We start from the raw sequence: 72,089 nt of genomic DNA, 5'->3' as shown, positions 1-72,089 counted from the left end.
CTGGAAGGTTAGATAACTTGCCAAAAGTTCACTGGTACTTAACAGAAAAGCTAGAAATTGAAGCCCTGTACTCTGACTTCAAGGTTAGAACTATTAATCATTATGCCATCATGCTACAGGGAAAAAATTAACTAAAGAAATTCTATTGAAGATGCAATCTCAAAACTCATTTATCTTTAAAAATCACCTACTTTGTAAGTAAGCTTATTGAGCCAACATTCTTTACTCTCCTTATTCAATGCCACATAAGTCTGAAAGTTCTCATCATGGCCTTTGATAGTATTATCTAAAGGGGATATGGATTATATATCTTAATATATCAGCTTTCACTCAATAGGTTCAGATAGTATGCACGACTCTAGGTAGCATCACCTTTACTTTCCTGTCCCTTTTACAACTGAGAGTCCTGAGCAACAGAAGTTAAGCTGCTTATGACAAAAGCCATCATTTTACATTGAAAGAGAAGGGAAGAAAATCTATGAACGATAAAATAGTGATTGCATTTCCAGGAAAGTAGCAAACCATTTACCCTTAGGTTACCTCGTTGTGGTTACAAAGTCTACCAGTTAAGACACAATTTCAGTAACTTTTGTAGCGTTGGACTGCAGTTTACTATTATTGACCTCAAAGCTAATCACTGTATCTATCTTCCCTCTAATCAAAACCACTTCAGGATAAGTACAATAGCTAAGTCTTCATTTGCTGTAAGGATAACTTAGGTGCTACAGGCTTCCAATTTCTGTTTCTATTTCCACCTTGGTGTAAGTGCCATATCTTTTCCCCTGAGATGATGATATAAGCCATTAATGGGCACCACCTCAGGAGGAGGCAGAGGATGAGATTCAACACAAGGCCTCTTTGGCAATCTCCCACCAGCACTAGAGAATCCATTAATCTTAGGCAGTTCTGCTTTCCTTCAGAGAGATAACAGAGCTCCAACTTCCAAGGAGGTCAGAGATAGGATGAAGTGAAGGCAGGAATGACTCTTACCTAGTAATAAGAGTAATTTTTACCTAGTATTAAAAGTATTCTTGTGTTTTTAACATAATTGTTCTGATGCTATATGAAAACAGCTGCATCAAAATGTCTTCAGTACCTAAAATGGCTATATCTAATTGTTCCCTGGACTTCTGGTTCTGTGATAAAATGGAGGAGTAGATACACTTCTCCATAGTCCTCCCACTAAGTACAATTAATAATCCTGGACACTATATATAAAAACAAAAGACCACTCTGGAAGGTGGAGAGGAGAAAGACCAGGTAGGAACCTTAAGACCCAAGGAATAGCAAGGTGTTAAAATTCCCTGGGTTTTCTTTTTGCCTAATATATTCTGGCTGGGTACAGTAGAAGCCTGCAACCAGGAGATACCAATGAACGCAGACTAAAATTTCTCCAAGAAAAACCTGCTCTCTCTAGACCAGGATAAAGGCAGCCTGGTAAGACAGAAAGCTTTTAGACAATAATCACACTACTCCAGCCAAACACCATGGGAAAAAAACTGTGGTCTTGCATGGCCCCATGGCTGAGTGGTTAAAGTTCTGCACATTCCACTTCAGCTGCCTAGGTTTGCTGGTTCAGATCATGGGCACAGACCTATTCCACTCACTTTTCATGCCATGGAAGTGTCCTATATACAAAATAGAGGAAGATTGGCACAGATGTTGGCTCATGGCTGGTCTTCCTCAAGCAAAAAAAAAAAAAGAGTAGCGTCGGCAATGGATGTTACCTCGGGGCAAATCTTCCTCAGCAAAAACAACAACACCACTGTGGTCTCATCCTAACCCATGACAGCATAGGCTAAGTTGGAAATCTAGACTTCTATATTTACAAAGCTGTAACTAGGCACCTCTTTCTCTTCACCAGGGCGGTGACAGAGAAGGCTAAGTAGATGGTCAGAACTTTCATTCTGGCCCAGTGGGAAGGAGGCCCCCTTTCACAGTGACAGTGGAAGCCATGTCAGGAGCAGTAATGAGGCACCCCTTCCTCTCCCAGCAAGGGTGGTATCAGCAGTGGGAGCTCGAAATTCTATCCCTGCCCAGAAGTAACAAGGGGCTCCTCTACCTGGAATATCAAAGGTAGCCTAGTGAGAAACATGGACTTCCATCCCTAACTGGCAGTAATGAGGCAGCATACCATTTCCCTCTCTTGTTTGGTGACAGAGGAGTCCTAGAAAACAGGATTTAATAAGATCCAGGGTCTCAAAACATAATACTCAATATTGCCAGGACACAATAAAAATAATCATTCATCATACTAAGAATCAGGAAAATCTCAACATGAATGAGAAAATAAAATCAACAGATGAGAATAAGAAAACACAAATAATAGAACTATCTAACAAAGATTTTTAAAGTAGTAATCATAATGCTTCAATGAACAACGATGAAAAAGTTGAAGAAAATGAAAAAACAGAAAGTCCAAGCAAAGAAAAAATCCCATCAAATAAATATAAAATCCCAGCAAAGAAAGAGAAGATGTAAAGAAAAGCCAAATTTCAGAACTGAAAAATATAATAACCAAAATGAAAAACTCCCTTGAGTTTTCTCCAACAGCAGAATGGAGTTGATAGAGTAAAGAATCAGTGAACTTGAAGATAAGACAGTAGAAATTACGCATCTTGAACAACAGAGAAAAAAGTAGATAGGAAAAAAATACCTAGGGACCTGTGTAACTATAACAAAAGATCTAACATTTATGTTATCAAGAATCCCAGAAAGTGAGAAGAAAGAGTGTGGTGCTGAAGTAGTGTTCAAAGCAATAATGACTGAAAATTCCCCAAATTTGGCAAAAGATATAAACCCACAAATTCAAGAAGTAAAGCAAACCACAAACAGGATAGACCCAAAGAAATTCATGCCGCAATACATTATAATCAAACTCCTGAAAATTAGAGACAAAGAAAACTCTAGAGAGCAGCACAAGAGAAATGACACTTTACCTCCAGGGGAAAACAACTCAAATGACAGATTTCACACTATAAGTTCAGGATGAGTGCAGCCAAGAGGAAGGAGCTCCCTTCTCTGCAAAATCCCCACTCGTGGGACAGAGGCTCTACCTTGAGGCCAGAAGGAAGTGGCACACTTTTTTTAAAATACTGTAAGCAAAGAACTGTCAACCCAGAATTCTATATCCAGTGAAAATATCCTTCATGAAAAAAGGGGAAATCAAGACTATCTCAAATGAAGGAAAATTAAGGGAATTTGTCAGCAGCAGACCTCCTCAAAAATAATAGCTAAAGGAAACTCATGAAACAGAAAGGAAATAATAAAAAATGAAATCTTGAAACATCAAAAATGAAGAAAGCACAATGGGAAGAATAAAAAGTTAGGTAAATACAACAGGTTTTTTTCACTTGAGTTTCTATATACTAACAATGAACTATCTCAAAAAGAAATAGAAAACAATCCCATTTACAATATCATCAAAGCAAGAAATATTTAGGAATAAATTTAACCAAGGAAGCAAAAAATCTATACAGCAAAAGCTATACGACACTGCTTTACGAAATGGAAAAAAAAAGCAAATAAATAGAAAGATATCCTATGTTCATGGATTAGAATAGTTAATACTGTTAAAATTTCCATACTACTCAAATCCATCTACATATTCAACACAACCTCTATCAAAATTCCAATGCCATTTTTCACAAAAGTAGAAAAAACGATCCCAATCCTAAAATTCATATGGAACCACAAAAGATCCCGAATACCCAAACCTATCTTGAGAAAAAAAGAACAAAGCTGGAGGCATCACACTTCCTGATTTCAAACTATATTACAAAGCTACAGTAATCAAAACAGTATGGTACTGGCATAAAAACAGACACATAGACCAATGGAACAGAATTGAGAGTTCAGAAATAAATCGATGCAGATATGGTCAACTAATATTTGACAAGGTAGCCAAGAATACACAATGGGAAAAGGAGAATCACTTCAACAAATGGTGTTTGGAAACTGGATAATCGCATGTAAAAGAATAAAACTAGACCTCTATCTTAGACCACTTATGAATATTAACTCAAAATAGATTAAAGATTTAAATGTAAGACCTGAAACTGTAAAACTTCTAGAAAAAAACATAGGGAAAAAGCTCCTTGTCATTGGTCTTGGCAATGATATTTTGGATATGACACCAAAAATACAGGCAACAAAAGCAAAAAATCATCAGGTGGGATTTCATCAAACTAAAAAGCATCTCTCTGGGGGCTGGCCCCGTGGCCGAGTAGTTAAGTTCGTGCACTCCGCTGCAGGCAGCCCAGTATTTCGTTGGTTCGAATCCTGGGCACGGACATGGCACTGCTCATCAGACCACGCTGAGGCAGCATCCCACATGCCACAACTAGAAGGACCCACAATGAAGAATATACAACTATGTACCAGGGGGCTTTGGGGAGAAAAAGGAAAAATAAAATCTTAAAAAAAAAATGAAAAAATAAAAAAATAAAAAGCATCTCTCTGCAAAAGAATCAGTCAACAAAATTAAAAGTCAACCTATTGAATGGGAAAAAGTATTTGCAAACCATCTATCTGATAAGGGGTTAAGATACAAAATATATAAGGAAATTATACAACTCAATAGCAAAAGAAAACAATCCAATTTAAAAAATGGGCAGAGGAACCAAATAAACATTTTTTCAAAGAAAATATACAAACGGCCAACAAGCACATGATAAAAGGCTCAACATCATTAATCATTAGGGAAACACAATTGAAAACCACAATGAGATATCACCTCACATCTGTTAGAATAGCTATTATTAAAAAGATAAAAGACAGCAAACATTAGCAAGGACGTGGAGAAAAAGGAACACTTGCACACTGATGCTGGGAATGTAAATTGGTACAGTCACTATGGATAACAGAATGGAAGTTGTTCAAAAAGTTAAAAATAGAACTACCATATGATCTAGCAACCTCACTTCTGGATATATACCCAAAGGAAATAAAATCAGGATCTCAAAGAGACATCTGGACTCCCATGTTCACTCCAATATCATGCATAATAACCAAGATATGGAAACAACCTAAGTGTCTGTCTACAGACGAATGGAATAAGAAAATGTTTTATACACATAATGGAGTATTATTCAGCCATGAGAAAGAAGGAAATCCTGCCATTTGCAACAACATGGATGGACCCTGAGGGCATTACATTAAGTAAAATAACTCAGACAGAGAAAGACAAATACTATATGATATCACTTATATGAGAAATCTAAAAAATCCAAACTCAGAACAGAGAGAATGGTTCTTGCCAGGGTCAGAGGGGTGGAGGAAATGGGGATGTGTTGGTCAAAGGGTACAAACTTCTAATTATAAGATGAATAAGTTCTGGTGATCTAGTTTATAGCATGGTGACTATAGTTAAAAGTACTGTATTGTATACTTGAAAGCTGCTAAGGGTGGCAATCTTAAATGTTCTCATCATAAAAAAGAAATGGCAATTACGTGAGGCAACAGAAGTGTTAACTAACCCTACTGTGGTAATCATTTCACAATACATACATCTGTAAAATCATCATCTGTACACTTTAAACTTACACAATGTTATATGCCAATCATATCTCAATAAAGCTGGGGGGAAAGTATAAGAAGGAAGGGAGGGAGGGAAGGAGGGTGAGAGAGAGGGAGGAAAGACAAAAAGTTTGAAGAAATGAATTTTAAAAAAACTGTCCTCACAAAGGGTTGGATTTTAATTGAATCAGTCTCTGAAACAATTTATTATCCAAGACATTGTTGAAAACAATAGAACAATCATCCAGCAATTAGTGGAGCTTAATAGCTGAGTGCATTCAAGGAAAGAGACAAAGAGAGCCCTGACAAAACAACTATCATTCCAGGGTGAATTTTGCCTATTCCCAAGGCTGTGTCCCCTGGTGAGTATCAGAGGCTTCATACCATGGGGAGGAAACACATTTCATTAAAATGATAGTTAGCCATAAACAAACAAACAAGTATAATCAGCCTCCCTCGGTGGGTGGTGGGGGATATGGACCAGTAACCAGAGTTGCCACAATATATTTAAAATGTCCCCTTTCCAACAAAAATCACAAGACATGCAAAGAAACAGTAAAATCTGACCCATATATGGGAGAAAAGGCAGGCAACGGAAACTGTGTATGAGAGTGAACAGATATATTTAATGGACAAAGATTTCAAAGTAGCCATCATAAACATATTTAAAGCACTAAAGGATATCACACTTAAATAAGGAAAGGATGATAATATCTCACCAAATAGAGATTGTCAATAAGAAGAGAGAAACTATTAAGAACAAAATGGAAATTCTGGAGCTGAAAGTATGCTAACTGAAAGGCAAAATTTACTAGAGGGGCTCAATAGTTGAGTTGAACTGTCAGAAGTAAGAACTGGCAAACTTGAATGTAGACCAATAGATACTATGCAGTCCAAATAAGAGAGGGGAAAAGAGAAGAAAATGAAAAAAGCCTCAGAGAAATATGTGACCCCATAAAGTACGTGCATGTAACAGAATTGCCAGAAGGGAGGAGAGAGAGAAAGGAGCAGAAAAAAATATTCAGAGAAATAATGGCTGAATATTTTCAAATTTGATGAAATAAAATCTACACATCCAAGAAGCTCAATGAATTTCAAGTATGATAAAAGCAACCAGATCCACAAAAAGACACACCATAGGAAAAATGCTAAAAGCCAAAAGACATGGAGAAAATCATGAAAGCAGCAAGAGAAAAACAAAGTGTCACTTATAAGAAATCCCAATAAGATTAATAGTTTACTTGTCATCAGAAACAATGAAGAACAGAAGGCAGGGGAAAAACATATTCAAAGTGCTCAAAATAACAACAAAAAACTGTCAGACAAGAATCCTATATTCCTCAAAGCTATCTTTGAACAATAAATGTGAAATAAAGACATTCTTTGATCAACACAATCTGAGAGAATTTGTTGCTGGCAGACCCACCTAGACTTTCGGTAGTGAACACGATGCAGTCTATACAGAGGTCAAAATATATTGATGTACATCTGAAATTTATATAATGTTATAAACCAATGTGACCTCAATCAACCAATAAATAATAAAATAAAAATAAAAATCAAGTGTATTTCCATATACTTGCAATGAACGATCTGAAAATGAAATTAAGAAAACAATTCCATTTACAATAGCATCAAAAAGAATATAATACTTAGGAATGCATTTAACAAAAGAAGTGCAAAACAGGCTGGAGACCCAAGGAAGAGTTGGTGCTTGAATCTGAAGGAAGTTTGCTGGCTGAATTCCCCCTTCTTCAGGGGTGGTCAGTCTTTTTTCTCTTAAGGCCCCCAACTGATTAGATGAAGTCCACCTACCTTGTGGAGGGCACGCTGCTTTATTTAGTCTACTGATTTAAACATTAATCTCATCTAAAAATATCTTCCCAGATATTCCAGGCTAGTGTTTACCAAATATCTGGGTACTGCGGCCTAGCCAAGTTGATGCATAAAATTAGCCCTCACAGATTGGAAAGGCTCAATATTAAGATGGCAATATTCCCCAAATTAATCTAAAGATTCCTTGTAATCTGTATAAAAATACCAACTGGCTTTTTTGTAGAAATTAACAAATTGATCCTAAAATTCCTATGAAAACTCAGGAAATTCAGAATAGCCAAAATAATCTTAGAAAAGAAGAACAAAGTTGGACTTACAATTCCTGATTTCAAAATTTACTACAAAGTAACAGTAATTAAGATAGCATGATAGTGGCATAAGGATGGACATATAGATCAATGGAATATAATTGAGAGTCCAGAAATAAGCCCATGTATCTATGGTCAATTGATTTTCAACAGAGGCGTCAATACAAGTCAATGAGGAAAGAATAGTCTTTTCAATAAATGGTGCTAGGAAAACTTGATAACCACATACAAAAGAATGCAGTTGGATCCCTACATCACACAATATACAAAAATTGATTCAAAATGGATCAAAAACCTAAATGTAAGGGTCACAACTATAACACTCTTAGAAAAGAACGTAAGAGTAAATATTCATGACCTTTATTTGTCAATGGATTCTTAGATATGACACCAAAAATGAAAGCAATAAAAGAGAAATTAGTAAATTAGACTTCACAAAAATTTTTAAGGAAACTTTTGTGTTTCATAAGACTTTATCAAGAAAGTGAAGACAATTCACAGAAAGGGAGAAAATTTTGCAAATCATATACCTGATAAGGGACTCATATCTAGAATATATAAAGAACTATTTCAACTAAACAATAAAATGACAACCTAATTTTAAAATCAGCAAAGGATCTAAACAGACATTTCTCTAGAGAAGATATATGTATGGCCAATAAGCACCTGAAACAATGCTCAATGTCATCAGTCATCAGGAAAATATAAATCAAAACCACAACGTGATACCACTTCATAACTACCAGTATGGCTATACTAAAAAAAGAAGGATAATTAGAATTAGTTTGGTGAGGACATGAAGTCCCAACCCTCATACACTGCTGGTGGGAATATAAAACTGTGCAGCCACTTTGGAAAACAGTCTAGCAATTTCTCTAAAAGTTAAACATAATTACCATTTGACCAAGCAATTCTACTTCAAGGTATTTGCCCAAGAGAAAGGAAAATATGTCCACGCAAAAACTTGTACACAAAAGTTAACAGCAGCAGTGTTGATAATAGCCAAAAGGTGAGATCAACTGAAATGCCCATCGACTGATGAATGGATAAACAAATGAGGTATATCCATGTAATGGAACATTAGTCAGTCATTAAAAGAATAAAGTACTGACACATGCTACAACATGGATGAACCTTAAAAACATAAGTGAAAGCAGTGAAAAAAGATCATATATTATATGATTCCACTTGTATGAAATGTCCAGAATCAGCATGTATAGAGAGAAAAAAAGTAGATTAGTGGTTGCTTAGGGCTAGTGGGGTTGAGAGCTATGCGGGGTTTCTTTTTGGGGTGATGAAAATTGATTCTGGTGATGGTTGCACAACTCACTATACTAAAAACCATTAAACTGTGTACTTTAAATGGGTGAATTGTATGGTATGTGAATTATGTCTCAATAAGCTCAAATAAAAAATACAGATAAAGCAAAACAGAATTCTAAAGAAGGTATGAGTAACCCAAAAGAAAACAGGAAAAATAAACACAGAAATGAAGAACAGAGGGAACAGAAAACAAAAAATGTTACATTTAAGCCCTAACATAACAATAATTACATTAAATTTATATGGTCTAAATGCACAAATTAAAAGACAAAGTGGCAGGTTAGGCTCAAAATATGCAAAAAATATGTTGTACAAAAAAAACTCACTGCAAATAAAAGAATATATGCAGGTTGAAAGTAAAAGGATGGAAAAAATGTATCATACAAACATTAAACAAAGGAAAGCAAGAGTGGCTATATTAATATAAAATAAAGTGGATCAGAGCAATAAAAATTATCAGAGATAGAGAGAAGGATATTACATAATGAAAAAGTGTCTGTCCACTAAGATGACAATGCAACCCCAAGTCTTATGCCCCAAACAACAGAGCTGCAAAATATGTGATACAAATACTGATGGAAATGAAAGGAGAAATAGACAAACAATTGGAATTGAAGACTTTAACACATCTCTCTCGAAACTGACCGAACTAGACAGAAAATCAGCAAGGATGGGGAAGATTCCAACAACATCATCAACCAACAGGGTCTAACTGACATTTATAGAACACACCCGTCAACAAGAGAACATACGCTCTTTTACATCACATGTAACATACACCAAGATAGACCATCTCCTGTGCCAAAAACAAACCTTAACAAATTTTAAAATTGAAATCATACAGAGTATGTTGCCCAACTACTCTGAAATAAAACTAGAAATTAATAACAGAAAGATAGGAAAATCTTCAAACACTTGAAAACAAATCAACATACTGCTAAATAATCCTTAAGTCAAAGAATGTGTCAAAGGAAATAAAATAATACACTGAATTGAATGAAAATAAACACATCAAACTTTGAGGAATACAGCTAAAGAAGTGCTGAGAGAGAAATTTATAGCACTAAGTGCTTATATGAGAAAGGAGAAAGTGACTCAAATCAATATCCTAAAGTTCTAACTTAAGAAACTAGAAACAAAACACAGTTGGCCCCCTGTATCTGCAGGTTCCACATCCGAGGATACGGAGGACCGACTAAGGGACTTGAGCATTCGTGGATTTTGGTATCTGCCAGGAGTCTTGGAACCAATCCCCTGCAGATACTGAGGGACAATTGTAAACCCAAAGCAAGCAGAGGGAAAGAAACAAGTGGAAGTCAATGAAATCCAAACAGAATTCAATAGAAAAAACAAATGAAACAAATTGAAAAGATCAATAAAATTGACTAAACTCTAGCAAAACTGACATGGAAAAAAAGAAGACACTTCACCAAAGAGGATATATGGATAAATAAACAAACGAAAGGATATTCAAGATCATGAGCGATTAGTGAAATGCAAATTAAGACCATAATGAGATATCGCTACACACCTATGAGTATACTAAAACATAGAGTTGTACACTTTAAATGAGTGAATTTTATGGTGTGTGAATTATCGCAATAAAGCCTTAAAAATAAACAGATAAAATAAAGGAACCCCCCCTCCCCCCCCACCAAACTCATGACAATTCCAAATGCTGGTAAGGATAAGTTGAAATTGTATCTCTCATCCTTTGCTATTGGGAATGTAAAATGATACAGCTACTCTTAAAAACAGTTCGCAGTTTCTTTAAAAAAAAACACACAAACTAAACATATGCTTACCATACACCCAGCAATCACACTCCTCAGTATTTATCTCAGAGAAGTGAAAACTTAAGTCCACATAAAAACCTATACACAACTGTTCATAGCAGCTTTATTTGTAACTGTCAAAAAGCGGAAAAAATCCAAATTTCCCTCAATAGGTGAATGGTGACAACGGTACATTCACACCATGGAATGCTACTCAGCAACAAAAACAAATGAAGTAGATACATGCAACAACTCGGACAGACCACAGGGGAAGTATGCTGTTTTAAAAAGCCAATCTCAAAGGGTTACATATAATTCCACTTACATAAAATTCTCAAAATGCCAAATTATAGAGATGGGGAATTAGTGGCTGCCAGAGGTTAGAGATACTATAGGGGATGGGAGTTGGTGTGATTATACAGAGGTAGCACAATGGAGGCTTTTGTGTTGCTAGAATAGTTCTGCCTGTTGATGGGGGTTGTGGTCACAAGAATCTACACGTGATAAAATGGCATATGTGGGGGCCTGGAAATGGCCACCCCAAGATATGTCTCTTTGGCATGATTATTTGAGGCTCTGTTACTTTGCAGACAGGAAAGCAACTGAAAAGTAGAATTTACTTACCCTTTGTAAGAGACATTTACATTGTGAAGGAAACCTCCATCTGTAAAAGATATCTCCCTTTGTACCAGGAAGAATGGGAGATGACCTTATCTCTAGAAACTCTTAATCTATGGGGAAGGCAAGGACTTCAATCTGCATTTGTTTATTGTGCTTGTCTGGTAACCTCCTGTAACTGACTTCCCTCCCCCTCCCAATCTTGGCATTTCTTTAAGGACTAAGCATCTTTCCTTAGGCTAGGAACTGATTGCTGTGCTCACCTGTGACCACCCAGCTTGAGACAATAGACTTGCCTCCTGCTGCGCCCTCCAAGATAGCAGACCCACTACCTGCTGTGTCCATCAAGTGCTGTGCTGACAGGGCAATCTTGTGACTATTGTGGGAGGGACATTTCAATCATATGTGAAACACCCTGTTTGGGGGTATATAACCACTCTGTGCATACCACTTCTTCGGTGCCCTTTCTTCCTTCGGGAAGAAAGGCCCCGGGCCATGGTCCTCATAAAGCTTTGTTTAATTTTCTCCTGTTATTCTGTCTCATGCGAATTTAATTTGTTCTCCGGCCAGACGAATCCAGGTAATGGAGAGAAAAGGTCTTCCTCCCTTACACATAAAACTATACAAACACATTATACCAATGTCAATTTCCTGGTTTTAATATTTTACTGTAGTTATTTAAAATGTAACCATTGGAGGAAACTGAGTGAAAGCTATACAGGAGCTCTCTATACTAATTTTTAATCTTCCTGTGAATCTTTAATTATTTGAAAATAAAAAGTAAAATAATAAAGTTCCCTGTATCAAATCTGCCTGGTCAAAATGTCCTACTCCATGGTGGGCTTAACCATGAACTAGGATTGTCAGTCTCTGCTTCTTCTCTTTTACTTGTACCTTCCCTACCACCACATTGTTAGCCTCATTGAGTGCCCCATCTCAAGTCTCAGTCTTGTCCTAATTTAGACTTCTTTGGACTAGAGGCAAGCAGTATTAAATGCATTGGTCCATCTATTCCTTTCCTCTTCTCTCCACTTGTCCACTCACCCATAGTGAGGCTTAAGAATAGTCATTCTATGAAACCTTGAACCCCTGTGCCCCATTGCTAATACTACTAGCTACAGTTTCCTAAAATTCCACTGCCTGCCAGATGCTTTATATACATTAACTCACTTAATTCTCACTACAACAGTCGATGAAGGAGGTACTGTTTTTATCTCTGTTTTACAGATGAGGAAACAGAATCATGAAGAGGAAGTTCCTTGCACAAGGGCACTCAGAAAATTGATGGCAGAGCTGGGATTCAGACCCAGATCCTAAGGCCATGATCTCTATTGCTGTAACCATAAAGTTCTCTAGTGCTAATTGTTAAGTTTCCGTTTTTCCTCTCAAGTCACAGCTCTCTTCAGATACTCAGTTTTTAATCTAGAACTTTAGTCCCTACCATTCCTCTTGCTCTGGCCAGTCCCTTGATCCCAAGCCTCAACCTGGAAGCCACCCAAGGAAAGAATGAATGATATGATATATGAAAGTGTTAGCATGGTGCCTGATAATCCCCTTAATAAATATTTTTACTATTGTTATTATTATAATTTACCTCAGGGCCGGTCCCGTGGCCGAGTGGTTAAGTTCGCGCACTCTGCTGCGGCAGCCCAGGGTTTCACCCGTTCGGACCCTGGGCGCGGACATGGCACCACTCGTCAGGCCACGTTGAGGTGGCATCCCACATGCCACAAGTAGAAGGACCTGCAACTAAGATATACAACTATGTACAGCGGAGTTTGGGAGAAAAAGGAAAAATAAAATCTTTAATTTACCTCATTTAATCTTTACTGTCATCCTACAAAGTAGGCATTATTATTTCCTATTTTACAGGTGAGGAAACTAAGGTTCAGAGTAGTTAAGGAACTTGTCCAATCAAGAATCAACAAGCAGTAAAGGCAATATTCTTATCTAAGTTCTTGGCTCGAGGCTCACGCTCTTTCTAATATCAGTGAGTCTTAACCAGGGACTTGCATCAGAATCATCTAAGAAACCTTTTTCAGTATATTTTCCTGAGCTCACCACCAGAGATTCTGAGTCAGTAGGTCTGATTGAGATCCAGTACTTTGAAAAAGCTCCCCAAGTAATGCTGGTGTGAAGAATCATTGCATTAAACCTTCATAATCCCTTGTATTTTAATCAGTAACTAAGCTTCCAAATGTATATCATCTAATCGGTAATTGTCCGTCTTCTCCACAGAAATGTCACCAAAAGTCTGTCAGATTCTCTGCTGAGATCTGAGTACATCATACATTTACAGACAAATCATATCTACAGTAGCATGTCCAGAACCCTCAAAGTTACCAATTAAAAATTAAAAGATTCCATGACTAAATAAGTTTGGGAAACCCAGGATATTCCCCTTTGGGAGTTTCGCAATCCATGGTAGCCTATCAAAGACTCTGAAAAGTACTCCAGCTAAAGAGAAAAGACTTAACTTTGTTTGGCACAGTATTTTATAATTTATTGGACCATAAAACACCTTTATTTTGTTGAATGCCAATTCATAGAACATAGAAGTGTTGGCATATAGAGTTGCCCATATCTAGAAACCTTATCACAGAAGTAAAAAGATGTTACTATGTTTTGACTTATTTCCTGACTACTTGAATTCCCCCTAAACATGCTTCTCTACCCGTCTTCCCTCTCTCTATAAATGGCATTATCTTCCATCTGACTGATCAAGGTAAAAAATTCAGGCATCCTTAATTTATCATCTCTTTCTCTCTTCTCACACAAATAATCTATCAAAGGGCTTATTGATTCTACCTACACATTATATGCTGAATTCTCCTACTTCTCTCCATCTCTTCCTCTATAACAATCCTAGACTAAAACATCACCACTTACTTCAAAAGCCTCCTAATTGGTCTCCCCGCCTCCCCTCTTTCCCCTCTACAGTCTATTTTCCACTCAGCAACCACATTATGTCAATCCCCTGCTTCAAATGAGACAATGGCTTTCTATTACATTTCCCATGACTTTACCATGGCCACAAGGTCCTGTCTGTCTACTGCATACCTCTCATTCCCTTGCACATCCTGCTCTAGTGACACTAGCTTTTGTTCTATTAACTTGAACCAGATGAAACTGCCATTTTTGTAGGTCCCTTAACTCTGTCCCACGTCTGTAAATAGTTCTTTCATTAAACTCTCTTCCCTTAATCCCTTTGAATGTATCATCATTTCCTTGGGGACTCTGACTGGTAAATGTCTTCTTAATAATATGTCTTAAAATAATCTATAATAGAAGTTGAGCTGATGAGTCTATAGTTCACAGAATCCACCTTCTCCATTTTGAAAATCAGGACAATATCTGCTCCTCTCCCAGTTTCTTTACAGACCTAGTCCACTTGATGATTCCTTTAAGATCCCTAACAGCAGTGCTATAATCCCATCTGTGATCAGTCCTCTGGGATATAGGCTGTCTGGGCCAAGAGACTTGAGGTCACAAGCTCACCTTTTATCTCGACACTGGATTCTCTCTTACCATGGTTAATTCTACCTTTTGTGATGCAGACAGAAGCCAAATGAAATTTGAAAAATACTTCTTTCTCTCTTACAACATCAGCCCTAACCAACAGACCCTTGCCCTCAGTGGCCCTCAGAGCAACTCTGTAGAACCCTAAGACTCTGGAAAACAGTTTGAAAATCATTATATTCAACTATGCTGCCTCTCCTATACAAATAGAAAATCCAAGGCTCCATAAACTCCACTTCCAGCAAGATTATAATCTCATTGCCTGACCATGGCTTATTAACCTATGCCGAAGGTTTTCCCTCCTTTAAAAATATATATATTACATTCCTTGTGGCCTGAACATGCTAAAGAGAGAGTGACTCTGGAGCTATTGTCTTATCTTAAACCCTGATAAGTATGATGTCATAATCATTAGCATACCCCAATACAATCTCTAGGTATACTTTAGTGGTGGTGTTTCTTTTCCAAATAGGCTAGGAGTGCACTATTTCAGCATGCAGATAGACTCCTTTAAGAACAATAAAACATGAAATACAACCTTGGATGAAAATATAAAAATCATATCACTGAATAAATTGATTTCTGAAATATTTACTAAAACAGCAGCTGGTATCCAGCAGTATATCACCAAATACCTTCCTGCAGCAAGAGAATCTGAGCCAAAGAGGTTTTTATCTTCAATGTATTTTTGGAATTTGTATTTATGAACCAAATCTGTGTTGTTCATTGAAAAGTAGTTGTTTGGGAATTTGTTATGCTCTACTAAATGAGAATTTAAAGGGCAAGAAATATGGTCCATTATGAGCATAAACACTCTTTCCTGCCTCCTTCTTTTGTTTTTCTGCCTGCTCAGTACTGGATAAGGCCCTCGGGAGCTACAAAAAGGTAAAGGAACTGACCCTACCCTGAGGGAATTTATGGTCTGCTTGAGATAACAGACATGCCTGAGAAGTTAAAAAAATGCAATAAAAAAGACAAGATTGCTGATGAGTACTCTAGGAGCTTGGAGGCTGTGGGCTGCTGGGTCAGAGAAGGCACTAAGAAAGAGACTAGACCTAAGGAATGGCTAAGATTTGGAGAGGCAGTGAGGAGAGACAGGGCATTCCAGCCAGATGGAACAAAGTGATCAAAAGCTCTATAGAGTCAAGAATATGTAAAGCATGTTTGGGGGACAATGGCTAGAACAGAAGGTCTGTGTTGAATAGGAAAGATGCAGCTGCGTCAAGATCATGGCTGATATCCTATATTAAGGAACTTTGGCCTTAGCCCGCTAGCTACTACTAAAGTGTAGCCATTTGCATCAGAATCACCTGGAGAGTGTTCAAAATGAATTACAGGCCCCAACTCCAGTGACTCTGATTCAGTAGGTTCAGGGCTGGGGCCAGGGAACCTGCATTTTGAACAAGCACCTCTGCCCCCTCCCCAAACTGATTCTGATGCCTTAGAATATAAGAACACCTTCAGGCAATGGAAATTCACTATAGAAGGCTAATGAGAGGCTTTTAAAAGGGGAGCATCATAGTGATAGAGCAGTGATTCAGGAAAATAAATTCAGTTGTGTGGTGGGCAGATTGAAGAAGGAGATAGGGAAAGCTAGATAGAAGGGTTTACAATAGTCCAGGTGTTAAGTCTAATCACTGTGATTTATCCATCTCTTTGTTTTCAGGACCTAACATAGAGTCTGGTACACAGTAATTAACTCAGAGGCAGAGTTACTTGAGAAGCTAATGAAGCTTATGCTTCAGAGTCCCTTACTGGCACAAACCCTCTCCCAGTCCCCTTTTTTTATATTAAAAACTCACTTTCATACCTATTTTTCAATTCTTTCACTTAAAGAAGGCCCCCAATGTTACCTCAGCTAAAAAAAAAAAATTGCAATAAAAATTTTGGAAAAAAAAAAAAAGGAAGGCTCTCAAGGTTGTATAAAAGCCTCATGCCTCACAAACACTGGATCCAACCCTGTACTCAGTGTTTATTGAATTGAACTCAAAGATTTACTCTTTGGACAAACCACATAGTGAGTTCCTCCTCCTCACCAGAACCCCTTAACCCCAGTTTATTCTCAATATAACAGATAGAGGTCGATCCTGTTAAAACAAAAGTCCTATCACATCGCTCCTCTGCCCACACCCTCCAGTCTCAGAGTAAAAGCCAAATTCTGACAGCGGCTCTAAGGTGCTACACAACCGGGTTGCCTGTTACCGCTTTGATCTTATCTCCGACTCTCCCCTCTGCTCACTCTGCTCCAGTTACATTAACCTCTTAGCTGTTCCTCGACCACGCCAGGCATATTCCTGCATCAAGTCCTTTGAAATTTCTGTTCTCTTTGCCTGGAATGCTCTTCCCTGCAAATATTCTCATGGCTCACTCTGTCACCTCCTTCAGAGCTTTACTGAAATGTCACCTTCTTAGTGACACCTTTTCTGACCACTCTCTCTAAACTACAATCCTACACACATACTCCCTGTACCCTTTCTCTGCTTTATATTTCTTCTTAGCACTTATCACTATATAACATATATTTCTATTTTTATTTGTTTGTCTTTTACCATTAGAAATGTAAGCTCAATGAGGGCAGGGATATTTGTCTCTTTTGTTTTCTGTTATATCCCTACCACTTAGAACAGTACCAGGTGCAAAAAGACGCTAAAAAAAATGCTCACTGAATGAATGAATGTCGCTTTTTAGCTGTGTGACCTTGGATAAATCACCTAACATGAGCCTCAGTTTTCTCATCTGTAAAATTGGACAATAATAGTATCTGCTTCAGAGTAGTCTTCTGAGGTTTAAAATGAGTTAATTTGTTAACATTTAGTACAGAATCTTGTACAGATGAAGTAATCAAGAAATGTTAATGGGAGTCCTTAATAACTTAATCCAAAGAGCATCACCTACTCTCCCTCCATGGAAGAACAGACCAATCCAGGCATAACCTACTTAGCCAGGCCCGGCCAAAGTCATCAAGAGAGCTGCAACTGCAGAAGCTACTTTCATTTCAGCTCTTCCCTCGACTGATGAATGTTGCTGACAAGTACAAAGACAGACACACACACACACAGAGAAGCAGATGTGACACACCAGAAGTTCAGCCAGGACGTGGTCCCAGGCAAGAAGAATTGGAATCTGTCTTGTTGCACAGAGACATGAAAAGGGAGCCAAGCAACACACACATTTTGTTTTATTTGTGAGGAATCAATCACAGCAGGAGCCCAGCTAAAAGACACTCACCACCACTCCAACACACACACACACACACACACACACATCCTGGTGTGCATATCAAATAATCCCCCTCCATTCCTGACGAGCCATGGGAATCTGAATCAAGAGCAAACCTACTCACACAGAGCGCAGCAGGAGTCATAACCATTGGCATCATATGATTGTTACCCAATTTTGAGTCACTATCACCCTTTAAGTGACAGCCAGCCCCTCTCACTCGCATATAAGCATGCTGAGCTCAGTCAGGACCTAACAGGACCAGTGCTGCTTCTAACATCTGCTCCTGGACTCCAACCTGACTCTTCATTGTCCAATTACAGGCTATAGATATGGGCCTTCCTGAAAGGAAAGGCGGCTAGGGAAAGATGGAGTTTTTCACGCTGTCATGTTACAATCTGCTCCTGACAAATATATGCCTCTAGCTTTGGGGACATAACTCTTGCTTCCTCCTTGTTTTCTCTACATATACTTGGAAAGTAATTTTCTGTACATATTGAATAATAACAACATTTACTAGCTACCATTTATTTAGCAATTACTATGTATGAAGCACCATACTATGGCCTTTACGTTCATTGTTCTTAATCTTTCAATAATGTGTTAGGTAGGTATTATTATCCCCATTTTACAAAGGAGGAAACTGAACTGACTCAGAAAGACTAATTTATTTACATAAGGTCATATAGCTAGTAAGTGGTAAAGCCAGGATTCAAACAGATCTGCCCAGCTTCAAATCTATACTTGCCACTATATAATATCTAGAAAAAAATATTCAACCATATGCATAAAACTAACTTGAAGATATAAAGTCCATATCAATTAGGCAAATGTGAAATGTAGTGAGGAGAGACTGACAGCAGCTTCATCCAAATCAGAAATAAGAACAATGACATCTGGTTCTGGATTATAAACCTGCTCCTGATTCAGCCCTCCCATATCTGCCAGAAAGGTCAATATTAACTTTCCCATTTTAATTGGCTCCCTCTTGGTTGCCTAAGAAGAGTATGTCTACTGGTCCCCAGATGTCCTAAGCAGCCAGGTTTAGCATGTTGGCATATCAGCGTGGGTTCAATTATGAGAAACAAATGACAGAGTAATTTTAACATTGAAAGTTTAATACAAAGATTTGTTAATTACAACAGGAGATCAAAGTAACAAAGGATTGGCTGGGAAGAAGTAAAGAGAATTTTAAATACAGAAATAGCATGTATAAGGAGCAATTACTATCCCTAAGCCTGAGATAGAATGCCCCTCCTTGCCCCCACAACTTCCCTGCAACAGGGCAGAGATCCAATCATGGATGTGGAGTGCATAGCCATGCTAACTGGATGGCAGAGAAGTCGCTGTGGAGCCACACCAGTAAAACTTGCTAGAAATCTGCTCTTTGGAACTTATCAGAAACTCACTCTTACGGGGGTTCGTGGGAAGTGTCTCATCAGAAGCACTCCACTACAAAACCACCTAAGAGGGGGTTCCAAGGGGAAGCTTTTGGCAGCTGGGAGCTGCTGGAACCTGTGCACTGCAGAAACCAGGCACTAGAGAAGCCACCCACATTATAGGAGCTAGACACTGGAGAAGCCACTTGCCCTGCAGGAGCCTATTGTGTGAGCACATTGGAACCAGAAAGCAAAAAATTTTTTTCTTCTTCTAATGTCTCTTTAGTACCTGATGACAAAACTTAATATTGTGATAAATAGAAAAGGAAAAGTATTTAAAAGGCCCACGTTCATTTTCATAGATCAGACAATAAGGATACCTATGGAGCTGAAAATTAAAAACTGATACTGTCAGATCTGTTAAACCTTGGTAGGTTCCTGAGCAGCCTGTTTCTCCTAGTTCTAGCTTCTACCCAATGCTGCGCCTTCTCTCCTCTTTTCCTCTGCCTCCTGCCCAGAAAAAAAACTGATAAATTTATTTTTGTAATTTTAATTTGTTCTGATTCCAGTTAGCAATAAATATGCATTATAGAAAAATTGAAAAAGTCATCACTTTTAGAGAAGAAAATTCGAAACACCCCTAACTCAACCCAAGAGATAACCCCAATTAATATTTTAATGTATGTCCTTCTATATATATAGAAAATATATATATATATATCCCAAAGACATGCACACAAACCCCTGCATGCACCTGCATATCTATGTATATATATTTATGTAGATGTACATGTAGATATTAATATAGAAATATTTTTGTAAACAAAAGGATACACATACTAAGCATCTTTTGACATTTTATTCTATAAGACTAAGAGCTTTGTATATCTCCCATAAAAGAACAAGGAAAATACCTTGTTTACTCATGAATCATTAATGCTTAGCAATGTGACAGTATTCCCATAGTGGTTAAGAGTAGAGTTCAACAAACAATAGCCCACAGGCTACATCCTGCCCTCCACCTGTTTTTGTAAATAAAGTTTTATTGGAACACAATCATGCCACTAATTTATGTATTGTTTATGGCTACTCTTATGCTAAACAGCAGAGTTGAATAGCTGTAACAGACTATATGGCCTGCAAAGCCTAAAACATTTACTATCTGGCCCTTTACAGAAAAATTTACCAATCCCTGGTTAAGAGTATGGAATCTATAGTCAGACGGCCTGTGCTAAAATTCCAGCTCCAGCTAAATTCCAGCTCCAACATTGACTGTGTGCCTTGGGTAAGTCACTTCAACTCTCTGAGGCTCAGTTTCCTCATCTTTATAAGATGGAAATAACAACACCTATTTCATAGGGCTATTGGAAAGATTAAATGAAATGTAAGGTGCTTACTACTGTTACAAAATTAAAACCTAAGGAATGCTTGATATTGTTATTTTTTATAAGTGCACCAAATATTAACAAAAACAATCACACACAATGTATCTTGGGCTCAGTACCATACCCTGGAGGGATGGACTTAATCAGCTGTATCTTTCTTTTGTTTTTCTTTCTTTCATTATAATAAACAGAGGCCTGGAGAAACAGAAAATCCACCTATTTATATGGAAATGGAAGTGTGCCATCTCTTTCCCTTAGGAGAAACCCTAGCACGGGAGGCTGAATTCCTCCTACATTCAGTTGGCAAAGCCAAAGAGAGAGCAGCAAAAGAGGTCTGAAACAAACCTAGGTCTGGACATAAATATACAATGTGCTTCAATATATACAAGCTTCAGGAATTTCCCTAATCTCAAATCACAGTTCCATTTCAGCATCAGTGAGGAGGCTTTGTGTGCATCAAGATAACACCTTCTCAGCAATATCATTACACCAAAGGTGTGGTGACCCGCTCTCTTCACCTACCAACAAATTTAAAAGCATCAAAAAAAAAGTGGTAATAATGCCAGGTGATAAAGAAGTAATCTGATTTGGGTTAAAACAAGAAATTATTACACCATAATTTATTTTCTTAAGCCTATTTCTTGGAAGTTTTAAAATAGCATCTTTTCTGATGGTATTGTCAAGTACAACAGAAGTAAAAGAAAGGTTTATGTGGATAGATTGCTTTGGATGAACAAAGTAAATTGAGGAAACCTAGAGACTGAATTATTTCCATCCTTTGAAGTTTTTATTTTTTTTTGAGCAGCTGAGGAGAAATAAACAGGAGTTTTGCTCTCTTCACTTTAGTAGAGTATTCATCCTCCTCTTGTCTGTTCTTACCAACAGACATAGATAGGCAGATGGGTGGAGATGGCATGGAAAAGAATGGGACACGATAGGATATTGTAATGATTCGTCTCTCTACGATTTGATGCTCATAGTTTTTGGTTTCTGGTTCAGATAAAAATGTGTGCAACAATTTACACTATAACAAAACAAATACGACAATGACTAGTGTTTCACAACTTATACAACTGGATTCATGTTTTCTTAATGATTATTTTTTTCCAGAATTATTCCTCTCTAGAATAAGGGGTTATTCCTTTGGACCACTGCAGGCAGATGAAAATGTGAGGGAGCATAATATGATATAATAGGCTCATATTCCAAAACACTATACTTAGATAACAAGTATGGTCTGTTTCACCAGCATGGGGTACAAATATGTCCCCAAGTCTCATAGCATAGTTCCATTTCTGCATCAATGAATTTTGTGGGCACCTACATGACACTCTCAAACACCATTTTGTTGCTAAAAGGGCACACCATACCTCTTCCAATGTTGACTATCTTTTGCTCTTAGTCATGGCTCTTTGAAATTTCCCGTCCAACCATTTCTGCCTGTGGAAATCTTGGCTATCTTTCAGATCCAAACTAAGTTTAAAATTAAGGTAAAATTACCTCCATGAAGCCTTTTCCAATTCAAGAACATACTTCTAAAAGATGTGACTATTCCTATTGCTATGAGATGGAGGATATGAGAAGGCATTATAACTACAGTTCAAACGAGTGTGCAAAACACTGACATGGAGTTGCTGGCATACAGGTGGAAGGAGGGCTTTGAATTTTGCATTGAATTTTTTCCCCTGAGTTTGTAGATTTGAGATTTGTAACAATTCGATTGAAATTGTTACAAAAGCTGTAAACTGGTAAACTAACAGACTGCTTAAGACTAGTCTGTATCAGAACAACAGAGAACCACTTCCAAATGCTCAATTAGTACCACACAAGTAATAAACAACAGCGGTTTATCACTATGGGAGGGGAAAAAGCATGGAAAGAGACCCCCCCACCTCTTTGGTGCAGGCAGCCAGGGATGACTAAAACACTGAGAAAAACCATCTGGCAATCCAACCACTACTCTAAGTACAAGATAATAGCACGTGACTGCTAGAAGAATTTGAAGACTGTGATGTTCCGAAGGTAAAAATAAACATGAGAAAAACAAATCCACCTTAACTCCTGACCTTAGTGACTCAACAATACATTAATGGCTTGACAGAAGAAGAGGAAGCCCATTCCTAAGCATAAATAATATTTACCTCAGTCTTTACTCTTCTTCTAAACCTAATGTCCGGCATTCAATAAAAAATTATGAGAAACACAGAAGGAAGCAAAAACAGGCCATTGTCAGCAGATGGTCTCCTCAAACACTTCACTCTCATATTACTAAAGGCCTATGTACAGCAGCTCCTTTTACCAAGTATATCATGCCTGGCTATCAAGGAAAAATTATAAGACATACCAAAAGTCAAAAAATATAATTTGAAAATACAAACCAGGCATCAAAACCAGACATGGCAAGGATGTTGAAATTATCAGATTGGGAATTTAAAACAACTACGATTAATATGCTAAGGGCTCTAATGGATAAAACAGACAGCATGTAAGACAAATGGGCAATATAAGCAGAGAGATGGAAATCCTAAGAAAGAACCAAAAAGAAATGCTAGACATCAAAAACACTATAACAGAAGTTAATAATGTCTTTATGAGCTTATGAGTAGACTGGATACAGCTGAGGAAAGAATCGCTGAGCTAGAGGATATTTCAATAGAGTCCTCAATAACTAAAAAGCAAAGAGAACAAAGAGTGAAAAAAACACAGAACAGAATACCCAAGGATTGTGGGGCAACTACAAAAGCTATAACATATGCATAATGGGAATACCAGGAGAAGAAAGAGAGAATGGAACAGAAGAAGAATTTAAAACAGCAATGACTGAGAAGTTCACAAAATTAATGTCAGACACCAAACCACACAGATCCAGGAAACTCAGAGAACACTCAGCAGAATAAATGCCAAAAAAAGTACATCAAGGTGTATCATCTTCAAACTACAGAAAAATCAAAGATAAATAAAAAATCATGAAAGAAGCCAAAGGAAAAAAAACACATTATCTTCAGAGGAAGAAAGATAGAATCACATCTGACTTCTCAGAAACATGCAAGCAAGAAGAGAGTGGAAAAAACACTTAAAGTATTAAGAGAAAAAAACCACCAACCCAGAATTCTGTACCTTGTAAAATCATACTTCAAAAGTGAAGGAGAAATAAAGACTTTCACATATAATCAAAAATGAGGGAATTTGTTGCCAGTATATCTGCCTTGGAAAAAATGTTAAAAGAAGTTCTTTAGAGAGAAGGAAAATAATATAGGTCAGAAACTCAGATCTACATAAATAAAGGAGGAGCATCAAAGAAAGAATAAGTGAAAGTAAAATAAAATATTTTTCTTATTCTTAATATAACAGCTGACAGTTTGCTCAAAATAATAACAACAATGTATTTGATTATGCATGAATTTGTATAGACATACATATACTTATGTATGCTTATACATAAGTGAAATGAATTTCAGCAATAGTACAAGGTACAGAAAGGAGGAATTAGGATTATTTTGTTATTATAAGGTACCCACACTACCCATGAAGTGGTATAGTGTTACTTGAAAGAGAACTTGGATTAGTTGCAAATGTATATTGCAAACGCTAGGGCAACCACTAAAAAAAGTTTTTAAAAAAGCATAACTGATATGCTGCAAAAGAAAAGAAAATGGAATCATATAAAATACTCAGCTAAAACCACAAAAGGCAGAAAAAAGAGTGGAAGATAATAATAGGAACAAAAAAATAAGGGCGACAAACATAAAACAGTAACAAATATGGTAGACATTAACCCAACCATACCAACAATCACTTTGAATGTCAAGAGTCTAAATGCACCAATTAAAAGATAGAGATTGTCAGAGGGGATCAAAAACATGACCCAACTATGCTGACTACAAGAAATCCACTTTAAATATAAAGAAACCTATAAATTAAAACTGAATGGAGAAAAATATACCATGCTAACACTAATAAAAAGAAAGCAGGAGTAGCTATATTAATTTTATACAGAGCATGCATCAAAGTAAGGAAAGTTATCAGGGATAAAGAAGAGCATTACATAATGATAAAAGGATCAGTTCTCCAAGCAGACATAACAATTACCAATGTGTATGCACCTAACAACAGAGCATCAAACTATGTGAGGCAAAAACTGATAGAATTGCAAAGAGAGAGAGAGGAATCTACCATCATAACTGGAGACTTCAATACCCCTCTCTCAGAAATGGACAGATCCAGCAGGCAGAAAAATCAGTAAGGGCATAGCTGAATTCAACAACACTGTCAATCAACTGGACATAATTGACATCCATAGACTACTTCATCCAACAACAGCAGAATAAACATTTTTCTCAAGCGTACATGGAACATTCACCAAGATAGACCATATTCTGGGCATAAAACACACCTTAAATGTAAAAGAATATAAATCATATAATGTCTGCTCTCAGACCACAGTGGAATTAAACTAGAAGTCAATAACAGAAACATAACTATAAAATCCCAAAATACATGGAGATTAAACAGCACCCTTCTAAATAACACAAGGGTCAAAGAAAAAATCAAGAGAAATTTTAAAACATTTTGAAATAAATCAAAATGGAAAAATGCCTTATCAAAATTTGTGGGATGCAGTGAAAACAGTGCTTAGAGGGAAATTTACAGCATTGCATGCATGTTAGAAAAGAAGATACACCTGAAATCAATAATATGAATTTCTACCTTAGAAAAACAGAAAAAGAAGAGCAAATTAAATCCAAAGTAAGCAGGAAAAAGAAGAAATGGTAAGAATGAGAGAAGAAATAAATAAAATTGAAAACAGGAAATCAATAGAAAAAAATAAACAAAACCAAAAGCCAGTTCTTTGGAAAGACCAATAAAAATTGATAAGCCCCTACATAGGACTAACTAAGAAAAAAAGAGAGAGGACAAAAATTACTAATATTAGAAATGAAAAAGGGACATCACTATAGATCTCATGGGCAACAAAAAGATAAGAAAACAATACTTTGAACAATTCTATGCCCACAAATTTGATAACATAGATGAAATAGACTAATTCCTTGAAAGATACAATCTGCCAAAACTCATACATGATGAAATAGATGATCTGATAAGCTCATATCTATTAAAGAAATTGAATGAATAATTAATAACTTTCCAAAACAGAAAGCAACAGGCCCAGATGGGTTCACTGGTGAAATCTACCAAACACTTAAGGAAGAAGTTATACCAATTCTCTACAGTCTCCTTCAGAGGATAGAAGTAGAGGGAATACTTCCTAACTCATTCTATAAGGCCAGCATTACTCTAATACCAAAACCAGACAAAGACATTACAAGAAAAGAAAACTACAGATCAGTATCTTTCATGAACATAGATGCAAAAATCCTCAACAAAATATTAGCAAATTGACTCCAACAAAGCATAAAAAGAATTGTATACCATGACCAAACGGAATTTAATCCTAGATATGCAAAGCTGGTTCAACTTTCAAAGATCAATTAATGGAATCCACCACATCAACAGACCAAAAAAGAAAAACTACTCGATCATATAAAGAGATACAGAAAAAGCATTTCGCAAAGTCCAACACCCGTTCATGATAAAAACTCTCAGTAAACAAGGAGTAAGAGGAGAACTTTCTCAACTTGACTGTCTACAAAAAACCTAAGGTAACATCATGCTGAATTGGTGAGAAACAAAGCTTTTTCACGAAGATCAGGAACAAGGCAAAGATGTCCTCTCTCACCCCTCTTTTTCAACATAATAATGGAAGTCCTTACTAATATAATAAAGCAAGAAAAGGAAATAAAAGGTATACAGATTGGGAAGGAAGAAATCAAACTGTCTTTGTTTACAGATGACATGATCATCTGCATAGAAAATCTAAAAGAATCAACAAAAAACTCCTGAAACTAATAGGTGATTATAGCAAGGTTGCAGCATACAAAGTTAATATACATAAGTCAATCAATTTCCTATCCACCAGCAATGAACAAATGAAATTTTAAATTAAAAACACAGTACCATTTACATTAGCACCCCTCCAAAATGAAAACCTTAGGGATAAATCTAATAAAATATGTACAAGATTTATAGGAAGAAAACTACAAGACTCTGATGAACAAAATCAAACAAAAAAATAAATGGAGAGAGAGTCCATGTTCACGGATAAGAAGGTTCAATATTGTCAAGACATCAGTTTTCCCCAATGTGATCTACAAATTCAATGTAATCCCAATCAAAATCCCAGAAACTTATTTTATGGATATTGACAAACTGATTCTAAAGTTTATATAAATAAGTAAAAGACCCAGAATAGTCAACCCAATATTGAAGGAGAAGAACAAAGTTGGAGGATTGATGATACCTGATTTCAAGACTTACTATAAAGCTACAATAATCAAGACAGTTTGGTATTGGTGAAAGAAAAAACAAATAAATTAATGGAACATAATAGAGAGCCCAGAAATAGACCCCCATAAATATAGTCAACTGGTCTTTGAGAAAGGAGAAAAGGCAATACAATGGAGCAAAGATAGTCATTTCAACAAATGGTGCTGGAACAACTAGACACGCATGGCACAAAAATTTTTTAAAAAAAGAATCTAGACACAAGCCTTATACCCTTCACAAAAATTAACTTAAAATGGATCATAGACCTAAATGTAAAATGCAAAGCTATAAAACTCTTGGAAGATAACATAGGAGAAAACCTTGATGACTTTGGGCGAGGTGATGCCTTTTTAGATACAACATGTAAGACACGATCCATGAAGAAAGAATTGATAAACTCGACTTCATTAAAATTAACGACTTCTGGGGGCCAGCCCAGTAGTGTAGTGATTAAGTTTGTGCACTCCACTTTGGCAGCCCAGGGTTCACAGGTTTGGATCCCAAGGATCCAAACTGCTAATCACTGCTGTGGTTATCTGCCAATCAAGCCATGCTGTGGCAGCATCCCACATATCAAATAGAGGAAGACTGGCATGGATGTTAGCTCAGGGACAATCTTCCTCAAGCAAAAACAGGAAGATTGGCAACAGATGTTAGTTTAGGACCAATCTTTCTCACCAGAAAAAAAAAATTAAAAACTTCTGCTCTGCAAGGGGCTGGCCCCGTGGCCGAGTGGTTAAGTCTGTGCACTCCGCTGCAGGCGGCCCAGTGTTTCGTTGGTTCGAATCCTGGGCGCGGACATGGCACTGCTCATCAAACCACGCTGAGGCAGCGTCCCACATGCTACAACTAAAAGGACCCACAACGAAGAATATACAACTATGTACTGGGGGGCTTTGGGGAGAAAAAGGAAAAAATAAAATCTTTAAAAAAAAAAAACTTCTGCTCTGCAAAAAAACAATATCAAAGCCATAGACTGGGAGAAAATATTTGCAAAAGATGCATCTGATAAAGGACTGTTATCCAAAAAATACAAATAACTTTTAAAACTTAACAGTAAGAAAACAACCTGGAACTGGCCCGGTGGCGCAGCAGTGAAGTTCGCACATTCCGCTTCAGTGGCCCGGGGTTCACTGGTTCGGATCCTGGGTGCAAACATGGCACTGCTTGGCACGCCATGCTGTGGTAGGAGTCCCACATATAAAGCGGAGGAAGATGGGCACGGATGTTAGCTCAGGGCCAGTCTTCCTCAGCAAAAAGAGGAGGATTGGCAGTAGTTAGCTCAGGGCTAATCTTCCTCAAAAAAAAAAAAAAAGAAAGAAAGAAAACAACCTGATTACAAAATGGGCCAAAGACCTTAACAGACACCTCACCAAAGAAGATATACAGATGGCAAATAAGCCTATGAAGAGGTGTTCCACATCATATGTCATTAGGGACATGCAAACTAAAGTAACAATGAGATACCACTACACACTTATTAGAGTGACCAAAATCCAGAACACTGACAACACCAAATACTAACAAGGATGTGGAACAACAGGACATTGCCGGTAGGAATCCAAAATGATACAGCCACTTTGGAACACACTTGGGCAGTTTCTTACAAAACTAAACGTACTTTTACCACACAATCCAGCAATCACACAGCTTGGTATTTACCCAAAGGAGTTGGAAATGTATGTCCAAAAACCTGCACATGGATGTTTATAGCAGTTTTATTCATAATTGCCAAAACTTGGAAGCAACCAAGATGTCCTTCAGTAGGTGAATGGATAAACAAACTCTGGTACATGTAGACAATGGAATACTATTCAGAGATAAAAATAACTGAGATATTAAGCCATGAAACTACATGGAGGAATCATAAATACATATTACTAAGTGAAAGGAGGCAATCTGAGAAGGGTACATACTGTATGATTCCAACTATATGACATGCTGAAAAGGCAAAACTATTGAGACAGTAAAAAGATCAGTGGTTGCCAGGGGTTGGGGAGAGGAGGGAGATGAATATGCAGAGCACAGAGGATTTGTAGTGGGGTGAAAATACTCTGTGTGATATTAAAATGTTGGCTACATGTCATTATACATTTTTCTGAACCCATAGAATGTACACCACCAAGAGTGAACCCTAAGGTAAACTATGGACTTTGGGTAATTATGATGTGTCAATGTAGGTTCACGGTTGATAAAAAAATAAATGTAACACTCTAGTAAGTGATATTGATAATGGGGAAGACTATGCATGTGTAAGGACAAGAGGAAATTTCTGTATCTTCCTCTCAATTTTACTGTAAACCTAAAACTGCTCAAAAAATAAAATCTTTAATAAAAGGTAATTGACAGTCTAAAGCAAATAGTAACAATGTATTATGGAGTTTGCAGCATACACAAAAGTGAAACATAATGAGACAGCAAAAAGATAGGAGAAAGGAAATGAAATTATACTATTATAAAATTCTTACAGTATAAATGAAGGAGCATAATTTTTTTCAGCTTTATCGAAGTATAACTGACAAAATTGTAAGATATTTAAAGTGTTTACCATGATAATTTGATATAAGTATAAATTATGAAAAGATTCCTCCCATCTAGTTAACTAACACATTCATGACCTGATACATTTATATATATAAATTTCTTTAGAGAGAACATTTAAGTTCTACTCTTTTGGCAAATTTCAATTATACAATGTAGTGTTATCAATTATAGTCACCGTGATATACATTAGATTCTCAGACCTTAATCATCTTACAGCTGAAAGTTTGTACCAACCTCTCCCTATTTCCTCCATCCCTCAGCCCCTGGCAACTACTGAGGCACAATATCTTTAAAGTAAATTTTCATAAGTTAAAAATTAATTTTGTAAACCCTAGGGCAACCACTAGAAAATTTAAAAAGAGGAACAATTGATAAATTAATAGAGGAAATAAATTAGAATCATAAACTGGTGAACTAACATCAAAAAAGTAATATACTGGGGCCGGCTCCGTGGCCTACTGGTTAAGTTCATGCGCTCCGCTGCGGCGGGCCAGGGTCCGGATCCTGGGCGCGGACATGGTACAGCTCGTCAGGCCATGTTGAGGCGGCATCCCACATCCCACAACTAGAAGGACCTGCGACTAAGATACACAACTGTGTACGGGGGGGGGGGGGGTTTGGGGAGATAAAGCAGAAAAAACAAACAAACAAACAAAAGATTGGCAACAGTTGTTAGCCCAGGTGTCAAGCTTTAAAAAAAAAAAAGTAATATACTAAGATATGATTGGTCAGAATAGTGAATCCAACCTCATAGCAATCCTATGTAGGTAGGAAGATTGGAATCCATTTCACAATTGGGAATTAGGAGAGAACAAAGACAGAATGACTTTCAACCAAATAACTGTACATATAAGGAAAGGAAGTGGGTGGTGGTAATTGCCTCAGAAGGAGGTTTTTCTCTGCTCCTTCAGAAAACAAGCCATTATCAAATTGTACAGTTAAGAGAGAGTTATGAGTAACCAACATAGGTGGTAAGGGGGTGAGAGCAGAGTTAGAAGTACCACATGGTATGAGTCAGAACCGCGAAGAGAAGGAATAAATGGCATAGCTGATATTTGGGCCCTTTGCTGCATGACCTAAAGCCCATGCCCTTAATCACTAAACTATTAATACCTGTCACGTGTGGATACTCAATAATAGTTGAATAAATCATTTCCTACTGTTGCCTCTTTCTGGAATTCTCTTTCTCTTCTATCACCATCTGTGAAAACCCTGCCCATTTTTCAAGGACCACCTCAAATGTAGCTTCCTCCATGATGCCATCCCTGATCTACTCTCCCCCTGCCCGAGAGCCTATTGTAATAATACTTATATTAATACTAGCAGCTTAGTACTTATTGAGTGGTTACTGTATGCCAGCTACTATGCTAAAAGTTTACATGGATTATCTTCTAAAATCCTACCAATAATTCTAAGAGAGAGACACTGTTATTATCCCACATTTTGCAGATGAACAAACACTTGCAGAGAGGTTTAAATTTGGCTCACTCAAGGGTACACAGTGGAAAGCCAGTATTTCAACACAGGTTTCTGCCTCTAAAGCCCAGAGTATTAACTGCTAAGTCCTATGGTTTCCTCTAAATTGGGGGCTGTGTCAGCAACTAATTGTCCCCTAGGATTTATCCTCCCTTTCTTTTATCAAGAGGGCCACCAAGTTTTATCTGGGCCCATGAATGCCCTGATAGAGACTATATTCCCCAACTTCCACGTCAGTTCATTGTGGCCATGTGACTTAACTGAGCCAATGAGATGAGAGTGGAAGTGAAGGGTGCAACTTCCATATCATCTCTTTGAAGATGAAACCACTTGCTCCGTACGCTTTCTTTCCCTTTCCTGAAATCAGGAACATGAACTTGGAGGTGAACCAGCTTCAACCATGTAGACAAGGAGTATACCATAGAAGATAGTGGAGCAAGAAGATGGAAGAAATCTAATTTCATGAATGACCATATGAAGGAAAGCCACTCTGCAAGACTTGATCCACTCATCTCTAGACTATCCCATGAATGAAAAATAAACTTCTATCTTATTTAAGCTGACGGAGTTGTCTTTGCTATCGCACATTAGCCTTTACCCTAATACAGAGATTTTTCCCTACACTAGAAAGAAGAAACTAGACAACTACCTAATTGAACATATGCAATTGAGAGATGATTATGACACAGGATACTATGGGAGTAGAAGGGTATGATAACATAAGGAAGACTGGATGGAAGTACAGTTAGTATGTGGCAGAGCTTGAATCTGAACTGAGGTTTGCCCTGACTCTAAAGACCACGGCCTTAAATTCTAACCAATGGTTCTCAAACTCTTTGTGCATCAAAATAACCTGCAGCACTTGTTAAAGTACAGATTCTCAGGACTTATCTCCAATGATTCTGATCCTAGAAATCTGTATGTTTAACAAGTACCTCCAGCTTATTCTTATCCACAGCCAAGTTAGAAAAACACTAGCCTACGGTAATGTTTCCCTTTCTAGATCACTCAAACTCTCAGGAAGCTGCAAGTGTTGGATAGCTACTGGTCACCCCAGGGAAGAAGAAAGGAAAAAGCAGCAAGAGCCTCACCTCTCCCACTGGCAACATTTGCTTTGGTTTGTCCCTTAGAGGCCTGAAATTTGCCTAACAATATGGGGGCCCAAAAAGAATACTTTCAGTATACAAAGCAGGAAACCCACCCATATTCAAACTGTGCAGACCAAAATCCTTAGCCTTGCAGCCTTCTTCCTAGCAATTAACATTCTCTTCCCTAAAGACCACACCGTCTTTCAAGGTGAATAGGTAAAAAATTTAAAGGGCAATATTACTCCATTATTTTGCCAAACAAAGCTCATGAGAGCCAGGAAACCCAAATTCCAAATACTGCCTGCTCTATGTGATTTACTATTACAAATTACATGGGGTTCATATTTGCAGGAAAAAAAGACATTTCAGCCATAAGTTTGATCCTTTGAAGGAGCCTTTGGGATTATCATGTTTGGCTATTAATCCATATTTCTTCCTATTTTATCTGGATTACTGTTAGTGATTTCATTAATGCACTTTCAGAATTAAAACGACAGACTTATGTGTTTTATGTATATTTATATTTATTTATTAGATAACTTGACCTAGACAATCTCTACATTAACTTCAAACACTCTAGAATTCTGGATGCTACTATAATAAAAGTTTTGACCCAACTTAGGCAAAATCAAGTCTTACAGAGAAGCTCAATGCAAAACAGCCTTTATTACAAGGTACTATCTCCCAATACCAACCTTAAAAAGGAGAGAGTTTGTGAAAGTATAAGGTAAATTTTTAAGCACTATACAAAAGCAATGGATTGTGATGACTAATGATTAATGAAGTAATCCAGCATAAGGGTAATTCATTTGGGAAATTTTTCACACTATTTCACACCACCCCTTTTGTGAATGGTGGAATCTCAGTTTCTGAGCTACAGTAAGCCAAAATCTCTCTGGCCCTAAAGTCTTAAGGTTCTACCAAGCAATGAAATATAGTGAAAAGAACTCTCAAAAAGAGTTAAGCAGGGGGCCAGCCCCATGACCAAGTAATAAAGCTCACACGCTCCACTTTGGTAGCCTGGGGTTCACTGGTTTGGATCCTGGGCACAGACTTACACACCACTCATCAAGCCATGCTGTGGTGGCATCCCACATAGAAGAACTAGAATGACCTAAAACTAGGATATACAACTATGTGCTGGTGCTTTGGGAAGAAAGAAAAAAGAAGATTGGCAAAAGATGTTAACTCAAGGCCAATCTTCCTCAAGAAAAAAAAAAAAAGAGGCATTTCAAGATCAAGTCCAAGCTCTGCTACAAACTCATTGTTTGACCTTGGACAAGACTTTTAATTATCAGGATCTTTGATATCTCATATATTAGAGACAGATAATGACACTTCTTCAAAGAGGCCATAGTAATCTAATAAAATGAAACAATATCCTGTTTTCCTGCTAGTTCTCAGCATGTAATAGAGTAAATAGCACATAGTAGGTACCCAATACATACATGTTTTCTGAAGTGAATAAGCATGTAAATACAGAAAAAAAGAATGACAAAGGTAAAAGATGATAACGGTAAAAGTTCAAGGAAAAGCAAAAATGCACCATAAAAATATGAGTTCTACATTCAATAATAACAACTAGGTAATTTGTATTAACCCTTCCATTGAGAAAAATTAGAAAAGCTTTATAGAAGCTTTTTGTTTTTAAAGACTGGCACCTGAGCTAACATCTGTTGCCAATCTTCTTTTTTTCTCTTCTTCTTCTCCCCAAAGCCCCCCAGTACATAGTTGTATATTCTAGTTGTGAGTGCCTCTGGTTATGCTATGTGGGATGCCACCTCAGCATGGCTTGATGAGTGGTGCCATGTCTGCACCGAGGATCTGAACCAGCAAAACCCAAGGCCGCCGAAGCAGAGCTCGAGAACTTAACCATTCGGCCATGGGGCCAGCCCCAAGTTCTGTAGAATTTTTTTAAAATCTGGTTTCAAGGCACTGAAGACCCGCTCAAGACAACAAAGAATTAGAGGGCCAAGATCTGAGAGACAGAAACCCAGAAAGGAGAACCCAGTTTTGGGGACCACAGTTCCCCTAGAAATATCCTCTAATTTGGGAAGAGCCATCTGAGAGGGGGAGAAGATGAGCAGGGTTTTTAATAGGCTCCCAAAGCTGGGAGAATAAATCATGGAGTTCAGGTCCCACAAAGAAAAGGGACTCTAGTAAACCTCCCAGGAAAAGTGATGTGTTCTAGAAGTAGGGGGGAACTGGAAATGGACCAAAGATTGTTAGTGCTCCTAGCCTGGACACCTACCAGAAGCAAATATAAATCTTCTCTGGAGGAAGAATATATGGACGTAATATCATGATAGATGATAGACAGATATAGTCTAGAATAAAATATTCACACTAAAACACAGAGAGACAAAAGTATGGGAAACACAGAAGTATATACACACAAGATAAAGAGAAGGTAATCAAAGTTTACCACTACAGAAAATCATCAATTCAAAAGGAAGACAGCAAGAAAGGAATAAAGGAACAAAAGAACTACAAAATAGCCAGAAAAAAATTGACATGATGGCAATAGTAAGTCCTTACCTATCAATAATTACTTTAAATGTAAATGGATTAAACTCTCCAATCAAAAGGCACAGAATATGTATAGAAAAACAATATCCAACTATATGCTACCTACGAGAGACTCACTTCAACTTCAAGGACACACACAGGCTCAAAATGAAGCAGCAGAAAAAGATATTCCATGCAAATAGAACCCAAAAGAGATCAGGGAGAGCTATACTTACATCAGACAAAATAGACTTTAAGTCAAAAACCGTAACAAGAGACAAAGAAGGTATTATTTAATGATAAAGGGGTCAATTCATCCAGAAGATATAACAATTGTAAATATATATGCACCCAACATTGGAGAACCCAAATATATTAAGCAAATACTAACAGATCTGAAGGGAGTAATAGACAACAATACAGTAATAGGAGGCGACTTCAATACCTCATTTTCAATAATGGATAGATCATCCAGAGAGAAAAATCAATAAGGAAACATTGGATTTGAACTATTCTTGAGACCACATGGACTTGACACATACAGAACATTCTAGCTGACAGCAACAGAATACATTCTGTCAAGCGCGCATGAAACATTCTCCAGGATAGATATGTTAGGTCACAAAACAAGTCTTAGCATATTTAAAAAGACTGAAAGCATACCAAGTATCTTTTCTGACCACAATAGTATAACATTAGAAATCAATAACAGGAGCAAACTGGAAAATTCACAAATGTGTGGCAATTAAATAAGACATTCCTGAACAACCAATGGGTCAAAGATTAAATAAAAAAATATCTTGAAATAAACAAAAATGGGAACACAATGTACCTCAAAATTTATAAGATAATAATTGACAGGACTAAAAGGAAAAATAGAAAATTCCATAATAATACTCAGAGATTTCAACAGATTTCTCTTAGCAAAAGACAAAAATTCAATAAAGCTATAGAAGATATAAACAACACAATTAACAAACTGGATTCAACATATATAGAACACTGCACCCAATTTTGCAGAATATATCTTTCAAACACTCATAGAACATTTACTAAAATTGACCACATGCATTAAAAAGCAACAAGTTTGAAAGGACTAAAATCACACAGAATATGCTATCTCACCAGACTAAAGACAAACTAGAAATAATAATAAAATCATAAATAGAAAACCCCCACGTTTGACAGATAAGACATTCATTTCTAAATACTTCATGGATAAAAAAAACAAATAACAATGGAAATTTTAAAAATATTTTTAACTGAATTATAGTGAAAATATGATATATCAAAGTTTTGGGATGTCATGCTTGGAAATATACTTAAGCAGGGTTGGCTACATAATTGGCCAGGCCCAGTGCAAATCGAAAATGGATGGCCCTTTGTTCAAAAAGCCATGGGGAGAGAAAGTCCCATTAAAGATAATATAAAAAGCTTTCTCCTTTCTGCCAGTCTCTCTCTCAACTTGTCATGGTGTTTTTTATTTGATATTTAATGTAACTTTAAGGAAAGAAAAATTTAAGTTTTAAATTATTATAATGCATGAATTCTTACTATTCATCTTCATATTATGCAATTTCAGAATCCTATGCACACAGAGCATCACAAACACTATATGCAAATAGGGCAGCAAGGAACTTCAGACATGCATCTTGTACTTGTCTCCTCTGCTCATGTGCATGCGCTGTTGTCCCATAAGATTTCATTTTAAAAATATAGTACAAAGATAAAATTATTAAGAATTTCAAGATGACAACAGCATTAAACCAAGCAGGGTCCTTCTGAGTGTGGAGTCTTGTGTGACTGCACAGGTAGCACACCCATGAAGGTGGCCTTGGCCCTAAGTGCATATCTTAGAAAAGATGAAAGGTTGATAAATCAATGCAAACCTAAGTATCCAACTCAAGAAGTTAGAAAAAGGGCATACAATTAAACTCAAAGAATGTAGAAGGAAGGAATAATAAAGAGTAGAAATTAACGAAGTAGAACTCAAACACAAAATAAAGTTGAACAAAGCCAGAAGTTGGTTCTTTGAAGAAAGAAACAAAATTGAAAAATCCATAGCAATGTAATTCCCACATTAAAAGAGTAAAAGAAAAAAATCTATTATTTTAATACATGTAGAAAAAGCATTTAATAAACCTCAAAGGAAACTTACCTTAATCTGATGAAGAGAATCTCACGTTGTGGGCCCAAAACTCTCCTGCCCTGCCCAGAGACACCTTTTAAACTGTAAACAAATAAGTAAAACATACAGTAAGTTAGAAATTGATATGATGTGGCAAAAAAATTAAATAAATAAAGCAAGGAAAGAGAACTAGAAGTGTTGAAGGAGAGTTTCAAGTTAAAACAGAATAGTCAGGTAAGACCTCAGTAAGAAGATGACCAGTGATTAAAGAAGAGAATAAGGTGAGGGTACTAGACACACAGATCATTGGGGGAAGAGGATTCAAGGCAGAGGAAATAATAAAGGTCCTGTGGAAGAAAATGCCTGGTGTGTGTCAGAGGGACAAACAGTGTGGCTGAAACAGAGTAATGAGAAAAGAAGTAGGACATGAGGTCAGAGAAGTAATGAGGGTCCACATCATGGAGGGCTCTATAAGGCTATTGAAATCACTTAGATTTTACTTAACATGATATGGGAGGCATTGGAAGGATGCTATTGGACATGATCTGATTTATGACTTAACAAGATCACCCTGACTGCTATATTGAGAATAGACTGAAAGATAGCAATAATGGAAGCAAGAAGACCCGTTATGACATTGCAATAATCAGAGTGAGAGATTCTTAAAGCTTAACGTAAGGAGGAAGCAATAGAGTTGAGAAGTAGAATAGGTTTTCTTCTCCATCTCATCATCAAATTTCGTACCATTTCTGAAAGGCCCTATGGCATAACCAAGGGAACCACTTTTACAATAACTTTTATCTTCCAGTACAAAAAGGCACACCATCCCTTAAATGCTTTATCTTGTTATTCTCCCTATTATGAAATCTCTTAGTCCTCCCTTGGGTATCACTTTCCTAACTAAACAGTACATCAAAGGCCCACCGTCTAAATGCTAATAGCACATTTGATAGCCAACAGTAATTCAGGCAGGAAGTCAAAAGATTCAAAATATGTTTGCAAAACTACTATAGATAAGGACAGATATTGAAAGCTCTGCCAGGGCTGTCTGAGTTAAAGTGAGGTTAAATGAGAGGAAGAGGCACTAGTATGCAATCACCACATTGGTTTCCCTTCAAATCCAGCACGCTGGGATCACCGTATCTCACTAAGTTGATTACGGGCCTGGGATTTTCATCACTCCAGGAACCATAATGAAGGGTAACCTGCTACATATTAGTCTAATCCTAGATTACAATTCAAGTCAATAAAATCAGGGAACTATCAGAAATGGCATTAATGCCATAAACCAATTCAGATAATCTAATTCAGCTGGTGTCTTACAGGAACACTCTAATACAAGTTGCTCTGCTGGGTTATTTGGAGAAGAAAGAGAAATAAAAGCAATAAGGAAATGCTTCTCTCCTGATATTAGCTGGATGGTCCATGTTTGCAATAGCTAGAACAGAAGTTAGGCTACAAATCCCGTGACAATGCAGCTTTTTAAAAGGTAAAAATTTAGCAACCCATGGTCACATGTGGGCTGAAAGCATATTGCGTTTGGCCCAAACAGTAATTTAAAATTCAGGAGAAATCACATTAAAATATGGTCATCAGCAGCTCTTGAAATACTAGAAGATCAAATAACACAGGCTATATTCCCAGATGACAAAAAAAATAGAGAGACATTAGCCAATCTCGACCACTAAAGTTAGATAGACAAGAAGCAGACCTATCTCAAATTCAGATTAGAAGTCAGAGATCCCGGTTTTAGTCATGGCTTCTCCATTAACTAGCATGACCTTAGGAAGAGCAGTTAGCTGTCCTGGGCCTCAGCTTCTCCATTTGAAAAAGAAATGGTTTTAGACACAAATCTCACTCCCACCTATTCTACATTCCTGGAAGTGTTAAAGAGTGCATAGATATACATCAAGGCTAGGGAAAGGAATTACTCAACAAATGATGCCAAGGTTGGCTGTTTAGGGAAAAAAGATGCCAACTGAGATCCAAAGTTCATATCACGTGTCAATATAACTCGAGATGGATAAGGATATATATGGTAAAAAAAAAAATCACACCGAGGGGCTGGCCCTGTGGCATAGTGGTTAAGTTCATGAACTGCCCTTTGGAAGCAGCCCAGAGTTCATGGGTTCGGATCCTGGGCGTTGACCTACACTGCTCATCGAGGCATGCTGCAGCAGCATCCCACATTCAAAACAGAGGAAGATTAGCAGAGATTTTAGCTCAGGGCCAATCTTCCTCACCAAAAAAATCCACCAAAGAAAGAGAAGAAAATATATACTTGCACGGTCTAATCATCAGCATGGAAGAAATAGAAAAAGAAAAGACCAGGAAACTTCTACAAAAAAGGAAAACCAATATACTTAGAAACATTAACAAACATAAGAGACAAATGCAACATGAGAAAAATACAACAAAAAGAACAGTGGCTTATGTCCTACCCCCAATTTGACAACATCTCCCTCTCTCAGTCCTTGACAAAAGGGAAAGCAGGGTGTAAACTCTGACCCAGTAGCCAGTGGGGCAAATGGTTAGGTAATTAGAGGGTTGTTGTTGAAGGCTGAGTAACTACCCAACAGCAGCCACCCTGTAAATTAAACCACTCAGAGGACAGGCAGGACAGAGGTCATCACCCTAATTTGGTAGATGAGAAAACTGAGGCACAGAGAAGCCGGATGAGATTGCAAAGTCGCAGCAACTGGTAAGTGTCAAAACCATTTCTGGAACCCAGCTGGGGTTCTGCCTCAGTTGACCCATCTGTGAAATAAGGAAGTTGGATTAGACCTGTGGTTCTCAAAGTGCAGCCCACCGGACCACCAGCAGCAGCCTCCCATGGGAACTTGCTGGAAATGCAAATCCTCAGGTCACCCCAGACCCCACAGAATCCTGACCTCTGTGGGGTGAGGGGGCGATGCGGGGCAGCAATCTGTGGTCCAACAAGCCTTCCAGGTGATTCCTATGCACACTCAAGGTTCAAGAATCACTGGATTCCATGATTCCTAAGGTCCCTCCCAGACCTAAACCATTTTCATTAATACCTGAGCATTAATCTCCAGGGCATTTTGCACAAAACCATGCTGTCTTCTTGACTGGGACCAAAAGGTTAAAAAAAAAAGTTTAATTGGAGTTTGTGTTAGTGGGTGGAAACACCCCTTCCCCCTTGTGGAATTTATATCTATTGTGTTTCTCAAAGCTACCTGTCTCAAGCCATTTGCATACGGCATATTGGTAGTCATAAATTTGGCTTTCTTCCTGGGGTCTGCGGGGAGAGAGGAGCAATGAGCCCCCAATCACAAAAGCAAACTGGAGGCAGTGGGGTGGGGGTGGGGGTCGGGGAGGCAACAAAGGGATGGCCTGTCAATTACCTCTTCTCAGCAAGTCAGACCTGGGAAGCTTGCTAGAGGCAACAGCAGGGGGCGACTGTTGACCATTCCGGAGCCTGGCTGCTCCCCCTTGCCTTGCCTTGACCTTGGCCAGATTTAAATGCCAGCTCAAGGCTGACAGGGAATCTGCTAGTCCTGCCCTGCATTGAGGCCGCCCCGACTTTCAGTCGCAGGCAAGGTCTGTGCTCCTCAGCCATCATCGCTTAATCCCGGTCACCCAGCAGTAGTGGCCGTCACACCTCAGCAGCAGCCCATCGCCCTCAGTCCAGCAGCACCACTGCTGCCACCTTCATTGTCTGCTGTCACCTGTGACACCCACTGCTTCCCAGCCGTAGCTACTCAGGAAGTATCTAGGTTCCCCCAACATGTCTGATGAAAGCGACATGACACCAGCTCCATTTGCCTAAAGAGAAGTGGCTAATGTGAAGGATGGAGGGGGAGGAGGGCAGAATGGCAATGTCCAGGGGAGTGTTAAAGATGTTAACCTCGATGCTGAGGCGGCAGCTCCTGAAGGCCAAGAGGAGGGATCTGGCGACATGGTGCCAGAAAGATAGAATATGGTGCTGAGGGCCTGCCCGTCATCTGTCACCATCCACATGCTCCTGGGCTTCCTGTCTTCCTTAGGGGATGGAGGACACTTGAGCAACTTGGCCTCACAGATAATAATGAGGAAGATAAAGGCACTGAGGTGAGATAGCAAAAAAAGCCTCACGCTGTGCCCAGGAGGTTCTGCTTTCTCCCAAGGAGGCTGTGGCACCGGCATCGGAAGGTGGGACAAAAGAGGGGGCCCACCGTGTTATTGAGGACTGGAAGGAAGAAAACAACTGTTGAGCAGAGGCAAATTCCTCAACCTGATGTAGATTTCCAAGAAAGATGAGGTGATTCAGTTGGAGCATGTGCAAACTTCTTTCAGGATTTGCCTAGTGTCATTAAGCAGCGACTTAATGCCCTCAGAAAATTCCAGATAGAACAGGCAAAATAAAATCCAACATCATAAAGCAATTCATGACACTGAGAGAAAATATGCCTATCAACCTGTTTGATAAGAGATCAAAATCATCTTATGAGCCAACAGAAGATGAAAATAAATGGAAATCAGGTCTCGAGGAGACAGTTGTTGAGGAAATAAAGACAAAACTTGAGAAAAGGTCTGAAGGTAAGATCTACCCTAAAAGAATTCTTTATTTGGGGGTGGAAAGTTTTGAAGACTGCAGAGTTGCTCTGAAATGTGGTTTGGAACCTGATGAACCTATTTTAGAGCTCCTGAAAGATATTTGGCTCTAGTCCTCAGTTGCTAGTGAGCCTGTGAGTTTCACCATAGAATTTCTCTTTGAAACCCAATGAATATTTCTCAAATGAGGTGTTGACTAAAACATATATAATGAGGTCATACCTGGATGATTCTGATCCCTTCTTTTCTCATGAGCCACAGGTTACAGGCTGCATTGGGTGCCAAATGCATTGGGAGAAGGAGAAGAATATCACTCAGAATGCATTAAGAACAGGATCGCAAAGGAAATGGGACTTCTAGAACAGTGTACAAAACAACTTCCAAAGACTCATTCTTTAATTATTTTTGTACTCCTGAAATGCCCAAGTTTGGAATCCTAAGTGGGGTTGTTAAGGCTAAAATTCTTGAAGATCTTCAATTGGGGTTCTTCTTTTATGAGCATCCAGTCCCAAGATCCGTATTATACTTGGCAGGACAAGGCACATAGAATGATGACGACTATGACACAGGGGAAGAACCAGGTGAGAAGAAGAAAAGGAAGAGGAAGAAAGAGATTAACCAGAAGTGGAAGAAGTACCCTAAAACACACTATTTTGCAGAGTGCAAGCTGCAGCGAGTCCGGTGTGTGATATATCATTAAAGAGGACCCTAAACATACCAAGTTGCTTACAGCCTCATTTGTTAAATTTTCTAGATGGCTAAATAAGAAGCTTTTTAAAGACTTTAAAACCAATGCTTTCTTCTTAGAATTTCAATGGTCCCACTCTTCTGCCAGATACAGAACTCACTGCATCCTTGAACTTCCACCCTCCAGAGCTTGTGAAGTACTTTTGTCATAGTCATAAGACTACAGCTGTAAAATATCAGAATACTTAACGGAGACCAGGGGTGGTTTAGAAAACGTTCCCGAGAAACCAAGTGAAGTATTTTTCAAGCCAGCTTGCATGACTTGTGCCTTCATCGTTGTGTAGTAGAAATGTAGTCTGTTGTACTAACTAGTAAATGACACACTTTTGACCTGACTGTGTGCATAGTTAAGAGTTCCAGTCAGACCATATTCAGTAACTATTAGCTTGTTTGAGGATTTTTGTATTGACTGTTAAAGGAAACTTAGTTATAGTCAGGTGACTAATCACTGGGGTACTAATAAAGTCTTCACTTTTTACTTTATCATAAAGTACATTTAAACTGTTACCAAAGCAGTTTTTGCACCACCCGACCTGCTAGGAATGCTATCTTTTCACCTTTTTGTAAACTCGTATCAGACTATTTTGTTGAAGGAGGGCTAAATTATCAAGGGAAAAAAAGATGCTCTAGAGCAGTGGTTTTCAAAGTGTGGCTCCCAATGTGATGATCTTGGTGGGTACGTCGTGCAGCTGAGCCCAGCCCTGTATTTTGGCTTAGGACAACAGGGGAAGAAGCTGACGTTCACCTAAGGAAAGAACAACCTTTAGTCACTGGCTTGAAAGTGCTGCAGGTAAACTGACCAGGATGGCAAGGACTCAGCTGGGGAGGAAACTAGAACTCCCTAGGGCCTGAGCCACATACCTCTCTCAGGGTAATGATTGGGTGGTGCTAAGGGAGAAAAGTGTAAGGCACAAAGCTAGTGGCAGAAGAATACAGATACTATGATGCCATTTATATAAAGTTTTAAAACATGCAGAAATACTATATACTTTGGGATATAAGTGTATATTTAACAACACATATTTCATTCCAGTGAACATAGGCAAAGTAAAGATGTGCATGGGAATGAAACTCCAGCTTCATAATACTGGTTACTATTTGAGGATAGGATGTGCAGAGCGTCAACTCCATTTCTAACGTTTTATTTCTTAAGCTAGAGAGAAGTTACATGAGTGCCAAGGAGGTTCATATTAGTGTTCATATTAATATTTCTATAGTTTTATGTGTGACTTTAAGTAGTAAATGGGCCTAATCTCTAGAATCTAGATGAGAAAGTAGGTGAAAATGTAGTTGATCAGAGAAAAGGAAGGTGACCCATGAGTTTGGGGAGAAGGCCTTGTTTCTACATTTAGTGAAGATTACTTAGATATCGAATCTGGATGACATTGATAACTTCCGCTCTCACATGTTCTAATAGCGCATTTCATAACCTGTTTTACATCAGGCTTCCTACATTGTGAGCTCCTCATTGGTTGGAACCTCAAAGGGTCTCATTCATCTTTCTGTCTTAAAGTACCAAGTACCTCCAAAGACAAGCTGGCCTGAAGCAAAGCTATGAAAATAGGACACTACTTGCATCCCTAGCTCCTTTGCCTCTTTCCAATGCCCTCCTCTTTCCAGTGACCTCTGTCCCTCTCCACAGCCCCATCATTATCTCCAGGCACCTAAAATCAGGGTTACCCACTGTCACTCCCCATACAGACCTCCCTTCCCTGGGAGCACCTTATGCTCCAGATCTTTTCTTCATTCCTTTATTCCTTGCCTCCTCTCAAAATTTCTGTTCTACTTCCTCAAGACCCTGCCTTGAAGTAATACCTGGTTAAGGATACTTTCAGGTAGGTTGTGATACCATGTTAGCTTACAGTGTACTTGTCCCTGAAAAGTCCCATGAAGTGATGCTAAGATGGGAAATTTCAGGCCCTGTGGCAAGGCGGAGGAAGAAAATGTTAGAAGATTTTAACTTACACTATGTAAAGACGGCAAGTTGGCTTACAGGTGACCAAACTCACTGACCTCCAAAAGTTGCAATTTAGTGTTAGTTAACCACAAAGCAAACAAACTTTAACACTGGTATAATCCCACGCAACATTACATACACTTTTTTTTTTTTTGAGGAAGATTAGCCCTGAGCTAACTCCTGCCAATCTCCCTCTTTTTGCTGAGGAAGACTGGTCCTGAGCTAACATCCTACCCATCTTCCTCTACTTTTTTATATATGGGACACCTACCACAGCATGGCTTGCCAAGCGGTGCCATGTCCGCACCCGGAATCCGAACCAGCGAACCCTGGGCCGCCAAGAGGCAGAACGTGTGAACTTAACTGCTGTGCCACTGGGCCGGCCCCTTATATACACTTTTAATTGTCAAATTAAGACAGTTTTTCCTATGAAGTTGCCCCCTCAGTCTAAGGATAGTTATACCTACTCTGGCAATATGAGATGTACTGGTATCCAAGGACAGTACTAACAGTTTACAGAAATTCAAGGCTCAATTTTAGTCTCACTAACCTATTGGGGGCTCACGCAATTCATAAATGTGATCCTATGATCTAATAACATTTGGTTTTGCACCTTGTACAATTAACCAATATAGAGAAAGCAAGTTGCTTATAGTCAGTTAATAAAAGTTTGACTATTTATTATGCTCCAGGCATTGTTCTAGGTGTTTGGGGGACATATCAGTGAAGAAAAAAAGACAATAAGCCCTACCTTTGTGGCATTTACCTCTTGGGGGTGGGGATAATAAAAACAAAGATAAAAATCCCCATTTTTTCCCATTTAAGCTATGAAGGAAATAGAACAGGGTGGTCATATGAGAGTGACTGGGGTGGCAGTGGGTGACAGCCTTAGTTAGGTGGTCAGGGATGATCCTGTGAGTGCTCTATTACTAAAACCTGAATTCCAAGAAGGAGGCAGCCGTGGGACAATCTGGGAGGGAGAGTCCCATGAAAATGACTAAGAACATAAGAATGGGGTGGGGAGCCTGCAGGCACTTATTTCTAGGAATTTCTTCTATGTAGAGGGCAAGCATTTACTGATTGAAGGTGGACACGAGGACCAAATTAGAATTCTGTTTCCTCTGAAAGAACTGTATGCTTAAAAAGCAGAGACCCTTACAAACCTCACTGGTACCCCTTAATTGTGATAATGCTCATTGTATATTATCACATATGATTTTCACAAGAATCCTGTGGGGTAGTAACTATTAACTTTTTTTTTTTATTAAGGTTATGAAAGTTAACATCCTTGTGAAATTACAGTTGTACATCATTATTAGTCATGTTGTAGGTACACGACTTCACCCCTAGTGCCCTCCCCCCACCCCTGGCAACCACCGATCAGTTCTCTTTGTCCATATGTTAACTGTCACCTATGAGTGGAGTCATACAGAGTTCGTCTTTCTCTGTCTGGCTTATTTCACTCAACATAATACCCTCAAGGTCTATCCATGTTGTTGTGAATGGGACAACTTTGTCCTTTTTTATGGCTGAGTAGTATTCCATTGTATATATATACCACATCTTCTTTATCCAATCATCAGTTGCTGGGCACTTAGGTTGGTTCCATGACTTGGCTATTGTAAATAATGCTGCGATGAACATAGGGGTGCATGAAACTTTCGGAATTGCTGATTTTAGGTTCTTAGGATAGATACCCAGTAGTGGGATGGCTGGGTCATAAGGTATTTCTATTCTTAACTTTTTGAGGAATCTCCATACTGTTTTCCATAGTGGCTGCACCAGTTTGCATTCCCACCAACAGTGTATGAGGGTTCCCTTTTCTCCACAGCCTCTCCAACATTTGTCACTCTTGGTTTTGGATATTTTTGCCATTCTAACAGGTGTAAGGTGATATCTTAGTGTAGTTTTGATTTGCATTTCCCTGATGATTAGTGATGATGAGCATCTTTACATGTGTCTATCGGCCATCCGTATATCTTCTTTGGAGAAATGTCTGTTCATGTCCCCTGCCCGTTTTGTAATTGGGTTGTTTGATTTTTTATTGTTGAGTTGTGTGAGTTCTTTGTATATTATGGAGATTAACCCTTTGTCAGATAAATAACTTGTGAATATTTTTTCCCAATTAGCGGGCTGTTTTTCGTTTCAATCCTGTTTTCCCTTGCCTTGAAGAATCTCTTTAGTCTGATGAAGTCCCATTTGTTTATTCTTTCTATTGTTTCCCTCATGTGAGGGGGTATGGTGTCCGAAAAGATTCTTTTGAAGCTGATGTCAAAGAGTGTACTGCCGATATTCTCTTCTAGAAGACTTATTCTTTCAGGCATAATCTTTAGGTCTTTGATCCATTTTGAGTTTATTTTAGTAAATGGTGAAAAAGAATGGTTGATTTCCATTCTTTTACATGTGGCTGTCCAGTTTTCCCGCACCATTTGTTGAAGAGACTTTCTTTCCTCCATTCTAGGCCCTCAGCTCCTTTGTCAAAGATTAGCTGTCCAACTATTAACTTTTTTAAGAGATGAAACTGAGGACCAGAGAAATAACTTACCCTAAACCACACAGCTACTAATAACAGAGGAACAGGAAACTTTAACGTGATAAAGAATATCTATTTGCAATCAACAGCCAACTTCCTATTTAAGGATGGGGAGAAGGAATTTCTAGTCACAGAGGAGAGTTAAGAATTATAGTTTCTTAACAACTTGGAAAAATGAAACTGAACTATGCATCAAATAGCAGAGTGATTACTTCTGGGTAGTGAGATTAAGGGTGATTTTTATTTTCTTAATTCAGGCTCTGCCCCTTACTGGCTGTGTATCCTTGGGAAAGTCGCTAAACCTCTGTTTTAGCTTCTTCATTTGCAAAAGATGGATAATAGTACTCACATCATAGGGTAGTTGCAAGGAGTAAATAAGATAATCTATGTAAGTGCTTAAAATAGTGCCCAACCTATAATGAGCATTTACTAACTGCTAACGATTATCATTACCTCAATATAATTTTAATTTGCATTGAGTTTGAGCATATGTCCATATGTTCAAAAGCTATTTGTCCATATGCTTAAAAACAATTTGTATTTATCTATGATTTATCTATCCCTGTCCTTTGCTCATTTTTCTATTGCTTGTTATCTTATTGATCTGATGTGTGTGATTTTTGCATCCCTGTTTTGGCTTATGTGTTTTATTGATCTGTTGTACAAAGAATATGTGTTATTTTTATAAAAAGAAAAACTGTGGATACTAAAACTTGCTGGAAAGAGCTTTGAAGGCCTTGGCAGACCTTTTCTTGACTCTATTCGTTCCTGAATGCACCACAAACTATTCTGCTAACTCTGCCAGCATCTCAATGGTCATTTGTTTGGAAGGCAGAGACCTATTTTCAGGACAAAGGCAAACTCCTTACTGAAACATTCATGGCCCCAATCTGCTTTAAAGGCCCATCTACCACTCTGCCCAATGCTCCAGCTATTTCATTCCCTGAATAGGTACACACCCATCTCTGCCACTGTTCGTGCTGCTTCCTTTACCTGCAGTATCCTCTCTCCCACCCCTAGGTACCAACCCACCTCCTTCACCTCTCCCCTGACACAGCTAATCATTCTCTCTCCCATGCTCCCATAGTACTTTGTGCTTATCCCTGTTATAGTACTTGACACCTGTGTCGTCATTATCCAAGTGTCTGTCTTGCCCTCTAGAACATGAACTAGGACAAGCCAAGAGTCTTAGGTACCTGGGAATCCCTGACCCGTATCATAATTCCAGGCAGACAGTAGGTGCTTAATACATGCTTAGTGAATGATTGAATGACTAGGGTCTGGAGTGTTTGTCCTGTATCTTCAAGTGGACAGCCCAGATTTTCATGACCTGGGAAGACATTTGTATGGTTTGTTGTTGTTGTTTTTTCCTTCTTCTTCTCCCCAAGCCCCCAAGTACATAGTTGTATATTCTAGGTGTGAGTGCCTCCAGTCAGTGCTGTGTGGGATGCCACCTCAGCATGGCCTGATCAGCAGTGCCATGTCCGGACCTGGGATCTGAACCGGAGAAACCCCAGGCCGCCAAAGCAGACTGCATGAACTTAACCACTCGGCCACGGGGCTGGCCCCCTTTATGGTTTTTGTTTTCTGTTTGGTTTTGGTTTTGGTTGTGGTAACATGCTATCTCCTCTAAAGTGAACAGTGATGGCCCTGTTTTGAAAAAAGAATGGATGGAGACAGGAAGAAGGTAAAGAAAGCAGGAATACTCTGCTTTTGTAGGAAAAAAAAAATCTACCTGGGAGTGTTTGTTTCTGCTAAGGAAGAGAGGAGGAAGCCCTGGTCCTAGCACGCTGTAGGAAATGGGGGTGCCATATTAGACACCTTCCCCACCACAGGACTTCCATCACATCACCTAGGTCTGCCCTGTGGCCAGGAGCAACATCCGCTTCCTTTCCCTACCCCAAGGCTCAGTCTTTTCTTATAGCCAAGGACCCTCTTAGGTTATGAGCACATTTTTACAAGGGCCATATGGAGAAAATGTCGTGCCTTCACTATCCTTCTCAGTCAGCGCGGGGCCAGCACAGTGGCGCAGTGGTTAAGTCCGCACGTTCTGCTTCAGTGGTCTGGGGTTCGCTGGTCCAGATCCTGGGTGTGGACCTACATGCACTGCTTGTCAAGCCATGCTGTGGCAGGCGTCCCACATACAAAGTAGAGGGAGATGGGCATGGATGTTAGCTCAGGGCAAGTCTTCCTCAGCAAAAAATGAGGAGGATTGGCGGCAGATGTTAGCTCAGGGCTAATCTTCCTCAAAAAAAAATAAATAAATAAATAACCAAAACCCTCAGTCAGGGCATCTTGCCCATCGTTTGAGTCCAAGTCCTCCCTCCTCTGGAAAACCTTTTCTGAGAAAAGCCCACCAATTATGATGCTTCCTGACTCACTTGGCTGAGTTAATATTACAGTATAAAGATGGAAATGTTTTACATTGTCAACGTCCTTCAGCCAAAGACCATAGAAACATGCCTGTAGTTGAACAAGCTGGGTATATTACTCACTGCAGTGAGGGAGAGCACATACCACGCGGAACCATGTGGTGTCTCAGTAAGAAGTGTCAGAAAGAACCTATTATAGGATTTGGATTTTGGTTGAGTTATTTTGGGAAGTTTTGAAGGAAATGAGGGTTTGCTCCAGATTAGATGCTGTTAGAAAGCAGGGGCAACTCTATGAGTGGTATTTCATAAATCTTATCTACAGGAAGGGGAGCCTAGAACCAGGATAGAGCTATAATGGGTAAAGCGGTGGACACTCATTTTGGTCAAGAGAGGGAGATGTTTAGTATTTTGTGACCTTGTTTTTGTCACTGCTTAAATCTACAAAATGACCTTGTTTTGTCTCCTCTTATCATTGTCTCAGAGTGAGCTTGTCGGATGTTGGTGTTCTATGACATTCTGTATGTCCAATAGGAGAATAAGATGGCCCAGCCGTGAGTGCCAGTCCAGTTCTAAATGTCAGGGGCTGCCCTTTTTTTGCATTCTCAACATGCAGTCCTTTTCTCTCAACTAGACTATGAGATGCTTATCGCCACAGATGATGGCACTTGCTTCTCCATCCTTGGCAAGGTCTTGCACAAAGCATTATATGTAGGTGCTTAGTAAATACTTGCTGATTGACTGGGATCAGGAGGGCTGGTCTGGGACATTCAGAGACCCTCAACTCATGGCCATTTACTTTGTGCCTGGTTAATTAACCTTCTGCTGTCAAGTTTCTCCTGAAGCTGCATGTATAAGAAGTAGGCCTGTCTCAACTTCAAATTAAAGGTCAGGAGATTGGTTCTACTCCCGGCTCCTCCATTAAGTGACACGACCTTGGGGCAGCCAGTTTGCTGCTCTAGGCCTTAGTTTTGCCATTTAAAAAAAGAATGGGCTTAGATTCAATATCTAAAGGCCTTGCTAGCTCTAGAATTTTAGAAAAATATGCATTTTTCTCTTCCATCTCTTCTATCTTTGTAGAAAGTGCAAAAAGGTACATGGCCACACATCATTATAAAGGAGAATAACTACTCAATAAATGGTGCTATAGTTGAGCTGTTTAAAATAAAAATCAACTGAGATTTTAATCTTACATGTGTCAGTATTAATTCTAAACTGATTAAGGAGTTACATGTAAACATTCAGAAGACCTCCAAAAAGAAGAAAATACAAAATTTATCGCTGGATGCGAAAAGATTCGCAAACTTACAATGATGTTAAACCCTTGAAAAAGAAACTATTATTAGATTTTGCAACATAAAAATGAAAAACTACATACTTAGAAATATTAACCAATTTGATGGCAAAATCAAAGTAGGAAAATATTTTCAACAAACGGTTAATATCCTAAATATAATCCAATCTCATTACATCTACCTATCTCACTCAAATCTTGACTGAAAGCAGGGTGTGAACTCAGCCAGGGAGGAAGTGTGTAACTCCATATACCTGGAAACAACTGATTCCTCCAGAACCAAGTCAGATGAGTCTCTCTAAAGGCCTGAGGGACTACTCAATAGCTTCCCGCCAATTTTTCAAGAATGGAAAGATTATTATTGATATAACAAAACCTTGTATGTATAAAATTTCAGTATGAAAAAGGGCTTTCACCTCATTATCTTAGTTGATTCTCAGAGCAACATTGTAAGATAGCTAGGTAATCATTCCTCTAACTTAACAGATGATAAAACTGAGGGCTAGAAATGATAAGTCACTTTCCCAAGATCACACCAGAGGGCAAATCTTAAAACCAAATCTAGACCTCAGATTGGGATTTTGCCTCAGTTTTGCTGTCTTCATAGTGCAGATTTTGGATTACAGATTTTCTACATTACCTTCCAGATTTAAATCAATGATTTATGACAATACCATGCTCCATTCTTGAGGTGGGACCAGAGGAAAAATAAAAGCATTGAGATTTGGTTGTGTTGATGAAAGGAAAAAAACATCCCTCGTCACCTTGATGTGATTTATTGGTAGTATTTTTCCTAAATTTAATATCCAAATATTATTTTATTTGCTATGTCTTTTTCAAAAAACATTTTTAATATTACAAAACTTTTTTACAGACTAAGTATAAAATAGCAGTTAATTTTTCCATAATTTTCCAAATTACTTACATTTGAGGACTTGATTAAGTGGATTTTGAAACCAATAAAAACTCTTTAAGACTATTGCCTCAGAAACATCCTAGGAAGTCTGCTCTTTTAATGTCTATCATGCTTAGCTCTTAGGAGATGACCTGATCCTTTAAAAAGATCCTTTAAAAGAAGTTATCTCTTTTTTTATTCATTCTTTAGAGGCTTGAAGTGAATTTGTAAGAGTTCACTATATATCTCCCATCTCCTGTCATTTACCACTTCTTCAACGTCAGTTCTGACTGCAACCATTTCAATTGTCTATTCTTTTCCAACTAGTTCGATTCACGTTAAATGGTCCAAATTCTTCTCTCTCCCTTCCTAAGAGGTTTTTACTACTGCGAGGGTCTGAGCTATACAATTTATGACACCGTCTCCATTCACGTGAGCCATTACCAAGTGAAATTCCTCACAGTTCACATGGCCCAGAGTGCCTCCATATCGGACCACTATAGTTTTTGGACAATTGTAAAATTAAAAGGACAGGAGTTACGTGGACCTAAAGGTAGCGCAGGACCCTAAGGCCTCAAAGAACAGGGAGGTGATTGTGAGCAATCTTAGAACCTAAGAGTCATTCATTGGTTATTCATTAGACACAGGGCATGTCGATCCTCGCTTCTCAGCAAATGAGCTTGGAGCTCATGGTGAGGGGGCGTGGCCCTCTGACCTCTGGCCCCGCCCCCGTCACCTGCCTAGCGGGCTCTTCGCGCCTTGTCCGCTTCGGTCTGAGGCGCCTCTCCTGACACTGCTGCCCTGCCCTTCGCCCCTGGGGCCTCCTCGGGCACCCCACAGACTGTTGTCCCCTCAGCGGCGCACTCCTCTGCCGCCCCGTCGGTCCGCCTCAGGCCGGGCCCCACTGCCCACAGCCTCCCCTCAGCGGCGGCCACCTCGGGGGCCACCATCTTTGCTGTCGACGCCACAGCCTGATCGCCACCCCAGTTGAGGTACCGCCTGGCGCCATGTGGGCCGCAGGAGAAGGAGACCTGGCCGCAGGTGGCCTGAACAGGCCTGTGGGCGTGCCGGGGGCGTGGGCCCTGGCGGCCGGCTGGTCGGCGACTCGGGGCCCCACGGGGCGGCGAGAGTCACGGCGGCGGCGGCGGCGGGAGCCCTCGGGGAGGCGGCAGGGGAGCCGGGGGCCGGCGGCCCGGAGGGCGGGAGCGCCGAGGAGGACTCGGACATCGAGCCGGCAGAGGAGGGCGAGGAGGCGGCGGCGGGCCGCCTGGCGGTGGACGCGGCGCAGTTCCCGCGGGCGAGCTTACGCCTCCTCTTCCTGGAGTTCGCGCAGTCGCTGCTGCGCCGCCTCTTCTACAATAACCACGTGCTGCTGCGGCCATGGCCTCTGGCTCCCGACGGCTTGGCTCAGCGCCCCGCGCCCCGCGGGCCGGCGCCGCAAGAGCTGGCCGCCTGCGCCCTGCCGCCGGTCCAGGAGCCGGGGAAGGGGGCCGCGACCCAGGAGCCGGGGGCGGAGGCCGCGACCCAGGAGCCGGGAGCGGAGGCCGCGACCCAGGAGCCCGCGGAGGAGGCCGCCGCCCCGGAGGGTGAGGAGCGCGAGGCGGGCGGGCGGAGGCCCAGGCGCGGGGCCGGGACGCGGGGCGGGCAGAGGCCCAGGCGCGGGGCCGGGACGTGAAGTGGGCGGGCAGAGGCCCAGGCGCGGGGCCGGGACGCGGGGCGCGGGGTGGGCGGAGGCCCAGGCGCCGGGCCCGGACGCGGGGCGGGCGCGTCCATCCGAGGCCCGGGCCGCCTCTCAGTCGGGCTGCGGGGCCGTGTCGTGGGCACCGTGGGCACCGCCCAGGCACCTGCCGGCCCCGGGTGAGGCCGCGGGTCGGGGTCCCCAACCCGCTGGGGGGCGAATGGGCCCGGTGCCAGAAGGCCCTTCAGGGTCTTGAGGAAAGCCCGCTGCCCTCTCCCGCCTCTGCTTGCGGAGCTGAGCGCCTCCGGCGGTGGTGTTGGGAAGCGAGCGGGAGGAAGCGGCAGGGCGGCAGCAGATGGCAAGCCTGTGTGGGGGTCGTGGCTTCCCAGATTCGAGATTCTAGAAAGTTGATCCCCAAACATTATGAACATCCGCCTACGCGAGCCTCTGGCAAAATTAAATGTCCAGGGGCTGCAGGAACTAATGAGCTTCACCATAGAGTTTGTCCTTGAAGCAAAAGGTATTTGCACAAGCAAGTTCTGATGGAAGCATACAGAATGCATGAGACCCCGATCACTGGGATCCCCCTTCTCCGAGGGCCAGAGACAACCAGCAGCACAGCGGGGCGGGTTCCTGGGAAGAGAGCAATCATGTCACCCACCGCGCAAACGAGCAAGCGGAGGAAAGGCAGGGCCGTGCAAGCGCTGCTCTGACCAGTAGGCCGGAAGGTGCCCAACTCTCCTTTCTTAGTTACGTCGAGCCGCCTGCTGCTCCCGAGGGGACAGTACTGGATGTCCCCAGTCCTTGTGAATTGGGACTTTTTCTGTGAATGTCCGGTCCCAACATCTGTATTATTCTTCACTACAGAAACAACTAAATATCGGTGTGAAAACTCGAATGAAGAGGCCCACGACGCTGAAGACAAGGACGAAAAAGAGAAGTTTAACAAAAAACAAGAAGGACCCGAAAACGCTCTGGACCCCACAGACAGCACACCGAGAAAATCCAGGTATCTGTCTAAATTGAGTATCACCCAACCATTCCTGGCATTTACCTGTTACTGACAGCTTTATTTTTCTTAATTCTTCCAGTAAATTAATTAAGGAAATGTTTGTTTAAAATTCAATTTTATCCACTTAGAATGTTACTAGAATACTCGTGTACCTAGTAATGTAAGATGCGTTCTGTACCGCAGTACACTTCCTGGCTACTCATTGGTTCTTGTGACGTCCTTTGTCCTCCACCTGTAAGTCTACTAACAAGGAGTAAATGTCTCAGTAGCTAAGACCAATATTTGTTTAGAAAACATTCCTAGAAGCAGCAGCCAAAGTAGCTGTGCTGTCCACTAGTTGGGCCTTCATGACTTGGCTACAGAAATGCAGTCTCCTGTACTAACGGGGAGACAACGCCTTTTAAAATGTGACTACTTACAAAGAGCAAAACGTCAAGAATTTCAAGGGCCACATTCAATGATTAATACCTAAACATTTGTCCACTTGTAGATTTTTGTATTTGTGTGACAGTCAAAAGACAAGAAACTTAGTCATAGTGTGACTATTGTTTATCACTGAATTGGTAATTAAGTCTTAAGGTATATCTTGTCTTGGAGTATATTTAAATGATTAACATATTTCTTTTTCTTTTTTGCAATTTCACAGCTGTGACTTTCATACTAACAGCCTCTTTGTCATATGGTAGATATAGAAACCAAGGGTCTGGGAGGGTGAGGGAGTAGCATTTGTGGAATGAGCACAGGCGCTTAAGGTGACGCGAGTTCCTTAAATCCCAGAATGGCCTCTCAAGGAAAAAAAAAAGCAAAGCGTTTGTGGTGTTGGGCAAGAGGGAGACAAGCTTGGTATGATCACATGATTGAAGCCATCGGTTGCACGAGCACCTTATAGCCAAGGGTGCAGGTTACAAGAGCACAACGTGGTGTTCTTCTCTGCCTGTTGAGACAGCCCACAGATGCAGCAGCTATACTCGGGCTGACTATTTTCTTAGATTTAGAAAGTGACTGGTGCTGGCTGATGCTGTATAATTGTTAATTTTCTCTCATTTCATCCTGCAGTTGGGAGGAATAGAAAGAAGATGGAGAAAGAAGAAAGAACCTGCTCTTCACCCTTTAGGTTTTTCGTTTTTTAGAAGCCCAAGAGAATTTTATCAACACTGATTTCATTCCAACTTCATCACCCCAAAAGTGACATCCACTGACATCTGACTTTTCCCTTACATTTTGCAGATATATTTGACAGCATTTCTTCTAGTTAAAAAATTTGTTTTAAATTAATAAACTGAAATGAAGGCAGATTTTATTTACATAAATAATCCTGACAAATCTTTTACCTCGTTTTTTTTTTTTTTGGCTTACTGTACCTTCATTAAGACTTGTCACTTTCCACCATTTGGTAAGCCTATTTTTATTATTTTATTGCAGCTCAAAATAAGTTAAAATGTCAAGTTTAAAATAATTTTGTGAAGAGAGAGATGGAGGTCAAGCCTTTAATGCTGCACTGTCCACTGTTAGTCACTAGCCACATCTGGCTCCTGAGCACTTGAAATATGGCTAGTCTGATTTGAGATGTGCTACAAGTATAAAAAAAAGTTACATATCTTACTAATAATTTTATACTGATTACATGTTGAAGTGATAATATATTGAATTAAAATATACTATTAAAATTCATTTTGCCAGTTTCTTTTTACTTTTTTAATGTGGCTACTAGAAAACAAAATTACACATGTGATTGCATTATATGTCTATGAGGCAGCGCTGCTCTGGAGCATGGTTTTGAAGGAAACCTCGTGGATGGCCCAGCTTGCCTGGAGGCCAGATGATGCTGCTAAGCCTGGGCCCAGACACTGATTTGGAGCAGTGGTTCTCAAAGTTTGGTCCCCAAACAGCATCAGCAGCATCACCCAGCATTTCTTAGGCTCTACCCAAGATAAACTGGGTCAGAGACTCTGAGAGTGGGCCTAGCAATCTGTGACCGTGTTTTAACAAGCCCTCCAGCGGATTCTGATGCAGCTAAGGTTTGAGAAGCACTGGTTTAGAGCCAGAGGGGAAGAAGCTGAGACTCACCTAGGGTAGGACGAGCCTTAATTCACTGGCTTGGGACTGTGGCAGGTCAACTGAACAGGATGGCAAGGGGGGACTAGGGAGGAGACTAGAACTCAGTGGCTGAGACACAGACGGACTAAGATTGGGTGATAGCAGCAGAAAAATGCATAAGGGAAAAAGCTGGTTCCAGAAGGAGACAAACATTTTGATACCATGTATACAAAGTCTAATAAAACATATAATCACCATATATTGATTGTGGATACACATAAAGCATAAAAGGCATGCATGTTGAAGACAGATACAAATGTAGCACCAGAAAGGCATGTGTTAGAAAGATAAACACCACATTTAGGATGGTGGTTACCTCTTGGGAAAAGAAAGGGAGGGGGATCCTACTGGGGAGGGCTCCACAGGGGGCTTCAATGGTATTTGTAATGTCACACTTCTTAAGCTGGGTTGTGGGTAAATGGATGCTCATAGTAGTATTTTCTGTAATTTTATGTAGATCTGAAATATTTCATAATAAATAATGAGAAAAATAAAAAGAGGAAAGAGAAAGAATGGGCTTTATCTCTGGAATTTGTTTAAGGAAAAAAAAGGATAAAGTCAAAGTTGACCAGAGTAGAGGATCAGAGAAGGAGAAGAGGCGGGGGTTTGAGACTAGACAGCCTCATTTCTGCAATAGCTTAAGGCTTCCTAGGTGCCCCCTTGGTAGCACTGATACCTTCTCTTATATTCCGTGGTGGTACATGTCGTATTCTAACACATTATATATATATATATATATAATCTAACATATATAATATATGCTACTCCACCAACACCAACCCCTGGACTGAACCTCTGAATGGTTGGAACCTTAAAGGGTTTTATTTATCCTTCTTTCCCAAAGCCCTAGGCAACGAGTTTTCCTCTTCGTAGGTACTTAATTAGCATCTGTTAAAGTGAAGTAAACTTAACACTCCCACAACTCTCTTTTTGGTCACCAGGGTTGACATTTTAAAAAGTATTATCACGTAGTATTCCTTATGGTTAGAAGCACATGGTGAGACAGAAGGCAAAGGGCTCATTGTCACCGTTATTTAAACTGAAAGGGCAGGCCAAGTGGTGTGATTTGAGGGCCTTCAAACTGGTTCTGATTTGTTAATGCTTCTGCTGTGCTAGTTGTTAATATAGTATTGCTTTTAGACCCAGGCAAGCGGGACCTCTGTCCTGAGCTCCATGCTTTAGAGGCCCCACTTTGGCTCCCTTCCAACCACACCCCTCCCTACAGGGCCAGGAGCCCAGCGCATGGGAACAAGGGGTGTGTCCCTGCTAGACCCTGTTCCAGGTGCCTGGCACCCCTAACAGTCCCAAGACGGCTGCCAGGGCCTGCGTGCCCCTCTTGCGGCTGTCCCCGGGAGGGCTGACTGCACGGCCGGCGTAGGCGCTCCCAGGCCTAAGGGAGGGTTGTATGCCCAACACGGATGGGGCCTGGCCTAGGAGCCGGGGCGGGGGCGGGGGTGGGGGCGGGGGCGGGGGACTAGGAGCAGCTCTTCCCACACCACTGGAGCAGAACGGAGAGGAATCCACCAATTCTAAATCCCAACTTGGCCTTTTAGGTCGTTATGAAGGTACATTTGTCATGGAAGGAGATAAACCATTAACTACAACATGCCTTATTAGGTGATTTAAACATTTCAAATATTTAGACACGGTACATGGATCCCCAGCTGAACTCTTTTTCTGAACCCTGCAAATGTTACAAATGTTACAGGAGGGCCAGTTAAACATCTGGTCTATCACCCCTTCCCCTTCTTCACTGTGGTATACTTTGTTACCTGAGGATAGTGGGGTCCCTTGCTTCTGAAAATGGCTTGTCCTAATAGCCTGTCTTGCTATAAGACTTGAACCTAGTCCCTAATCCAGGCTGGAGTACAACCACCAACCATTTTGCCCCTCTACTCATCCCCAACTGCATACCCTCCAACTGGTCGCTTTCTTTGCTCCACAGGTATTTATGTGCAAAACTTCTCTTTGATACCACTTCTCCGTCATACAAGTACCCACCTGGAGACTTGGTCAGGCACATCTGTGTGGAGGCCCTTTATGCCTCAACCTCTTAAGAACATTTTGCTTCTCTGACAACCTTCAGGCCTGAGTTGTCAATATCCTATTTGATTTCCCTCCCCCTGTGACAGACAAACTGAGACAGACTATGGAACAGTTCTGTTGTATTTGTTTTTCATATAGCAAAGATCAAAGAAGCTACAAAGAAGCTGAATACTTGTAAGCAAGTGCCTCTGGGCATTAAAAAATAACCTCTTCATTTAAAAACAGAGTTGTTCACTGTGGGAAAAAATTATTAATGGAGAGTTCTCAGAGTAAGAATAACCTAATAGAGGTTCACACTGAGAGAAGGGAGGTGTAACAGCTTATCTACCAGAATTACCTGGGTAAAGGGCATCTACCTAAATGAACTGTTCACTGTGGGAATACAAAGGAAATAAAATCCAATCAATCAAAACTTAGCATTATCAAAAAGGTTAAAGATACAATATCAGGAACCATAGATGTTTTATAGAGAAAATGCAAAATCTAGCAGAGGGTTGTTTAGTATCACATGATACCATCATCAGCAAAACCAAGTGGCCATTGGTTTTTCTCAGCCTTTCCACTCAGAACTTAAAGGCATAGTTATGTCTAGGCCTGCATTTCTGTTTAAGCAAAGTAACCCTGAGGTCACAGAGGAAGACACAGTGAATGGTATACCGAGAAGACACTTCTGGGGCTCCTAAGAAAATGAGCTAGGTCCTGTCCAGGCATCCAAAGGGAGTTCCCAGTGTTTGGTGTGTTTAGGAGATGGAATAAAGGGGAAAGACTTGGAAAGGAAAATTTAACTTCCAGTGAACCTAGATGAAAATCTAGGGTGATCTGTGCCTTGAAAAGCCAGCCTATTAACCAGCTGACTTGTATAGTAAAGGTGCCTACCTCTTCACTTCTCTGCCTGGAAGTTCTTAATGGAGGCAATGCTACAAAAGGAAAAGACTGCATGGCAGGATGGGAAGGGAAGAGTCAAAAATTACTGGACTACTTGCCCCTTCCCGCACAGTTGACCATCCCTCTCATCTTGACTCCTCCTCTCTCACTTCCTCTTTTGCTTTCCCTCTTCCCCATGGCTGGGGATGAATTGTTCACTGGGGAGGTGGGGGCTATGCAGCCTAGTAACTTTTGAGGTGTGTGCCTCTAGGAATGAGAGCAGGAAGAGGCTGATTTAATCACTTAAGGCTTCCAGTTAGTAGAAAGTTAATTGTTCTATGGCTTTGGGATGGCAGTCTTGCTTTGAGCTAAAATCTTGGGAAGCAGAGGCTGCTGAGGGGAAGGGACTAGAAGCTTCACTACATGGAGTTCTCCACCTTAAGGCTGGAGCCAGCGGGTAAGACAGCTCTCCAGTACTCCCAGACTTCCTTCATGGTGGTGACCTTGCTGTCTGCCTGATTGAAAGTACAGCTTTGACATCTTTCAAACCTTGAATTTCAACAGGGTCTTAAGGGCTTCAACAATAGGATGTGTATGGCATGCAGTACATTTCTGGGCAACTGAAGAGGGTCATAGTGGTGTTGGGGCAAGAGGCCAAACACTAATGGACTAACCATCCAGAGGAGTACGATAATCCCCAAGAAATGTTCCGCATGATAGGAAAGTGCCCACCGCTGCTAGACCTGGTACAGGTTGACATGGGGCATGTGTAAAGAGAGAACTCTGTATTAGTGCTCTGTGTGTTACTATTACCCAAGTTTCAGGCACTTGGGGTCCCTAGGGATACAGGAAAAGTGTTTCAATGCGAAGTGGGCTGATTGAGGGACTAGCCTTTGCAAAGCTTGGAGTAGTAACCAAAAAGTGAAACATTTAACTAAGCTCATAAAGCCTAAAAGACAATCCTTGGACCAAATCATCTGGACTTTTCCATTAGAAATACTTTATTTGGTCAAGGAAGATGAGCGCCTCTTAGTAACTCCAAGAAAACATTTCTGCTTCCTCCTTTCTAAAGCACTTTGTCCAAAGATAAAGATTCTGTAAGTAAGTCTACAACAGTGCACTCAGCATTTGAGAGCAGAAACTTCATAGGCCATGGTGAGGATTCAAATAAAAAGAGGATGTGAAGGCCATATATAGACAGTCAAAACTTAGGTTTAAAAAAAACACTATTAATGGTAATAGTTATTCCAAATAGACAAAGCAAGTCTTAACAAATCCATAAGACTGAAATTATATCAAGTTATCTTTTCTGACCACAATGATATAAAACTAGAAATCAATAATAGGAAGAAAATTCACAAATACATGAAAATTAAACAATGCACTCCTGAACATGTAATGGATCAAAGAAGAAATCAAAGGGAAATGAAATAATATCTTTGAGACAAATAAAAATGAAAACACAACATACCATAATTTATGGGATGCAGCAAAAGCAGTTTAAGAGGAAGGTTTATAGCAATAAATGCCTACATTAATAAAAAAGAAAGATCTCAACCTTACATTACACCTTAAAGAATTAGAAAAAGGGGAACAAACTAAGCCCAAAGTTAGCAGAAGGAAGGAAATAATAAAGATTTTATCAGAAATAAATGAAACAGAGAATATGAAAAGAATAGAAAAGATCAATGAAACTAAAAGTTGGTTTTTTGAAAAGATAAAACTGAAAAACTTTTAACTAGACAATTGAAGGAAAAAAGAGGACTCAAATAAATAAAATTATAAATGAAAGAGGAACTCTTATAACTGATACCACAGAAATACAAAGGATCATAAGGGATGACTATGAAAAATTATACACCAACAGATTAGATAACCTAGAATAAATGGATAAATTCCTAGAAACATACAGCTTACCAAGACTGAATCACAAAGATATCAAAAATTTGAACGAACAATAATGAGTGAGGAGATTGAATCAGTAATTTAAAAAACCCTCAACACAGAAAAGCCCAGAAACAGATGGTTTCCCTGGGGAATTCTAACAAATATTTAAAGACAAATTAATGCCCATCCTTTTCAAACAATTACAAAAAATCAAAGAGGAAACACTTCCAAACTCATTTTACAAGGACAGCATTACCCTGATACCAAAACCAGATAAGAACACTCTAAGAAAAGAAATTACGGACCATTATCTCTGATGAAGATATATGCAAAAATTCTCAATAAAATACTTGCAAATTGAATTCAACAGTACATGATCAAGTGGAATTTATCCCTGAGATGCAAGGAAATTTCAAAATATGCAAATCAATAAGTGTGATATACCACATTAATAGACTGAAAAACAAATATCATATGATCATCTCAATAGATGGACAAAAATCATTTGACAAAATTCAATATCCTTTCATGATAAACACTCTCAACAAATTGGGCACAGAAGGAATGTACCTCAACATAATAAAAGTCATTTGCAATAAGCCCACAGCTAACATCATACTCAATGGTGAAAAGTTGAAAGCTTTCCCTTTAAGATCAGGAACAAGACTAGGGTGCCCACTCACACCACTCCTAATCAAGATAGTACTGGAAGTCCTAGCCAGAGAAAGTAGACAAGAGAAAGAAAGAAAAGGCATCCAAATCAGAAATGAAGAAGTAAAATTGTCTCTGTTTGCAGATGACATGCTCTTATATACAGAAAACCCTAAAGACTCTAACAAAGAACTGTTAGAATTAAACGACAAATTCAGTAAATTTGCAGGATACAGAATCAATATACAAAAATCAGCTGTATTTCTATACACTAACAAGAAAATACCCCCCAAAAATAAAATAAACAGTCCCATTTACAAAATATCAAAAACAATAAAATACTTTGCAATACATTTAACCAAGGAAGTAAAAGATCTACATACTGAAACCTATGAGACACTGAGGAAAGAAATTGAACATACAAATAAAGGGAAAGATCCCAATTTCATGGCTAGGAAGAATTAATATTGTTAAAATGTCCATATTACTCAAAGCCATCTAAGATTCAATGCAATCCCTATCAAAATTCTAATGACATTTTTCACAGAAACAGAAAAAACAATACTAAAATTTGGTGGAACCACGAAAGACTCAAAATAGCAAACAATCCTGAGAAAGAAGGACAAAGAACAAAGGAGGTATCACACTGATTTCAAACTATATTACAAAGGTATAGTATTCAAAACAGTATAGTACCAGCATAAAAACAGACACACAGACCAATGGGACAGAATTGAGAGCACAGAAATAAGCCCATGCATATATGGTCAACTAATATTTGACAAGGGAGCCAAGAACACTCAATGGGAAAAGGATAGTCTCGTCAATAAACAGTGTTGGGGAAACTGGTTATCCACATGCAGAAGAATCAAACTGGACCTCTATCTTATCTTATACCACTCACAAAAGTTAACTCAAAATGGATTAAAGACTTAAATGTAAGACCTGAAACCATAAAACTCCTAGAGGAAAAAACATAGTTTCCCTATGACAAGCTCCTTGACACAGGTCTTAGCAAAGATTTTGGATAGGACACCAAACGCACAGGCAACAAAAGCAAAAATAGACAAGTGGGACTATATCAAACTAAAAAGCTCTGCACAGCCAAGGAAACAATCAACAAAATGAAAAGGCAACCTACGGAATGGGATAAAATATTTGTAAATCATATATCTGATGGGGGGTTAATATCCAAAATATATAAAGAACTCATACAACTCAATACTAAAAATACAAATAATTCAATTTAAAAATGGAGAAAGGACTTGAATAGACATTTTCCCGAAGATGACATACAAATAGCCAATAGGTACAGGAAAAGGTGCTCAACATCTTTAATCATCACAGAACTGCAAATCAAAACCACATTGAGGTATCTCCTCACACCTGTTTGGATGGCTATTATCAAAAAGTCAAGAGATAACAAGTGTTGGTGAGGATGTGGAGAAAAGGGAACCCTTGTGCACTCTTGGTAGGAGTGTACATTTGTACGGCCATTATGGAAAACAGTATGGAGTTTCTTCAAAAAATTAAAAATAGAACTACCATATGATCCAGAGATCCCACTTCAGGGCATATAGTCAAAGGAAATGAAATCAGGATCTCAAAGAGATATGTGGACACCCATGTCCACTGCAGCATTATTCACAATAGCCAAGACATGGAAACAATGTAAGTGTCTATATATGGATGAATGGATAAAGAAAATGTGGTGTATATATACAATGGAATAATACTCGGCCATACAAAGGATTAAATCTTGACTTTTGTGAAAACACAGATGGACCATGAGGGCATTATGCTAATTGAAATAAGTCAAACAGAGAAAGACAAATACTGTATGATTTCACTTATATGTGGAATCTCAAAAAGCCTAACTCAGAAACAGTAGAATGGTGGTTGCCAGGGACTCCAGGGTAGGAGAAATGGGGAGAGGTTGGTCAAAGGGTACAAACTTCCAGTTATAAGATGAACAAGTTCTGGGGATCTAATGAACAGCATGGTGACTATAGTTAACAATACTATGTTGTATCCTTCAAAGTTGCTAAGAGAGTACATCTTAAACGTCCTCATAACAAAAAAAATGGTAACTATATGAGGTAATGGATGTGTTAACTGACTTTATTGTGGTAATCTTTTCAAAATATATATGTATATCAAATTATCACATTGTACACCTTAAACTTACAAAAAGTTATATGTCAATTATATCTCAATAAAGATGGGGAGAAAAAGAGAAAGGAGCTATCAAGTCATGAAAAGACAGGGAAGAACCTTAAGTCATATCATAAAGTGAAAGAAGCCATTTCAAAAGTGCATATACTGTAGGATTCCAACTGTATGACATTCTGGAAAAGGCAAAACCATGGAGACCAAAAAGATCAGTGGTTGCCAGGAATTGGGGAAAGGAAGGGATGAACATGTGGAACACAGGGGATTTTTAGGGCAGTGAAACTATTCTGTAGCACATGTAATGGTAGATACATGTCATTATACATTTATCAAAACCTATGGAACATACAACACTAAGAGTGAATCCTAATGTAAACTATGGGCTTTGAGTGATAATGACTTGTCAATGTAGGTTAATCGACTAGAACAAATGTACCACTCTGGTGTGGAATGTTGATAGTGGGGGAGGCTGTGGATGTGTGGGAGCAGGGCATATATGAGAAATCTCCGTACCTTCTGCTCAATTTTGCTGTGAACCTAAAACTGTCTAAAAAGTAAAGTCTATTAAAAACAAAGCCTTGGACTCCTACATGCCTATGTAAAACTCCATGAGCTTATTCTGTTTTTCCCTTCCCTCTCTCTTCTTCCACATTTTTAGTTGTGCTATTTATTAATATTGTCAATATATATTTCAATTATGAATGCTTATCACCTTTGTCCCAAACTTTTAGTCTTTGATTTATACGATGTAAAAACAACAATGGACAGAGACAGGAAGCAAATAAAGAAATGAGGAGTGCTCACTTTGGATCACAAAACAACTACCTAGGAGTAGTCCTTTCTGCTAAGCAAAAGTAGAGGCAGCCTTAGTCACAGCAGGCAATAGGAAATGGGGTGCCCGATTAGGAACCTTCCTCACCACAGGACTGCCATCCCATCACCTAGGTCTGTCGTCTGGCTAGAGGCAATATCCCATTCCTTCCCCACCCCTTGGGTCAGGCTTTACATGGAGCTAAGGATTCTTTCAGGCCTTGTGTGAGTTTTAACACAGGCCCTATGGAGACACTGTCTTGCCTTTACTGCCCTATCCAGGTACCGGATGCTGCGATCTTTTAAGTTCAAATTGTCCCTCCTCTGGGAAGCCTTTCATGAGAAAAGCCCACATGCTGTGGGTGTTCCTGACTCTCTCTGCTGCAGAGTTGAGTCAATATACGAGAGTGTAAAAATGGAAATATTTTACATGCAATCTTTCTCCCAAATAGATTTGAGCCCTTGTCACCAGACATAGGAACACATGCTTCTCTGTCCCAAGCAATGTCTCACATAAGTCATTGAACAGGTGTGCAGTGAAACTTGGCTGGGTGATTTATCTGGGCTGGGTGAGGCAGGCTGGTCTAAACCTTCCAGAAACTCTAGGTAATGCTCATTTACTTTGTGGCTGGTTAGTTAATGTTCTGCTGCCAAATGTCCCTGGAGCTGGATAGACAAGAAGCACACCTATCTCAAATTCAGATTAGAAGTCAGAGATCTTGGTTTTAATTGCAGCATGTCCATTAAATAATATGACCTTGGGAAAACCAGTTAGCTGCTCTGGGCCTTAGTTTCCCCATTTGAAAAAGAATAGGATTAGACTCAAATCTCTCTTCCACATATTCTACCTTCCTAGAAGTATAAAAAAGTGCACAGAGACACATTACGGGAGAGGAAAGGAATTACTCAACAAATGATGCCAGAGGTTAGCTGTTTAGAAAGAAAAAGCCAACTGAGATCCAAAGTTCATATCATGTGCCAATATAACTCGAGATGGATCAGAGTACACATGGAAAAAAATCACACTTAAAAATGAGAAAATATATACTTGAACAGTCTTATCATCAGATGGTAAAGAATGTTGTAAATTTAAGAACATGAAAGAGACAGAAAAGACTGGGAAAATTCTACCAAAAAAAAGGAAAACCAATATACTTAAAAATATTAACAAACATAAGAGACAAATGCAACATGAGAAAAATACAACAAAAAGAACAGTGGCTTATGTCCTACCCCCAATTTGACAACATCTCCCTCTCTCAGTCCTTGACAAAAGGGAAAGCAGGGTGTAAACTCTGACCCAGTAGCCAGTGGGACAAATGGTTAGGTAATTAGAGGGTTGTTGTTGAAGGCTGAGTAACTACCCAACAGCAGCCACCCTGTAAATTAAACCACTCAGAGGACAGGCAGGACAGAGGTCATCACCCTAATTTGGTAGATGAGAAAATTGAGGCACAGAGAAGCCGGATGAGATTGCAAAGTCGCAGCAACTGGTAAGTGTCAAAATCATTTCTGGAACCCAGCTGGGGTTCTGCCTCAGTTGACCCATCTGTGAAATAAGGAAGTTGGATTAGACCTGTGGTTCTCAAAGTGCAGCCCACCGGACCACCAGCAGCAGCCTCCCATGGGAACTTGCTGGAAATGCAAATCCTCAGGTCACCCCAGACCCCACAGAATCCTGACCTCTGTGGGGTGAGGGGGCGATGCGGGGCAGCAATCTGTGGTCCAACAAGCCTTCCAGGTGATTCCTATGCACACTCAAGGTTCAAGAATCACTGGATTCCATGATTCCTAAGGTCCCTCCCAGACCTAAACCATTTTCATTAATACCTGAGCATTAATCTCCAGGGCATTTTGCACAAAACCATGCTGTCTTCTTGACTGGGACCAAAAGGTTAAAAAAAAAAGTTTAATTGGAGTTTGTGTTAGTGGGTGGAAACACCCCTTCCCCTTTGTGGAATTTATATCTATTGTGTTTCTCAAAGCTACCTGTCTCAAGCCATTTGCATACGGCATATTGGTAGTCATAAATTTGGCTTTCTTCCTGGGGTCTGCGGGGAGAGAGGAGCAATGAGCCCCCAATCACAAAAGCAAACTGGAGGCAGTGGGGTGGGGGTGGGGGTCGGGGAGGCAACAAAGAGATGGCCTGTCAATTACCTCTTCTCAGCAAGTCAGACCTGGGAAGCTTGCTAGAGGCAACAGCAGGGGGCGACTGTTGACCATTCCGGAGCCTGGCTGCTCCCCCTTGCCTTGCCTTGACCTTGGCCAGATTTAAATGTCAGCTCAAGGCTGACAGGGAATCTGCTAGTCCTGCCCTGCATTGAGGCCGCCCCGACTTTCAGTCGCAGGCAAGGTCTGTGCTCCTCAGCCATCATCGCTTAATCCCGGTCACCCAGCAGTAGTGGCCGTCACACCTCAGCAGCAGCCCATCGCCCTCAGTCCAGCAGCACCACTGCTGCCACCTTCATTGTCTGCTGTCACCTGTGACACCCACTGCTTCCCAGCCGTAGCTACTCAGGAAGTATCTAGGTTCCCCCAACATGTCTGATGAAAGCGACATGACACCAGCTCCATTTGCCTAAAGAGAAGTGGCTAATGTGAAGGATGGAGGGGGAGGAGGGCAGAATGGCAATGTCCAGGGGAGTGTTAAAGATGTTAACCTCGATGCTGAGGCGGCAGCTCCTGAAGGCCAAGAGGAGGGATCTGGCGACATGGTGCCAGAAAGATAGAATATGGTGCTGAGGGCCTGCCCGTCATCTGTCACCATCCACATGCTCCTGGGCTTCCTGTCTTCCTTAGGGGATGGAGGACACTTGAGCAACTTGGCCTCACAGATAATAATGAGGAAGATAAAGGCACTGAGGTGAGATAGCAAAAAAAGCCTCACGCTGTGCCCAGGAGGTTCTGCTTTCTCCCAAGGAGGCTGTGGCACCGGCATCGGAAGGTGGGACAAAAGAGGGGGCCCACCGTGTTATTGAGGACTGGAAGGAAGAAAACAACTGTTGAGCAGAGGCAAATCTCTCAAACGGATGAAGGGTCTCAAGATAAATATGATGAAAGAACACACACAGCCTACCCAGAATACAGCCAGTATTGCCAGCAGTTAAGGCCCTCAAAAATGTTCAGTTTGAAATTGCTCAAACAAAAGCCAAATTTCATAGAGAAGTTCATGCTATTTTTTTAAAAAGTGCTTGTCTCTATCAACCTCTATTTGATAAGAGATACAAAATCAATGCAATTTATGAGGCTACAGAAGGTAAAAGCAAATGGAAAACAGGTTTTACAGAGGCACTTGGTGAAGAAATGAAGCAGAGACAGCTTAAGGAAGAGACAAAGTCTGAAGATAAAAGCTACCCTAAAGGAATTCCTCATTTCTGGTTTATGTTTAAGAATACAATGATGCTCAGAAACATAGTTCAGAAACAAGATGAGCTATTCTAGAGCACCTAAAAGGTATCACACTCAACTTTTCAGAGACTGGTGAGAACGTTTCACAGAACTTCTCTTTGAACTCAATGAATATTTCTCAAATGAAGTGTTGACTAAAACACGTATATTTACTTTAGGCCCAGATGATTCTGGTCCCTATCTCTCTTGGGGACCTGAGATTACAGGCTGCATAGGATGCTGAATACATTGCAAGATGGGGAAAAATGTCACCCAGCAAACCATTAAGCTTCAGAAAAGTAAGAGAATTAGAACTTCAGAACAGTGTACAGAACAACTTCCAATTACTGTTATTCAATTACTTTTGTATTCCTGAAATGCCTGAGTTTGGGGAGCTATAGCTAAATTTGATGAACATTTTCAATGAGGGTACCTTTTCCATGAGAATATTATCCTAAAATTGGTATTATACATCACTGGAGAAGCATTTGATGACTCACAATGACTCCAAGTTTCCAAGTACCATATAAGAAGAAGTGGGTGAGGAGGAAAATGCCAACAACAACGATGATGATGCAGAATAGGAAAGAGAATCTTAAACACTAATTTGCAGAGTGCAAGCTGCAGTCTTCTGGGTGTGTATCATTGAATAATAGCCTAAACGTAATTATGAGTTACTTACAGCCTCATCTTTTTGGAATTTCTAGATAGCTCGATCAGAAGCTTTTAGGGATTTTTAAGCCAGTGCTTTCTTCTTAGAATTTCAATGGTCCTACTCTTCTGCCAGATACAGAACTCACTGCATCCTTGAACTTCCACACTCCAGTGCTTGTGAAGTACTTTTGTCATAGTCATAAGACTACAGCTGTAAAATATCAGAATACTTAACAGAGACCAGGGGTGGTTTAGAAAACCTTGAGAAACCAAGTGAAGTAGTTTACAAGCCAGCTTGCATGACTTGTGCCTTCATCACTGTGTCGTAGAAATGTAGTCCCTTGTACTGACTAGCAAATGATGTACTTTTAACTTGGCCATGTGCGTGGTTAAGAGTTCCAGTCAGAGCATATTCGATAATTAATTAGCTTGTTTGAGGATTTTGTATTGACTGTTAAAGTAAAAGAAACTTAGTTACAGTCAGATGACTAATCACTGAGGTATTAAGAGTCTTGTCTTCATCTTATATTTTATCATGAAGTACATTTAAACTGTTAAAGCAGTTTTGTCCCATCCAACCTGCTAGGAATGCTATCTTTTCAATATTTGGGAAGTCTTTTTCAAGCTCAAACTTTTTTATTTTAGCCTAAAGTATCAAGAAAGGAAAAACAATCATTCTAATGTAGTGGTTTTCAAAGTGTGTTCCCTAGTCCAGTAGCATAGGCATCCCATGGGAAATAGTGAGAAATGCAAATTATCAGGCCCCACCCCAGTCCTACTTAAACTCCATGGTGGGGCCCAGCAAGCTGTGTTTTAAGAAGTGCTTCTGGTGATTCTGATACACCCACAAGTTTGAGAAGCACTGATTATAACAAGGAGTGTAAGCAAAGTAGGGAATTGCCCACATAGTTTCATTTAAGGGGCCCCCAAGCACTCACTCAAATTATTTTCCCCCACCAGCTAGTCATTGGATCCTGACCTCCCACTCAATGAGCTATTTCTTTGGGTTAAGACATTGTGTGTTGACGTAACAAGTGATTCAAAACAGCATCTGCACATGTTAAAAACTATGTAAAGATTAGTGATTATCGTTTATTAGTATCTATTTACTGGGGTTAGAGACACTAATGAACGGAGACAGGAAAAGGAAGGTGGTGCTAATGGGTTTCAGATTTTGCTGAGAACCTCATCTTCCTCACTATTTTGCTGAAAATCACCTTAGCAAAAAAAGTGTAAATTCCTCTTCTCCTCCATGGTGGTAAAAATGATGGCTTTACCTTCCCTCACAATCTCCTTCAACCATCCTAAACAAACATACAGTATAATCTAGATATTGTGTGTTCCTTGCAAACACAGTCACACCAAATTATAACCAAATCATCCTCCCCAAACTCCTTATATAAAGAAATTCTGGAGCCATTTCTTTTCCCTCTCCTTAGCAAATTTCATCACTTCTTACTTGAAGTTAAATCTAATAAAGACACATCCTTTTTTTTTCTTCTGCTTTATCTCCCCAAACCCCGCCGTACATAGTTGTATATCTCAGTTACAGGTCCTTCTAGTTGTGGCATGTGGGACGCTGCCTCAGCGTGGCCTGACGAGCGGTGCCATGTCCGCGCCCAGGGTCCAAACCGGCGAAACCCTGGGCCAGCACAGCGGAGCACTTGAACTTAACCACTCAGCCACGGGGCCACCCCCGAGATATCTTCTAAGTAAGAACAAAGCCCATGATCTCAAAGAAGACCCACCCTTTTCTAATACTCAGGAATCCTACGTTGGAGATTAATTTACTAAAGTCAGGTCCTCAAAGGCTTTCTTGTCACTGACTCTTCAAGAGAACCTTCAGGGGAAGATGATGACTTCTCAAATTATTTTCCCCCACCAGCTAGTTTCCCAATAGATAGGCTAAACCATGTTTCCCAAACTTTGTTGCACATTGCACTCACCTGGGGATCTTTAAAAAAAAAGAAAGATGGCTCCCACCCCTAGACATTGTGACTTAATTGCTATGGGGTGCAACCTGTGTATCACGAGTTTTAAAATCTCCCCAGGTGATTCTAATACGCAGCAAAGTCTGGGAACCACTAGGGTAAATCCTCAAGATTATCAGGGGTTTTTTCTGTGTATTCTCTGAAATTTTCCTGCTTTGTTTTGGGTAGTCATAAGCAGTTGGGGGTGGGGGGTGTATTTCTGACTTTTTGATGGTATAGTTTTTCATTCTTGGCAATGTGATTAGCTTTGCATTAATTTTATATTCCTTAGCATATGTTTTCATTATCAATGTTAATAATTATCCCTCCCCCCCAAAAAAAAACCAGATACACCCATGAGCAAATTATCTGTCCAAAAACAGACATTTGCAAGCCACAGTAGCTCATGCACAACCAGGGAAGACAAATTTGATTTTTCTTTCCAGTGCCCTGCTCCTCCTTGAGGAGATAAACATCAGGGAAAACCTCTGGGATAGCATGGGCTGCAATGAAGCCCTCTTTTAAATTAGTAATCCTAAGGAGCCACTCTGCTCAGAGCCTTTGGCTGCCAGGAATATTCAATTATTCTCAGATAAAAGTAAGTCAGGCAGCTACTTATGCTTTTATCTCCTCATTAGTGATAGCCCTAACACTGGTCTATAGAAGGATCTGCTAGGAGCGGGTGGGGATGAATATATCTAATTATGTAATACAATGGCCTTACTAACTCAATGGATAGCATCTTGGAATTTGGGCAAGAAAGGAACTTTAGAGCTCATTTAAACCAGCTCCTCCCCCTCAACTCTGCCACTGGTCCACCAGGCCAGAGTGGACTACAGAAGCTGGAGCACTCAGACATCCCAGAGTCAGTCTGCTTTGGCAGACACATTCTGAGTCTATTAAAGTTGGTGACAGTTCAAAAAACAAAAAGGTGATGTCACTTGGACAAATCACCTAACCTCTCTGCACCTCGGTTTCTTCATTTATAAAATGGAGATCATAATACCTACCTCACAGGGTGGTTGTGAGCATGTTTAAATGAGGTAATACTTGTATAGCACTTAGAACAGTTCCTAACTCAGAAATTGTTCGTTAGCATCCTTATTATGCTAGGCCCTGTGGTAAAAGCTTTATATGCATTTATCTAATGTATTTATCATAAGGACCTGCAAGAAAGAGTCACTGTACCATTTCATGAATGAGGAAACAACTGAAGCTCAGAGAAGTTAACAACATACAAGGTCATCCAGCCGGTAGTGTGTGGACCTGTGAGATGAACCCAAGTCCGTCTGTTCGATTCCACGGCTCACACATGCTCTTTCCACTCCACTCTGCTATTGGTAATTGTATGTGGAAGGAGTTTAGCTTGCATCATAGTCTCTATGCCTGGGGCTCAGGCATGAGGGCACATTTTGCAAGCTGGTAAGGCTAGTCTGAAGAAAGTGTGTCTGCATAGTGCCTGGGGAGCCCCTGTGTGAGAAGTCAGGTTGTGTTCTCTGCAGTGT

The sequence above is a fragment of the Equus caballus genome, chromosome X (assembly GCF_041296265.1).
Source record: "Equus caballus isolate H_3958 breed thoroughbred chromosome X, TB-T2T, whole genome shotgun sequence".
Classification (NCBI taxonomy): Eukaryota; Metazoa; Chordata; class Mammalia; order Perissodactyla; family Equidae; genus Equus; species Equus caballus.
The sequence above is the reverse complement of the archived record's forward strand: the minus strand, read 5'-3'. Positions refer to the sequence as shown.